Consider the following 72089-nt stretch of genomic DNA (forward strand, 5'->3'; position numbering starts at 1 on the left):
ATTTTAAATAATAAACGACCAATCTGGCAAATGATATTTAATTTTCAGAATTTACCATGCAATGATATTATTATATGGCAACACTTTTTATTTTTTGGTTGGCACTACTGAAATTTCAAAAGTATTAAAAAGTTATTAATTTGATTTTCTTAACAGTGACAAAATATGGCGGCGGACTGTCCGAATATGGTTATAATACCATACCAGATCGCGAAGTGCAATTTTATTAAACTTTGATCGGCTGTATCTCCCTCAATTTATTCTTCCGCGCCTTAATTCTTTTTTTAATGAGTTTCTACACAATTTTCTCATCTAGAAAGTGCATTTTTATTCAATTCCCAGAGTTTGGCGTAATCTGCATTCCTCCCTTGACTTGTACTTTTAATGATGAATTTTTGCCATCGGAAAAATGTGGGGAATTTTTCGACAGGGAATGGAAAAATTATTGTGGGGAATTGCATATGAATTTTTGTTTGTGGGGAATTTTTTTTCACTGAAGTTCCGTAACAACCCCCCCTCCCATGGACTTCAAATATTTTGTGGGGAAGTACACATTTGAAATTTTTTGTGGGGAATTGTGTTTTACAGAAATTCTCTAACAACCCCCCCCCCCCTTCCCATGGATTTCAAATAATTAATGGGGGAATCAAGATAACGTAGAAAAAAGTTGTTGAGAATATGTGGGCAGAATTCAGGACTTATTCTGAATCAATCCTCAGGTCGATATTAAATACTTTTGAGTATTTTGCCACCGGTATTTTTACCGGGTATTTCTTTGTACCTGTACTCATTGTACCCAGTAACGAAAAGTACTCATAGGACCCACCTCTACACCATACCATTACCATACTCACATGAAGTATAGAAATTCAATTCGCCATAAACAAAAAGTTACCACTAACGTGAGTGGTTCATTTATGCCACTAACATCGAAATAGTCAACTAGGGCAGAAAGGCTGCCAGAATTTAAAAGGTCTAAATTCATTGCAATCGAATTATTGAAACCTTTTTATTGTAATAAAAAGCATCTCCAATATGACGAAATAATACATAAAACGATAAAAAAATATTACTGTCGTTACGTCTATGAACATTTTTTCTTCAGTTCGGTAATCGGGAGAATCCTTATTTAATTCTCGGTTGCACCCTAATCTTTTTTTTCCCTTTGTGTGTGTGATTTTTTTGTTTCATATTGTTTGAATATTATTCATTACCACTGTAAACAACATGGAAATGGAGCGTTAAGCAAATTAATATTAATGTATTTTGTTAAATTGCATTGTATGGACTATTTTATTCCATGCGCTCAATATTCGTGATTCAACCGATAAGCTTTCATTTGTAGGTAGATGCTTTGTTCATTGCAAAGCCTAAAATATCCTGCACAAACTACGCCTTATTCCACGAGCCCGGGGGCCTGAGGGAGGCTCATTCATCCCCAGAGGCGCAGAGAAAAAGGAAAGGGAAAATGTGTTTGACAGCTGATGTCAGATAAATATTTTAAAATATAAATCGATATTTTTGTACAAGTCTGAAAATAATTATCAAACAGGAAAGTAGGGAAAAAATTTATACGCCTTTCTTGAAACAATTGATTTTTTATTATATATTTTAGTTATTAAGTGTGCAAAAATATTTTAAAACATAACTTGTAAAATGGTTTTTTTGGTAAAATAATTAGATTAACGCCAAAGATAGCGTATGTAAAGATAATTTATGAATTCAGAAGTACGAATATGCTGTAATTTTTTTTAGTGTCAACTGTTCCAAGTACAGGTAAAAATGAAAAGTCCGCATATCATTATTGTAATTTAATTTAATTTTAAAAATTTACAAATATCGTTTATTAAAACAATATATATTAGACTTGTTGTGGAAGTCATTTAAGCATGTTTTTGCAGGAGAATTACACAAAATAAGGTTGCATTTAATGCGATGTGCTTGAGTTTCGTAAGTGCATTTTAGAAAATCGCACTGATTCTTTCCAAATCGGTCCGGAAAAAAGCATCAGTAGCCCACCTGGTCGTAGAGAATATTTTCCATTGGAAGGTAGCTCTCTTTGCTGCTTTAGAAGTAGCCTTTGGTCAGTGGCGAAACTATACCATCGGGGGCCCGTGGCAAATTCATTCAATTGCTTTTTATAAATAATTTAAGAAGTTACCCAACAGTATTACTAATATTGTGTCAATTTTTATTTTCAAAAGCATAGGTATTGTATATGTAGGTATAATGAAAAAACAATTTAGTCCTTAGACGATATTTATAAATAAAATTCTTTTCTCCGAGCTTCCTGTTCCGCAAAAGTATCAATAACGTCATCAAAGTTTAAAGATCGTGCCATTGAATTTTCAATAGACAGAATAGCCAAGTTACGTAGCCTGTCTTGTCCCATTGACTTTCTTATATATTTTTATTAATTTTAGTTTTGAAAATGACCTTTCGGCACTAGCTGTAGTAACAGGATTTGTAAAAAAATTTGAAAGATTAAGATTAATGCAGTACATACTTCAGGAAAGCTGCACGACATAAAATGATTCTTTATTATTAATAAATCAGCAAGTTCTCTAATACACGAAGCCTTTTTTATTTCGTCTCTGAAGGTGGACCGAAAACTGAAAATTTCCCTGGCAAATGATTCAGATAATATGTCTTTTTTTATAATATATGTCAACAAATTCAAGAGCTTTTTTTAAGAGATCAGTGTCATTTAAATTTTGCAAAGTGGCAGGTTGCAAAACACTGAAATTGGAAACAATTTCATTAATTGGAAGGAATTCAGTTGATTAATAATGATGCCCATCAAAATAGGGAAATGTCGGGAATACCCCGAGCGTCTCTAGCTCGCCCGCGCCGCCAAACTGCCGCGACAAAAAATTCAGCAACAAATGGATGCGCGTTCTAAAATTGAACGATATCCTTTTCTTATGAATGCGTTTAAATTTTAATAATTTATTTGAATTTGTACCGATATGGCCTTTATTTGTGTCTAACTTTAGTTGATTGTACTTATATAAAATTTATAATTTTTACAAAATTTTGTAAAAAATGTTGGGTTACTTCTGACTTCTGAACTCGCGACCCCGAGGCGGCCGGGGCATTTTGTCAGCCCTGCCACCCTATAGTTTCGCCACTGCCTTTGGTGATGCATTGATTGGTCTGCCAACTCTTCTTTTCTCTTCCGCAATTCCGTACTGGCAGAGCGATTCTGAAACTTGCGGTCGGAATAATGGGAGTTTACTGTTTCCCCCCTTTCTAAATGAATCCCAGGGCCCGCCCTATGCGGGAGCAATCGGAGCGATTCGATCATAACAGATAACACCTAACAGTTAACAGTGCTAACACATCACCATTGAGATTACTTTCATAAAAACCGTGCTACACAAAATACAAACTACAGTGATCACCTATATAGGCGTCTACTGGTTTTGACAACGGGCGCCAAAATTTTACTCGCGCCAGGTGGCGTTTGGCTCAGGGCCGGCCCTGAATTGGATCCCATGGTAAAAGTTTAAATTCCTTTTTTCGATTTCATTAGATGCAGAAGACTTTCATGACTTTCAGATATGCGTGGCTCTTATTCTGCTATGATTTCAGTTCAGTAAGTGTCGGTCGATACTCTGTGATGGTCAATTCTAATTCGGTGCTATACTATGTAAATTAATGTTCCTTCCTCATCCTACGCTTTCATCGTCAGCTGGAACCGAATTTATCAGTTGTGCTGATGTGCCATGCATAAAAATGACAATTATAGATAATTTTTCAGAATACAACAAAACAAACAACAACTTTATAATAATGTAGTATCAATACAATATAACTAATCAAGATAGTGTAGAACTTACAAATTATGTAGGTATTATAATTTCAATATAAACAAATTAAATTAATTATTGCACTGCATAGGTCCACTTACTGGCGGGTAACGATTTTTGTAAAACTTTAGTACCTGGCAAAGATATAAAAAGAAAATAAATCGGAGATACTTCCCAATATTTTTTAAAGCTGTAAAATTTTACGTGTTTTTTTATAATTAAACCTTATAAATGAGGTAAATAACGATTGATTTAAAAAATATTGTTGTTTTAAATTATAGTAATTCATTTTAATTTAAATAGTGCGATTTGGTGAAAAACATTTTTTGTCAATCGGCATTTTGCAAATATTAATAAATAAAGCTAACACAACTTAAAAATTAATCACGATCATTTTTTCTATGAAAAATACTCAAAATAGCATTAAAAATCATTGGGAGGAGAAGAAACATGATGACTCTCAGCATGCAGCTGATGTAAGACCAACATTTAGAATTGAAACGTTGCTTGAAATGGCTTTGGCCGTGTTTGGTGACGAGATCTGAATAGCCATGAACTTTCCCACCTTCCTCTTCCTCCCCACTACCTTCAGTCTCACAACAAACCTCAATTGGGGATGCCATAGTATCACCGGCTCTAGATGGTTCAGAGCATTGGAACTCTTTTGAGGTTTCACATAAAAATACCTTATGCACACAATTATTCAGTAGGTTATTATTTACTATTACATTATTTGCAAATTTAACATAATTATATATCGTAAATTGGTTTTATTGCTGTGTAAAATTGTGTTGTTAAAACATGTTGCCTAGAATTACAACAGAAATATAAAATTATTTAAAAAATCGTGTGCTTACACAAAATATGACATTTGAGCTCATGAGCACAGAAAATACATAATGTTTATTTTTGTACTGTCTTGAATGTTCTTTAATCTATTCAGTGCACCGAGCCATTGACTAGTTGATGCTGTCACGCTGCGTATACTGTTGAAGCGCGAGCCGAACTACGATCACGGTAAGGAACGAACCAACCCGTGATTCGTAGTTCGTATCGCAACTATAAAGCTTTAGACAGCACAACAGTGTAAACCATGTGGGTACTAAATTATAATATATGAATGAAGCAAACAAATTATTTAAGTATTGAAGACAATAATAGCGATTTCTAAACGAAAATCTGAAAAATCAGAAAAGGATACGATCACATCCAGGACTCCAACCCAGGACCCTTGTCTTGCCGGGGTACCGCTCTACCATTGAACTAATGGGTAATGCTAACTTTCGAATAAGAACTACCAACATTGTCTTCATTTTTTCACCGCACATTTTTTATTGGCAACTATCTTTATGTATGATCGCAAGATTCAAACCGAACTAAACGCAAACTAAACAGCGTCTTTTCCTACATCTATTGACTTTTCTGCAAGTCTAGGATGAATATTTATTTTTTGGAATAACTTTATTGAGTAAAACCTCAAATTGTAATATTTAATTATTTACTTAACATCACTTACTTAACCGGGCTTTAGCTTTATGTTAAAAATTCTGACGCCATTGGTGACTTGCGCCCTTGAGGTTATTTTGCACAAAAACGGCGCTATGCAAATCATCAAATATTATTATTATTATTGGGATTTAAGAAACTCATCAAAACTTATTAATATGTCCGGCGAAAGACCTGTAGGAAATCTCACATAAAACAATCAAACCATCTTAAAACAATTTGCAAAAAACGTCTGTGAAGTGCTGATCACAGTGATGTGGGGCAGAGCCGGCACCGGACTGGCCGTGAGTCAGGGTGGCTTTGGCCCGCGCGAGCCCCCGGGGCAGTAAGCCAAGTAAGTAGGTTAGTAAAACCTACACGCAAAGGTTTATGTTCATGCGCAAATAGTGCATATAAACATTGACAATCTCAGCTTCAAAAATAGATAAAAACAAAAATTTGACCTTAACTCTGAGTTTATTTTATTAATTATTTCAGTTCAAATCAATCACTACACTATTTGAGTATTTGATATCGTTTCGCATAAAATGTGTTAAAGTTTTACCAGTGGCAAATCCCGTAAATCAAGTGATATAAAAGTATGGAAGTTAATTTCGAATAAATACCTAAAAAATATTTATTCATTTACATTTTATAACACATTAGAGATATATTAAAAATATACGTTTTTTATTGACACCATACAATGTATTATAACTATAAAAATACACTTGAACTACAGACCAAATAGTTGGTCCCTATTTAATAATTATAAAGAAAATTTAAGCAATAATGAAAACGTTTGTTTTTTGGTAGTTTGTGATGGATGAAAACAAATCTAATTTAAATACATAATTTCAATATAGCTAATAAAAAAATTTCTTACAGAATAGTTTTCTCTATTAGTTTTAGTTTCCTTGCCTCATGCGTTATTTTAAGCCACATAAATTATGAATATGTTCAGTTGACGTCGTCAATATGGTATCTGTCCCAATCCTCCTTTGTTAAAATAAAAATAAGTAGATCTTTGTGCCACTGTTCAATAAGGAGCTCATGCATCTGTAATTATTAAAACATGTCAAAGGTCGGATACAACACAATTCTAAAACTTTTTGAAAAAACCAATATCATCGCTTAGAAATAAGAACCACTGCAAAAACGAGATGATCAACTTAAAATTTAGTTAGTTCGTTATTTCCTCTTTTAGCCATCTGCACGTGCACGTATATGCATTTAGAGCAAACATGTCAAAAAGGATATTTGTACATTGTGGACTTTTACATATATCTTGCACAAATATTGTTTCCCTAAAAAATCATTTCTATTGAAAATTGTCAGTATGCCCTTGGAAAATCAGATTTTGTGTAAATACGATTGTTTCCGGAAATTAATGTGATTTAGAGATACCAGTTTTAACGCATTACTATAATATTATTTTAAGGTATCTCATTTGCACCACAAATGGAGATTCAATGTCAGTGCACTAAGCCATCCATATTATGATGTCCTGAGAAATATACAGTTCAACCTAAATAGTTGTTGACTGTAGAATGTATGTACAGTTCAACCTAAACAGTTATTGACTATAGTATGTAGGTATATACAGTTCAGCCGAAATAGTTGTTGAATGTAGTATGTATGTACAGTTCAACCGAAAAAGTGGTTGACTGTAGTATGTATGTACAGTTCAACCGAAATAGTTGTTGAATTTATAATCTATGTACAGTTCAACCGAAATAGTTGTTGATGTATGATGTACAGTTGTAGTATGTATATACAGTTCAACCGAAATAGTTGTTGAATGCAGTATGTATGTTAAGTGCAACCGAAACAGTTGTTAACTGTAGTATGTATTCATTCAACCGAAATATTTCTTGACTGTGGTATCTGTAGTACGTACGAAATATCAATATAATGGATTAAGTATGTTTTGTTTCACTAAATTATATGTAATGTAATATAGTGGGATGTAAACAATATATTCGTTTATCGTACGATTAATAATAAAATATGCGTTAGAGGAAGAAAGGGATCTTATGGCCTCGAAACATTATATTGCAATTATATTGCTGGGCAGGACAGTGAAATGTTGCAATAGTGATGGAAAATAGAAGTATTTCAAATGTTATCAGGTTACTTGTTATCCTGGAATATTTGTATTTTTTTGTTTTTAGAAGTAGAGCGAAACTTAAAGAAAATGTTGATATTGCAGTGACTTTTTGCGCCCTGTTCCTATTCCTTCCGCAATAATGCGCTTAGCATAATATTGAACTAAAATTATTTAAATATCAAACCTATATACCACAGTGTAAATCTAAGAATAAGCAAAATTAATTAATTGGAACTATCTGGAAAACATTCAACTCCCAGGACATGTAGACATTTTCGACTATACCTCGAAGCATATAAAATTAAACTGGCTGAATCCATATCTTGGTATAAAAATTATAGAAAATAAACCTAGATACTTATTTTTACTATTTTTATCGTTTTTATACCTAATATCGATTGATTACTAAATATTATAAATTAGTAAAATAATAATAATTAAAACAATAGATAATAATAGATCGGCAACCAGATCTTATGCCAATCTATCTTAATTAATTAATTTTCCGTGGTTTCATCATAGCATACTACATAGGCGACACCTGTTGGTCAGGACAGAGGCCGGCTTTGGCTAGTGCAGTTTCAACTTCACCCCGGATAAGTGCATTGTAAAAAAGTGCAGCGAAATTTTTTACATTTTTGTCATTTTTGCTAGATTACTTTGAGAAACTTTGGAGTAAATTTAAATACTGCTTTCAAAGTATAAAACGAGATCATTTTCTAAGTTGATCTTCAGTTGTTGCGTTGTTTACGGCTTAAAGTAAAATGTTTGTTATCCTAATAATAATAGCGACGATTTTCCTTTTGCTGTGGATAGCAACGCGACCACCTACAGGATATCCTCCAGGTAAATTATAATATATATATCATAATAATGTTAAAATAACATTCAGAGAGGGGTGAGTGATTGGCTGAATGGGTAGATGTTTAGAGAAGTTCGCGGATCATCAATATACTGTCGATCAGTTTTATAAGGAGTAATCTTAGTCTTCTTTTTTTCCTGCTTGTGCCCTCTCCCGTCGGATCAGGGTAATCACTGTTACGCCTTCCATCAAACTTCCTATGAAGGTTCACAGTATATGAACACAATGTAAATAGCTAGCTGTGCCACGTGCAGTGGCTAGATCTGATTAAGCGGGTTCTCATTTAATTACTCCACCACGTCTCCTAACCTAACTTAACATGCAGGTATTTTGGCTTCACAATTTTCCAGGGTGCAATACTGATTTTACACATAAAATAGGCTCTAAGGGACGCTAACTAACGAAATATATTAAAAAAATAATATTTTTGTAATTTATGGTATGCCAGGGTCGACGGAATTCGAACGTACACGGGCCATTTTATTTTGCGAACTAGGCTTTCTTTCTGGAACTTTTTATTGCTGAGTTAATTTTCTAGAATTTACACCACGCAGGAATCCGACACGCAGCGAATATTTCTAATTATAGGTAAAATAATGATGAATATGAATTTTAATATTATTGCTTTTTGGTCACTAAAATATAACACTTTTTGAACAAAACGATTTATTTAACGATGTTCGTTAAAATAATAAAAAGACTTATAATCAAATATTGTACCTAACGACTTGTTGACTACTATTTTGATCCTTCTCTATAAAGTGAGAGGTTCGCGAGGCAGAAACCCGACTTCGGAAAATCCTTTGTGTGTAATTAAAAATAATAGTTTATTTAAATTTTTTTTACAATTAAATATCGATGTATATCATGCTCAACATAAATGTTTACTACATTATACTATAATGAATTGGCTGGAATTAGATTAATAGGTACCATGTAGGTATCCAATTCGTAAAAACGTTAATGTAACTATATTGTTCTCTAAATATTTAATATTTGTGTTATTTTTTATTTTATTATTTTGTAAAATTATTAACCTCAACACAGGCTTTTCCAAGTGAGGTAAAAAATTCTAACGTAAAAAAAAAATACAATGGAAAGAAATAATAAATAAATAAATTTCACAAACATATTGTGAAGTTTTCGGAGAGGTTGACACTCTCAGCATCGTCCATATGAAAGAGTGCCATCCCCAATAGGTACGATGTTTGAAATAGATTTCGCCGTGTTTAGTGACCAGCTCTGAATAGCCAGGTACTTCACTAAATCTCCTTCCCTTCTCCTCTCCTCTCAGTTTTACAACCTCCTCTGATTGGTACGATTTAGATTCACCGGCTTCATGCAGTTGAGACTCTAGTGCAGTAGTTTCATACAAAAGTATTAATACCTTTAATAATACCTTTCTATAATACCTTTCCATTTAACACGTTTAAAGCATTTTAAGCTACAATAAGTCATGGTGAAGACTTGGATCCACTTATGACGCTGTCTTAAGTCAATGGTTCCAATAAAGCAAACAGACTTGAGCATGTTTGCCTTAATTTCCCCCCGATTTGACGACGCACCCACTCCTTTGACATGCGTCATTCGTCAGTGGAAACATGTAAGATTCGATAGCAGCCTTTTCTTTGTTTACAGGACAGATTTTTCCAACTTCCTAGAGACAGTGGGAATGTGGCACACAAATTCTAAAAATGTTGCAATGCGTTTTGTGGAAATGGGGGAGGGTAACTTGTGGGTGAAGTAAAAGGTTGTAACTACCACTTAGTCACTTAGCCAGATAACCAGGGTTCTCTGGCACAAAACCTGAGCTCTTAATGCTCTGCAACTTCAAAATGCAAGCCAAAAATTAACTTTTGTAGGAAAAAAGTTGTTAATTAGAAGGAGGTCATAGATATTCGTTGTAATTGTATACATAGCTCAAAATATTCTACAGTGATAAATACTCTTTGTCGCCCTTGTGAGATACTACCATTCGGAATCGAAATGTTGCGTATTTTGTGACAAGATTTAAATAGTCTGGGACTTACCATATTCTTCCACGTCGTCTTTCTATCTCACACCGACTTCGGGATGTTGGGACTGTCGTGCGGAATTAATAACTTGGCTAAGAGGGATCAAATATAAAGCGACGAATGAACACCATAAAGTTTTTTTATAACAATGTTACAGGAAAAACTAAACCCTTCCACACACTTTTCCACAAATGATCATCTAGCCAATCCACATTATGCAAGTGCGTTATATAAGCATAATAAATACAAAAAATTCAAGAACAACACGTCACCAGAGATCAAATGGGAAAATAATTGACTGACTCCAGATATTTTCATACATCAGAGGGTTCGGCTCGGTAGAACTCCTAACAGGGCCTATAAATTATAATGATCCCTCAATAAACACATTTATTTATTTTATTATCATTATTATTACATGTAACTGCTTTTTCGCCTTCCGAAAGCAATATCAAACTGTGATGAACCAATTATTTAGTTACATAATATTAATGTTTAATAATCCCGTGATAAATTACAAGATTATAACATCGTAAATATAAAATCTGTATCGGTTTCGCACTAAAATCATATGTTGAAAGTCGCACAAATAACAAACATAAGTCTAATAAATAATAATTATTTAATTGACAAAAGTTTAAAGTTTTTATGGTAAGCTCCATCAAGCTTACAAATTAACATCACAATACTTAATCCTACAGCCCCGATATTATTGTATTCATAACAATTGTTATTATTCTCGTGTGAGAATCGTGTTCGCATCTCCCGATACTCTAGTCCCAGTTACATTATTTAAACATCAAATTATTTCCAGGGCCGTCCCTGAACCAAACGGTTATAAGTTATTATTGGCATGTTACCTGACTTTTTTGTCGTTTCATATAAAAATAATTATACAGTTTTTTTCCCAAGTTGCGGTCGGAACCTTCGGAAATACGACAGTGAAGTTGTTGTGTTGAAAAATAAATATAAAAAGTTGATAGGTGTTCCTAATTTTATCTAGGACCATTCCTTTGGCCGATCATTGGCAACTTACTCCTGCTGCGAGCGCTCAAGAAGAGCCAGGGTTTCCATCACCTGTCGTGGTCGACTCTGGCTCAGCGCTACGGGCCCATCGTGGGCCTGAAGCTGGGACAGGTGAGGGTCGTGCTCGTGGCCAGCCCTGACATGGTGCGCAAGGTCGGCTCGCACCCTTATCTGCAGGGCCGACCCGATGGATTCTTCTACCGACTGCGAGCTAACTTTGGACGTGGAGGTGAGTTACTTTTTTATTAAATGGGCATGGATTTTAAATTAAACATTGCAGCTTTGTCACTACTACTAGACATACTGATTCTAGAATCCTACTCACCCCTAATAAGTTTTTCTTCCAGAACTTAAATTCCTTTATTTCCTTCAAAAGACCCTGTAAACAGCATGACAGGAAAATTATTTTCTTCAGAGAGTGGAGCTTATGTAAAAAAGTAGAAAAAGGTTATAAATTTTTATTTAAAAAAAAATTGGAATCATTTCAAACGTTTTAAATTTTTTTTCAAATTTCAACATTTTAAACTTCGATCAGTTTCAAAATTCGAAATGAGGTCTGAATTTTATTATATGCTTAATCGGGTCATCAGACCATGTGTATTTCTTTAATTTGAATAGGTTCTGATACAAATAAATATTCATGGCATTGAATAAGTAAAGATATAATGAAATAAACATAATAAAATGATTTATTTTATGTATTGTGATTAATTTGTGGAACTCTGACAATTCCATCTTTCCAACTTACAATTCTCCGGTTTACCCATGGAATAAACTACAAAAGAGGTAACATAACGTATCTATAAGCCTAATACAATCTACTTACAACTGTAAATAAATGTTTTTCACTATTAACAAATATTTGTTGTCACATTCATATATGCTCTCTTCCATATTTTGCAAATGCTTCCAAGAATGAATATGGATATAAATTCCTGTAGGTACAAATAATTATATTGTGAAACATTACGTATATAGTACATACATACATTTATGGAACTAGTTGCAATCCTCCTAATTATATATATAAATATGGTGACTGGATAAATCATCATAAAGATAATTCATCTCATCTTCAAAAAGTTATTTAAAGTCATGGAAAGTGATGAAACAAAAAACTTTATTAACTGGGTTAAGTAGGTTAGGTTAGGATATTTTTTCCATCATTTTTAATGACTTTATATCACTTTTTAAATGTGTGTTGAATAGTCACTGTATTGAGTTAGCATGGAACCATAAATATATATCTAAATAGAAAAAAATATGTTATTTCTTTTCCATTTTATTTTGTAGTATGATTTATCTGCATTGGACTTGCTCAAATTGTAATAATTTTATTGAATTTTCAATTGCTTACATTTTTCTTTCTTGTTAAAATTAACTAACTTGTACAACGTTTTCTACAACACTGGTGAATTCCTAGCATGGATGACTTTAAACATATCTTTTGTAAAATAAAAATTAAAGAATGAAATGAACAAAAAAGTTAAATATATGTTTTATATTTTCAGGCCTGGTTTTCAACGAGGGTGATTCTTGGTTGGAACAGAAGCGCTTCTGCATGCAACACCTCCGCGAGTTCGGCCTCGGCAAGTCAGTGATGGGCGATCTGATAGAGAAAGAGGCGGAAATTCTAGTGCAGTGGATTGGCAGCGCGCAGGGCAAGCCCTTGCTAATGGAAAGGCCCTTCGAGATCTCCGTCGTTAACATACTGTGGGCGATGCTGGCTGGAAAACGGTATGAATATTACATTAATTACATCATGTCACCGGCAGCGTCAACACCAAAATTTTACATGTTCGTAAATTGATCTTATAGAGGTATTCTCACATATTTCCAGTAAAACGCTCTGTTAACCCACCTTAATTACCCCTTCCCCTTTGCTAACCTCTAACTACAACACCAAAACATTACAGATTTTCTTTGTGGATTAAAACATAACTTGATCTTATTCTCGTATTCTGAACATATTTCCAGTAAAACGCTCTGTATTCCCCGTGATCCCTCTAATTACCCCTTCCCCTTTGTTAACCTCTATCTACAACACCAAAACATTACAGATTTTTTTTGTGGATTAAAACGTAACTTGATCTTATTATCGTTTTCTGAACATATTTCCAGTAAAACGCTCTGTTCTTGCAAAGATACCCCTAATTACTATAAATTAAAATAAAAACGTAATTAAGAGAATAAAGTGATAATCAACTTAATCAACTATGAATTTATATTTATATTATTCTTTGTGCTTAAATCGTTGCCAATGTTGCTATAGAGAGTAATAATAAATATATCAAAAAACAGAAACAAGCTATATAATATCTTATCATTTGTCACCATAATAGCATGTCTACATTTTAAAATAATACTTAAATTTAATTTAATTTTGCTCCTCAGCTATCGCCGTGACGACACAGAACTGAACAATATCTGTGTGGCCATTAACGAGAGCTTCCGCCTGTCCGACATGTCCGGCGGCCTCCTCAACCAGCTGCCCTTCCTCCGTTTCATCGCCCCCAAATTCTGCGGCTATTCGGCCATGAAACTAAATATGGCTGTTATTTCGAACTTTCTTGCGGTAAGTTTTTGTAAATACCGCGTAAGAGTCCCAATTGCCCGGTGCCAGCGGGTCTATGGCATCCCTAATCAGGGCGCAATTGGAGCAGGCCGCTCCGGGCGCCGAATTGCCAAGGCGCTTATAAAACCTAACATCTTTCAGTCTTAACACATCGCTCTTGAGATTATTTTTCATAAAATCGGCGCTACACAAAAATTCAAATCATCCGAATATTATTGATTACAGTGATCACCTACTTAGACGTCTAATGGTTTTGACAAGGGGCGCCAAAATTTTACTCGCGCCAGGCTACGTTCGGCTCAGGGTCCTGTCCGTAATTAGGAACTTGAATGAAAAAACATACCTATACATATATAATAATACTAACTAACTTTACAGAGTTTTTAGAAAAGACGCTGAAAGGAATTATTTCCTTTTATTGGATGTCAGGTATGCCAAATTTCATCAAAATTTCAAATACAGGGTTTTTCAATAAGAGGTGTTATTTTAAATAGCCCGCTATTTCGGTAGATGCTACTTTTGAAGCTTTCATTTTTTGACATTTGACAAGTAGAAACTACGCCATTAATAAAAATGGAACGATACACGCTTCAAATCATCTCAAATCATATCAAACATAAAACTAGGACGTACAATCAAATTAGGCTACCAAAGAAGGACAAAGCGAATACCCAGAATAGTATATTATATAAAGGGATGAAATACTATAACGCACTGCCGGAAAACCTTAAGTCTGCCCCAATTGAAAAGTTCAAGATGTTGTGTAGGAGCCACATCAAGCAAGAAAAACAAACATAGTATATTTGTATGTAATAATTAATTAGTCATTTGTAAACTTAAATGTACAAATTACTAAAATAAAAACAATAAATAAAATAAAAATCTTGAGTGATAAGGCCCATTTCCACCTCGGTGGCTTTGTCAACAAGCAAAATTGTCGCATAGTCTGGGATTCGGAAAACCCAAGAGTTTTTGTTGAAAAGCCTCTCTATCCCAACGTGTAACTGTTTGGTGCGTTTTGAACGTTCTGCTTCTGGGATTTGAATAGGTGGGAAAAGGCGATAGGTTTGGAATTTCTAAATCTCATTCAATCACCTTGTGAGCAAATTTCGTCAACTTCGGAATAAAACTGTAGATTTTTTTATAAAAAATAAAGTCATGCTCCAGTCGCCCGTCATGCGCCGCTACAGGCGCTCTCCTTCATGTGTATATTATTATCGATGAATAAACGGTGATTGTTAGAATTAAAAATAGTTTTTTTGTATTTCGTTTTCAGAAAACAATTTATGAACATAAGGCGTCGAGACGTCCTGGAGAAGTAAGGGATCTAATTGACGCTATTCTGGAAGACATGGTGCGGGAAAACAAAGAAACCAATTTCTCAGGTAATAGTAATCTAATCTGGGATTTATGAAGTTAAGATTAAATAAGAATTTTGGACTTTGGTGTTAAAATAGAAAATTCGTCTGGTTTATCTAGTTTGTGGTTAGAATAGACCTTATTAATATGGGATGAAAATATAATTAACTAATTTTAAAACTCCACACTTAATCTTATATCGGGTTGACTAATTGATAATTCATGTAGATATTAATTTGTATTTTTATGATCAAAACATTATGAAACTGCTTCTTCCTGAAGCAAAATTTCCTAAGCTTACGAACTGATCGTACATCTCTTATGATTACTCTTAGGGTGCGTATTAACACGCGAGCCGAACCGAAATGAACATAGCAACCGCAAATGGCGCGAAACGCCGCTTGCGATTGCTTCGTTCTTTTCCAGCAATTCGTAGCTCGGTTCGAGCGTCTTTTCTCATGTTTTTAGAATTCTATTTACATATTTTAGTTTGGGACTATTTTATAATATTTATCTTTTTTTTCAGAAAACGACTTGTACTGCATCTGTCTCGACTTTCTTCAGGCTGGGATGGATACGACGAGCAATACTTTATCCTTCTTTGTTCTTTACATGATGATGTACCCAGATGCTCAAAATAAAATGCAGCAAGAAATCGACAGCATTGTTGGACAAGAAAGAGTTCCTAAACTAGAAGACAGAGAAAAGTGAGGCTTAAGCATTAGTTTTAATTAATTATCAGTTCAATGGACATCAGTGCAAACTTGTTCGTGCTTGCTCAGTAGATTAATCTTCATCTGCCCCGTCTTCCATCAAACTTAAGCAAAAATAAGTAATTCATAATATGTGATGTACAACTGATTTTCTTACTGGAATGTTAGGACTAGATCGCCTAGAGCTGAGGTCCCCAAACTTTTTCTCCCGTAGACCAAGTGCCGATTTTTTTCTGTTTTGCGTAGACCCCAGTGATGGTATGCCCAAAATTTATATTTGAGTTACTCGGTACTGAGTTCCCCAAAGGGGGTGGTTAGAGAATTTCGGAGAGCAGTGATTTCCCACAATATTTTCGTATACTCACTCATTTCAGTGCAAGTTACATTTTCGTGGACCACCATTTACATCTCATGCACTCTTAATTTTGTTTCACTGATATGAAACGTCAAAATCCACTCCTGGGGGTCGATATAGACTACTTTGCGAATGACTGGTTTAGAGTCTAGACGTTAGAAAAAAAATTGCAATAGTGTTAGTACTATTGGTAGCACATTTGCAATCCAGATATTTTGGAACGTATTAGGCTTTATGCTCTGGTGATAACTTCACTAGAGCTAGGCACAGAATATTATTTTTCCAAGACGCAGGATCAACTTACCAAAGATTAGGCCTTTAAGGAGAATGACCATACTCTTTAACCACCTTCATTCTGAGGTAAACATTTTCAGTTAAACTTCAGTGACTTAAAGAATGCAACAAATGTTTTTTCAACGCAAGGTACGTCTCAACTGAAGTCATAAATGTAACGTTATTATTTGTAAATTTTGTGAAATGTTAATTTTCACACAACAAATAAAGAAATAATATGTAGGTATATTTGGTTGAGGTTCATGAAATATTAATGTATTTTTTATTAGCAGTCTATCTTATATAGACAAACTAGGTTAACAGTTTGATATTTTTAAATTTAGATAAAAAAATTTGAATGCCAAAATATTTTAAAATATTAAACGACTTGCATTTAAATTAAATATTTTCTTTTTTAGGATGCCCTATACAACGGCCCTTATAATGGAGGTGCAGAGATTGTCAAACATCGCCCCAGCAGGGGTGGCCCACCGCGCCACCAAAGACACTGAATTGGGTGGCTACTCCATTCCTATGGTAAGGACAATAATCTTTATTTTTGTGAGTAATAAATAATATAAATAAATATTATTCGCTGAAAAATATAGTTTTTAGGAGATATAAATACGTATTATGTTTCAAATGTTGCGTTTGCGATTAATTTTAAAATACATTTATTAAATCAGTTGAGAAGCATCATTGTGTTAAAATACTTATTTAAACTTGAGGTTTGACGAAACATGTCTTTCTCTGAAGGAAGTTGGTTTAAAAGCGTAGTATAAGGGTTATTTTATCGCTACCCAATTATGTAGATGAATCGAATTATATTATTTATATGTTTTAATTCTGTTGGATTGTATTGTTTTATTTTGTTGTTCTTATCTTTTTCACTTTTCAGTTTTATTTTAATGTTTCTTTTGATTTCTATTCAGTTTATAGTAAACTAAGTAAGCGTCATGCATTTAGTATTTTAAGTAACAATACAAAGTTGTTGCATTTGTTGGTGGACTGTAAGATAGGAATGACGGTTACAGTTAATGGTTCGTATATATTTTAGTGTTTCGTAAACACCTCACCAGGATAACATATCATGCGAATGAATTATTTTATTAGATTAGAAAATATGTGATGTAATAACCAGATTTTATGTACCTAATGTAAATGGAACTGCGTTATGCTTGTTTTGATGTTATGTTATATTTTTAAGTCCTGTAAAAAATGTGTACCTACCTTTTGTTTATATTTCATGTTGGTTTATTATATGCTGGTTGTTTCAATTATACCAATGACGTGTGGTCAGTGCCGGTTCTATGCGACCGCCGACTTGTCAAGGTGCCAAGTAGCAAAGAGTCAAGGCGCTGATAATGCCTAACACCTAATACAACACCCTTATGGTTTTTACTGCTTACGTTCTGCTCAGAGCCGGCTCTGTATATGTTTATGAAGTTTAATGGCTCAGTACTAAGTTTTATGGTGATGATGGTGGTGATGATGATGATAATGATGATTATAGTGATGATGATGATAATTATTATTATGACGAGGAGTTGTTTTCAGGACACAATCCTGCTGACCCTGCTCCACGACGTTCACACCAGCCCCGTGTGGTGCTCCTCCGCTGAATTCTCACCCGAACGCTTCTTGACCTGCGATGGAAAGATGGTTGTCAGCCCCAAAGCTTTTATGCCGTTTGGAACAGGTGTGTACCTTGTAACTCTGCTCTTGACTGTAAATATTGTCGTAGTTGATTTTCTCCTCTATCTAGCAAATTTCGGGGGTTCGCCTTTTGTTGCATTTACCAACTGCAAATTAGAAAAAAAATAACCGTCACTGGACGCCCGGCAGATGTGAAACATCGAAATTCATTTTTACTGTAGGAATTGAAAGTGAAAGTAAACAAGAATTGTTTTATTAACAAAAACATAATTATTAGTTTTTAAATTAACCGCAGCATCTATGTCATCTTTTGGGATGCTCTGTGGGGAGTATTTTTTAAGGAAAGGAAGAAGAGGAAGTTCTGGGGAGGAAAAAAGGTATGAGGGTTGGGTAGGGATCTAGGGATTAGTTTGTCCAGGAGTGACGTACATATGAATATATCCCTCCTACTGCGGCGCAAGGCGACGGGTCGAGATACCAGTTGGAGAGGTCAAAGGGTTTCCCCAAACCTTATCTATTTTCATCAGGGCCTCGTGTAAAAAAATCTAAATCGAACAACGTTTTAATTTCGAATTTTACACCAGGGCGATACTTAGGATATCTTCCACTCTGTAACGTGCCGCAAACATTTGTTTAAACTGAAAATATGTGTATTTTGTACGTTTGTAATTAATCCTAGCGAAAACTTTGCACTCACTATTTTAAATAGCAACACATTTAAGTATTTACCTTTTAACCATAATTTTGTCACAACAACACATAAAAAATATGTTTAATCACTCATTTTCACAGGCCGCAGGAAGTGCGTCGGAGAAGTGTTGGCAAAGGCTAACGTCTTCATGTTCGCAACCTCCCTGTTCCAAGTGTTCAAGGTTACGGCCCCCGAAGGCGCCGACAAGCTCTACGAGATCAGCGACGGGGTCACCCTGTGCCCCAAGCCTTACTTGGCCCAGTGGACTAGGAGGTTCCAGACTTCTCCGCAAAAAATATATTAAATGCGTTATGATAATTTATATTGTGAGGTTGGCTGGATTCATGCATAAATTTGTTTATTATACTGAAGTAAAGAAAATAAATATAATTTTATTTCAAGAAATTTTCCAAGTCGTCGAAGAATGAAAAATTTATGAAGAAATTTCGATTTAAATATTTTTTATAACCTTTTTCACACTGTCTGTATATTTTATTAGAGATTCAATATGTGAACACAAATCATTTCTATATGGGGTTATAGGTACAAATATATTAGTTTTGCTCCTTTGTAATACCAATAATACTAGAAAATTTGCAATACCTACCTAATTTGAACGAGAAAATTTTACGTATATATTTATTTTCTACCATTATACTTTCATCAACAGAATTCAATTGATAGATTTTTTAAAATAAAATAAGGGTAAGTAATAAATGATTTGGTGTCTTTTTTTGTAAAAAATAGTCACTGGGATCTCCTGCGCTGAATATTTAATTAACTTATTCAGAATCCAGCTAAATTCCAGATTATTAAAATAAATATTAGTCCTTCTATGATATGTAGTAAAAAGTGTTTTAATGTTTAGTAAAATAATGATGAACTGATTTTCCAACATTCTAATTTTTTAAATTATAATGGTTATCTAAATATTTTACGTACATACTCATATATTATGTTGATTGCGTTTTTCAGGTGTTTCAAGAGTTTATCATGAATTTATATATCAGAGTTTATCATGAATTTATATATTAGAGTTTGTCATGAATTTATGGAGTAGAGTTTATCGTGAATGTATAGAGTAGAGCTTATTGAAGTTTAGTTATATTCAAGAATTTAACATATCTAGAAGAGTAATTAATTATATATTTTTCTAATAAATAGTACATATACTCGTAAATCTTTTAATGTGTTTTATGTCTCTTTGCCGTCAATTTATAGATTCCGTCTACGCTTAAAAAAACAAAAAAATTGTGATTTTGTAAAATATTGATATATGCAGAACGTAGGTATATTAGGACAGGTTGTTTCGGAGAATTTGAACAATTCTTCAAATTTCAACGTTCATTTTCAGGGTCTGTGAAAGATTTTTTCAAGTTCTGTTATTATTTCAGTTCTGTCAAGCAACTAGCCTATAATGATATAATAACAGAACTTGAATAGGACTTTCACAGAACCCGGAAATGAAAACGAAACAACCCATCCTAAGCCAATCAATGTATGAATATGGAGTTATTTTTTAAAAGTTTTATGATATTAAAAAATATCACTCTAATAAAAACACGACATGATCTGTTTTTAATTTTTATTATTGCTGCCATATCTATACGTATTCCTAATTAACTAACTAATCATCACGCATTTTCCAAGAAGGAAGGAAGTGCAACATGCCTAAACTGAAAAATCTACATATATTTTATATTCATATAATTTTTTTCAAGCTACAATATCATGAATGTCGTATTTTCCAATCTCACCACTCAAGCTCAAACTCACGGACCGCCACTGGTAGGTACAGAAACTCACATAAACACTACACGGCGCGTCCGGAAACTCGTAGTACAAGCGGAAAACTGGTGAATCTACAATATCTGAATCACATGAAAAACACCAATAAACCTGCAAAAGGTATCTAGATAATCGACGTCGGACATTGTAAGATTCGTGAGCTAAAAAGTAGCTAATAAATTAAATACAAGATGTTCGGAGGGTAAAATGCGGTAACTTTGGGAGGTGATTCTACATGATAATAAGTACAAGTATAATAGCTTATATGATAAACAAAAAGTTCGAATTTATGTGAAAATTTAATAAACATCAACACAAACATACGTGGTATGGTTTGACAGCGATTAGCAATCCGAAGGTCGCGGTTTGAAATCCCGGCGTGCGCAAGTAAATTTCATTTTATGATTTTGTGTTATTTCACAATTTATTAATTTAAAGTATACCTGTAGTACGTTCTACAGTGGAAGATACTCTCAGTATCGCCCCTGTGTTAAACCACCATTTAGATTTGACACAGAACTTTAAATGTTTGGCGACCAGACCTGAATAGTTAGGTACTCTCCCACATTCCTCTTCCCCATATCCTTTCCCTACCCACTACCTTCCGCCTCACAACAAACCCCAAACATTGGGGATGCCATAGTCTCACTGGCTCTAAGCGGTTGGGAGCAGTTGGGACTCTTGTGCAGTATTCACATTAAAAAAATCACTCTTTGGAAAGACGTCTAAATCACAAAACTCATTACTGAAGATCTACCAAAAAATACTGACCAATATGAAAGGTAGACAAAGTGTTACAATTTAAAAAAAAATAAGTAACGAATAAATTAGTGTAATAATAAATTAAATTGTATTTTTAAAACCTACTATACTAAGTTTGTAAGTTTATTGCTGCAATATATTATGGGATTTTAAATAAGTAAGTTAATTGAAATAAAAAAAATACAAATAAGCGTCAAATGACTTGTTTCAAAATGTCAACGGTTTAAGGTGCTTAAGGTAATTTTTGTGTGAGGTTTCCATGGAAACAGATAAGAATTATTAAATTATGCGATGTTTCCCCTCCTCACATCCGGTTACTGAAGAATTCATCCGCGCTTCCCGTGAATAATTCCTTGGAAATAAAACAATGGAAATCGAAAAAGTTTTTTTTAACTTTTACTATCATATACGAACACCCTTTAACTACAAAGTTACTGAAATTTACCCCCGACCTTTAATTTTTAGTATAAATGGGACGAGAAATTCTAAGCAAATTAGATTGCCAACAAGAAAAAAAACAAGCACCCAAAAATCTCTGATGTACCAGGCCGTTCAACTCTATAACAAAATCCCGAAGGAAATTGCTGTGATAGAAAATATTAATAAGTTCAAAAATGAATTAAGAAAAAATGTCTATCTCAATTATTAATGTTTCTTTTTTTGTGACTTTATTGAAATATTTAAAGAAAGATTATGTTTGCCAAACAATGTACATGTTTATATGTTTATAAAACTATTAGCACACACGAAGATGTGAGCTAACTTAAGATTAATAAATAAATAAAATAAATAAAAAGATTCTCAAAAATATTCTGAAGATCGAGTAAGTTGGGCATACTATACATATACATTATGTATATTTATATTTGTGGGCTAGATTTGTAAAAGAAGAGATACCCCGCACAAGTTGTATAGTAAGAGATGACTCGCCACGCTTAGCGCTGAGCTCAGTCCAAATAGTTCGCTCGGTGGTGCACCCGGTCCGCGTGGACTACCCGCCAAAATGGCCAAGTGCCTGGCCACCGTGAAGGCGATTATAACGCGCGTGGTGTTCGCCTGCCACGGGGTCGTGGCGATATGGCAAGTGACGATATTCAAGGCCAACAAGAATTACTGGTATCTGGCGCTGCCCACTTTTCTGCTTTTCATGGAGGGAGTTTTCACGCTGACGATCAAAGAAAATCAAGAATGGAAATGGTAAGATTTCTTAAATTGCGTGCAATTGAGTTAAGTTTGTTAGTTTTTCTAGTTTATAAATTGGATTTACTTATAAAAGCTTAGATAATTTATAGAAAGCGTAGGATTCCACGATTTGACAACCAACATTCTGTTTTTCTTTTTGGTATCTTTTTAGAAAAAATATTTTGATTCAATAACTTATTAATGTCATAAAAAAGCGCAAGGTTTCAGATAGTTAATTTTACCTAAAACAACATTTTATGATTCTTTAACATTTTGGGTATTCCTACAAGCTATAAGCCCTAACATTAAAATAACTGAAAAGATATTTACACAAATTCAATAAATCAAAAGCTTAATTTTTCTGGCACACTTTTTCACATTAAAATCTTATTACAAATAATATCCCACTTGTATTGAAGGTAATATGGTTAAGTGCACTCAAAAGCGCTTGCGGTTTTCACTTGTATCAATTACACAATATATTACTAGTTAATTTACCTATTTACAGTATATTGTGTATATATAAATATATTCACGAAACTCTATAATATGCCAATAAATCATTTGCAGTACATAACATCATTCTTATTTGACCATTTGTAATAATATTACACACATTCTATACAGGGTGTTAAGGGACGTACTTGACTTTTTTAACCAGTGATTCCAGACATTTTTCGGAGTAAAAAATGTAAAAGAAATTTTGGTCTCCGGTGACTTTTTTGATGTTTTATTTTTTTTTAAACAATTTTTAAAAAATTCTTCCTCATGTTGAAACTGGTCACTCAGCCGAGTAACTGCCCATCCCTTCACATTGACCCTAGCTATCCAATACCTAATATTTTTTTATGTTTTTGTAGAAAAAAAACATCACAAAGGTCACCAGAGACCAAGATTTCACTTACATTTTTACTCCCAATAATGTCAGGAATCACTGGTGATTCAAATAGGTCAAGTACGTCCCTCAATACCCTTTACATAAAATTGAACTTATTATAATTGCATTAATTTTACTATAAATAAATATAAAATAAACAATAAAAAATACAAATTTGTTTTTGACCAATGTAGTTTTATTTTCACTCTACCGGTTTCGGAAGAACCCTTCCTTCGTCAGGAGAATATTAAAAACTGATCTACTACACAAAATATTGACATATGTGCACAAAAATGTTAAGTGTTTGAGGGAGGGGTGGACAAAGTGGAAGGGGTAATTACGGGAATTCCAGGAAGAACAGAGCGGTTAACTGGAAATATGTCTAGAATAGGACTATAAGACAGATTAATTTGGTTATTTATTATACTGGAGTTATTATTGAGGAATTTTCTGATTTCAAGTGCTTCTAAATTATCTAATTTTTTGCCTTTATTACTACGGTGAAGAATTTTAACCCCTGTATCTTTACTAAAAGTGTGATCGGTGGAAATGAGATGATTGGCAAACTCTGAAAAATTATTGTTATTTAAAATTCCCGTAATTGCCCCTTCCACTTTGTCCGCCCCTCCCTCAAACACTTAACATTTTTGTGTATATATGTCAATATTTTGTGTAGTAGATCAGTTTTTAATATTCTCCTGACGAAGGAAGGGTTCTTCCGAAACCGGTAGAGTGAAAATAAAACTATAGTGGTCAAAAAAAAATTTGTGTTTTTTTATTGTTAATTATGATGAGCCACAAAGTGAATGCTTTTTACAATTACGAAATATAAAATATATGACAATATATCAAAATGTAAGGATTTCGGTGAGGGTGAGGGTATGTGTGGATTTTTGAGGCAATAGGTTGGGTTGAGTTCAATTTGGAAAGCCATGCAGAGCCCACTGTAGGGTGGAATTGTTTAATAAGAAGAGGTTTACACAGGATGAATGAGGAAATGCAACTCGGCTTATTATCTCAATAATCAATCAATATGTTTATAGAATTTTTGAATGTAAGAATCGTGACTCATACCAGAATAATACATAATTAATGTACTCTGTGAAAATAAAATCCAAAGTAGTTTGATTCATACCGATTTAAACGAAAACTGAAGTCCATAATTTACAGTAATTCACTCAGACCCTCCGATTGCTAGACTCCAAACAGACTAAAAAAAAATGATCTTACTTAGAACTCACAAGACACGAACACAACAAACCCCTAACAAATTATCTCTTCACTGATTACACTAACTTAACATTTAACGCACGTGTGAAAATTGTAAGACTATCTAGAAAACTCAAATAAATAATATGCTCTGAATTGAATTGGTTTTGTAGTTTTTTTCCATATCTTTTGGCATAGTCCACCCTGCTGTGGCAATGTGGATATTGTATGAATGGGGGACAGAGTCACCAGCGGGGAAAATTCAACCCATTTGTCGATATTTTAACAAGCTGCTCGGGATGTGATTTCCCCGTAGCTGTATTGCTAGCGACCTTAAGAAGGGTGCACAGTAAAAAAAATATAGCATATTAAAAACAAAATCGTTATATTATTATCATTAGGTAAATGTTTATGTATGGACGACTTTTTAACGTTAAATAGCCTCGTCATTCGTATTAAAAGGTTTCATTATGTATTCATTGTGTCAATGCATTACTTTTAAAGTGAACATTACAAAAATTCATAAAATAATATTGTAATATCGACTGTGTTTTGGTCAAAGACATTATTGCACACTTTGTTGGAAAGGAAATTTAGAATTATTGTACAAACATGCAAAGCTTCTTTAATAAAAAAATAAAATAACTACTGGGAGCACTTAAATATGATATTTTCCGAACGTGGTAAATTTTTGGCTTACTGTGGCATGCTGTGCTTCCTCCTTCTTTAGACAACGTTTAGACAGCGTTACAGTGACCATGATGTGTACTATTTGGCGGAATAAGCGTTTATGTATGTAGAAGGGATTATTTTAGTACAATGATTAAATAACGTAAAAAATTTACACATATTGAAACTCATATGTCTTTCTTGTATGTTTTTAAGTTTTAAAAGACTCTGAATTGTGTGAAAGTGTAGGTAGGTACATAAAAACAACAGAAGGTATTAAAAACAACAGAACATAGTAACATGGCCGAAGAATGTTTTTTTCGTCCGATTCTCTCAGGCACATCTCTTCTAAATCTGTGACTTCGATATAGTCAATTAACCAGTTGACGACATTCAGACGCATAAACTTAGCATCCCACTTTTCGAAGAAGAAAAGCACGTTCCACGTAGCGGTAATGGAACCCGCAACCCCAAACCGAAAGCGCCAAACGCGTACATCGGAGGCCGTTAATTTTTGTCTATTTGGTTTCGGCCACGAAATAATTTATTATTTGAGAACTTTTGGCCCCGCCTGTTACATGAAACAGCCCTAATGGTTGCAATTTCCTCAGGAAACGAACGTCGTTCACCGACAAAAGATAGCTATTCTAAACGACTCGATAAAAGGTTTGGCGATCGCACTTTGTGTCATCGCGATGTGACGGAATTCCACCTATAGATACACAGGTGAACAAAAATATCGATCGATATTGAGCGCAATTATTACTATTGTCGTGTAATTCATCGGATACCTTGTATTTGTTTATTAATACGCCTTTGAACTAATTCCTCGAGAGTATTTTGTTAAATATGTAATTATTTTGCTAAATAGTCTTGATAATTTACTGTATATTTTTTATGGACGTATTGACTTTTTCTACCGTAATAATGTGGTTGATGCAAAACATAGAAACAAACATTTTTTATGAATATGCCGCTGTGGATTCTGGATTACTTTAGGTATACATATACGGGTAAAAAGCAACCCTAGGAGAGTCCCGGAAGCCTCACGGACTCCCGCTGTTCTCCCGTTTCCTCCCAGTTCTTGATTCTATTTAATTTATTATTTTAAAAACATTATTTTGGGTTTTTAAATACATTCCTAAAGAAGAAATATTACATAAATGCAAATAGTAGGTATATCAACTATACTGGTTGTAAAAGAGCTAGCCTTTTAAAGGTAGCTTTATTGATGCTAAATATGTCGATATCCGAATCGATCCTGTTCAACTGCAAGACTGCTTTCCATTAACTTGACCATTGGCAAGTTAGTCCTGCAGACTGGGAGATAGAACAGTCTTGTCGATGACGGAGATAACCATCGGGGACATACAAAATGAATGCTCTTCATGACAGCCGAGTTTTAAAACGATCCACGAAATGTGTGGTAACGTGTACATTCCTCCTGACCCGTAGATATATAGATATACGAGTACCAATCGTTCATTAATTCATGGTAAAGAAAGAAGCAAACAAATAGCGCGAGTCCCCGCTTGCGTTTGCTTGGTTCCTTTCCCATAATTCGAGGCTCGCAAATGTATACGCAGCATTATATAACATAAAATCAAAAAACTGATTTGGTATCGGATGTACGCCTACTGCGAACAAAAATAATGCTCAATTGCAAAAAAAAAATAACCAGGTCCCCCTCCTCCTCCAAGAAAGAAATATTCCGTTACGAAAGAGACAATATTTATTTATGTTTTATATTTATAATAGTTGGGAATGGTTGGGTATTTGGGCAATAAGCGCATTCTAGGAAATAAACTCTTTCATTTGATACCATTTATATTCATTAGATGATTCGATTTTAATTTAAAGATTTTTTTTTTTTAAATGTACAATATGGGTAAATTCATAGCATTAGTAGCTTTCACATCGTGAGATTGAAATTTCTTCCGATCAATTTAGATGAAAAAAATAGAGTTTATAAAAAAATGTCTTCGAATGGGGAATGGTTGGGCATTTGGGCAATAGGCCCATTAGGAAATATACCGTTTATTTCCTCTTCGTTATTGTCTTCATGCAAGTCAATTTTTAGTTTTATTTGAAATAATTATTTTGGATAACTAGATTTACCTTGATTCAAATGTAGGTACATTTACTTTTAGGAAAAAAATATAATCAGACCATATATTGCTTTTCAAGTTCGTTATAACAGATATTGAGTCGTCTTACTTTTGTTTAAATATTTGGTTTTGGAGATTGTCTGCATCATTAAATAAAAAAAAAAAACAATTTATGATTTGTTATTGTCCACCATGGATCATTAGTAAAAAAAACATAAATTTATTAGTAAGCAAGTAATAGTAATGATGATCTTTTTGATTGTAGGTTCTGCCCGTCCGTGTTCATCTACCTGGGCAGCGTTGTGCCAGCTATCTGGCTACTGGAGCTGCACAAGGTGGAGAAGCGACTGCAGGCACGGGAGGAACACTTCAACATCACAGCGGCTGCCGGCGTCGACCTCAAGGACCTCAGCAAGATGTTGGGGGTAAGATTCTTCGTGGCTAGTGGAATCGAATCACTTAGAGTCCAGTCATACTCAACCTGCGGCCCGCCAAGCTATTTTGTGCGGCCCTCAATACATTTAATATCAGGAACATGGTTTACAAAATCTGGCATTCTATATCACGTTAATTTGAGATTAATTGCGACTTTGACGTACAGACATTGAAACTGAAGAGGATAGTCGTTGTCGTGTCAACATTAGATCTGGTATAAGAGTGTTGCTACTGCACACGCTAGATCTATCTCCAAAAAAACAAAGATATGACAGACAAATATGCGCGCAAATAATTTTGCTCGTGGCAACAGATACATTTTTGACAGCTTCAAAGTTAAACGCGTCAAATTCACAGTGTTGCCAAATGGATTTCCCCATGGATTTCGAAAAAAAAATTCTCAAAGAATCAAGCTCACGTAGAATATTTGTGGGGAATATGTGGACAGAATTTATGCGAGTTCATTAGAATTACTGCAAATGAAATTGAAAAACGGCGACATTAGGCCAAGATCTGTTGGCAACACTGACCAGTATAGTGTTGCGGCCCGCGTAGCTTTACAAACATATTAATGTGGCCCGCAGAAGAAAAAGGTTGAGTATCATTGACTTAGACCGTAATGTATATGACAATATAATTTTGGTTTGGTAATACGCTTGAATTCGAAGAAATCGTGCCAAATACCTGATACAATTCATTCCGTCTAATCTAACTTCTAACTCGATGGCAACTGGTAAGTGTAGAACACATTATGCAAACGAAATATTTCAAAATGGGAGTCGGAAGTACCATTTGTTTTAATTTTGCTGATTCAACAGTTTCAATTTTTTACGTTTCCGGGCTGTGCTGTTTAATGTAACACATTATTTATGACCACTTTAAAACGAAATTTATAATTAACATTTTGACAGTATCACTGTGTGTTTATAATGATCTCTTCCTAAGAATAATAATATGAAATCGCAACCACTAATAATAAATAAGATAATTGACAGTGTGTGTTTTAATGAAAAAATTAGGAGCGATAAAAAGTAAAATAAATGAATTAAAAACAAATAAAATTATCTCTGTTTTAGGGCAAGATCCACCTTCCAGATATACCGTTCAGCACGGAGACGTGGGTAACGCTGATTGAGCAATTCCTGATGCTGACTCTCATCGTGGGGAGGTGGCTGCTGCCTAAAGGAGACTTGACGAGAGATCAACTGAGCCAATTGCTTCTAGTATATATTGGTAATTCCAAATATATTATTGACAAATAATTTAAAATGTTTCTAATATATATTAAGAACTGTGATCTATATGTACCGATTTGAAATAATATTGATGATACCAAAATCATTTAAGGCGATGCCATACGTAGTAATGCAAAATCATGTGTTTTTGGTTTGAAAATTTGGTCGCCTAGAAATGTTTCAGATGCTTTAATTAAATACTGCGAGTAGAATACATCTTGGCCTTTGAAATAATCGAGTATTTTTTAGATAAGTCTTTTTATAAGCCCAGAAAAAATAATATATAGGCCTATGAAAACTGCTTTAAAGTTCAAAATCTCCTACTTACGAACCCATTTTCGGTTATGATTTTATTGTATAATGTGGCAAATTAAGTTATTTATAAAATGATCGAGAAAAAAAATAATATTTATGCCTGAACATCCACAAAATAAAATAAAAGGCACTTTTTGGCCATGTTTTTTTCTTGCATAAATCAAAACAGGCGGATGGTGTTAAGCGGGAATTTAAACCTTATCGCCATCTACGTAAGGGTTGTTATTGATAGCGGCTCAATTTAAAATATTACACGACGTAGTGCATCGCCTTAATAAAAAATCATACAAATATCACATATCAAGAATATTAAAACAAAATGAGCTTAGTCCAGGGTTATAATAATACTTACAATGATAATAATAAATGAGATAAAAAGAATTTGGCATTCTCAAACTATAAAAATATTACCATTTGTTATTTCGGCTACTGGCATTATACCTAGCTCTCTCATTACAAATTTAGGCGTATTAGATGTATCAAAAAATTTATATATAAAGATGCAAAAGTCGGTCATTTTGAATACATGTAGGATAACGAAAGATTTTTTGAATATTTATGTTGAGGGATCAGTAGGATTTATAGGCCCTGTTAGAAGTTCTACCGAGCCGAACCCTCTGATATGAAAATATCTGGAGTCGGTGAAATATATTTTCCCATTTGATCTCTGGTGGGTTGACGTGTTGTTCTTGTATTGTTTTGTATTTATTTTGCTTATATAATGCATAATGTTGATTGACTAGATGATCATTTGTGGAAAAGTGTGTGGAAGGGTTTAGTTTTTCCTATGGGGAAGATTTAACCCGGACATAAAATCGGAAAATGATGGTGGGATATAGGGGGGTTAGTGCAATTCCACAGAGGTTATAAATACATATGTACAAGATACAGGAAAGTATATAGTATAGAAATATATACATAGCATAGTGTTTATCGAATAGCCAAATGTCTTCAAACCATGCAGTAAATATATGTGTTTCGATATATATTTAAAACGGCACATGATAGACGTATATAGGTGTGAGGGGGTAGTTTTTAAGGGTGGTTTTAACAAAATAGTGCAACAAAGGTGGGTATAAATTGGCTTAAAGTATGCTATATATTATTACATTACATACATACAGTATACATACATTATTTATTCCTTACTTACGTGCGCTATTGGTCGACCGGATCGAAGATTTCTTCGGTACTCGACCCTGAAGTCACACGGGATTCGATTATAAGGATATTTCTGGAGTTATTGATACCTCCCTCAGTCCTGCATCCCTGGTTCTTAAAAGAGCTGCAAATGAATTCGCCCTTCCGTGAACATCGAGTAGGCACTGGGATGTACCTGGGATGTTCGAAAATCACACAGTATGCAATGTTGTATTGCACCCGCAGCCTTTCCATTGTGTCTTTTTTTAAATGGTACAAATAAAAAAAATACTTTACGTAAAAAGGCTACGTGATTTTACTCATCTTTGGATTGATTAAGTCAATACCCGCCTTTTACAAAGTGCGAAAAAAAATTGTGAACAATTATTTCTTTATGTAAGTACAATATTATGTTACGTATACATACGCGAGCCGAACTGAACCTCAACTTATGGGAAAGGAACAAAGCAAACGCAAAGGGCGCGAAACGCCGCTTTCGTGGCTCGGTTCGCGTTCAGGTTCGCAAATAGATAATTTAGAAGCACTTGAAATCAGAAAATCCCTCAATAATAACTCCAGTATAGTAAATAACCAAATTAATCTGTCTTATAGTCCTATTCTAGACATATTTCCAGTTAACTGCTCTGTTCTTCCTGGAATTCTCGTAATTACCCCTTCCACTTTGTCCACCCCTCCCTCAAACACTTAACATTTTTGTGTATATATGTCAATATTTTGTGTAGTAGATCAGTTTTTAATATTCTCCTGACGAAGGAAGGGTTCTTGCGAAACCGGTAGAGTGAAAATAAAACTATAGTGGTCAAAAACAAATTTATATGTTTTTATTGTAAATTATGATGAGCCACAAAGTGAATGCTTTTTACAATTGCGTAATATTTTTAAATGTTTATGATATCCATAGTATGGAGGTATAAAATGAATAGGTACAAGCAGCTGTGACATATTATAATAGTTATTAATAATATGAAGCGAATCAAAGTCGAAAAAGTATGTGAAAAAAAGTGTTTTATGTATAGTGAGATGCAATAAATAAATAAAATTAAACAATATTACTTTGTCAATTTTTTTTTTAATATTAACGCCTACCGGTTTAATATTTCCTTAAGGGAAAAATATACACTAACATTACAAAATTACGGATGAACATATGTTAGGTGTTGAAGTGGAGGTGGAGGTGTGACTAGACATTAGTGAAGAATGGGGTGAGGAGATAGAACGGACGGTAAACGGGAACATATTTAGATGGGGCGGTAAGATAGTTTTTTTAAAACTTAGTTTACACAGTTAATTCCCAAATTAGAAAAGACTTCGTAAAATAAATATTTGATTTTAACCTCATCTTTCAGCCATTCAAAACGCGATCCTCAAGATTTCAACTTTTCTTAGAATGCAACTTTATGCCAACTACCATTAAGTCTGACAAATTACAAATATGCAGTGCTTCCACTTTCGGTGTCAAACTTATTACGTCTACAGTATGCCTTCAAATTATTTGTGTTATGACTGTAAATAATTGGTGATATTTCACAAAAATGAGCGTAATATTATGTTTAAAAATATGTCATTTATAGGAGAGAGAACACATGATGTTTATAATTCTAGCGTAGCACATAAATACAACTATGGTGGCATATCTCCACATTTATACTATTTTATTTTATTCATTTTGTAAGAACAGACAACAGTGTATTCGGGCCTTCCCATCAATGTTCAAGTATTTACCAACATAGTTGCTAGTTGGGAACGGCTCAGTGTGTTATGCGGGCGTCATGTGGACAGAACCACTGACCCGAAATTTATGTGGAAATGGGGGGGGGGGGGGAAGAAAAGTTTAAAAAGCAATCATATCAAATTATTGAAAAAATTATAATGATTTGCACATCAAAGACGACGGCTCCATGTCTACAATAGATGTGATAGCGTCTTTTCTATGTAGTAATACATTAATTCTAATAAGTAGGTAAATTATTTTGTCGTTATGTTCGACGGAATAAATACATTTTTCCGCCTCAAGTTCGGCATTTTGAACTGAATTTGCATTAACTATTCTCTTAATGTCCTTATTGTGGGAAAACTTAATAAGGGAAGATGAGATAACATTTCCCAAATGTGCATTTTCGTATAGATTTAAGAACTTGTCCTATAGAACTACTTACGTAAAAAGTTATTTCTCTCTATTTTCAGGAACTGCCGCGGATATAATCGAATTCTTCGATTCCTTCAAGGACGATAAGATAGTTTCTGAGCCGCTGCTGGTCCTGCTGACCCTGGCCATCTGGTCCTGGAGCCTGCTGCAGTTCACCGTGGTATTGACGGCCACCAAATCGAGGAAGTCCCGCGTTAGTACCAATGGCAGCTTAGGTAAAACGTATGTAATTTTACACAATCTCATTCATTTGTGAGTAGACATAATACGCACTAGTTCCTACTAAATGTAATCTTAATATATATATCGACGGCGAAAAGGCAAAAGGGTGTAAACGACAATTTTGTCAAAAATGAGTCAATAGTACAGTTTTCATTAGAATTTTTGTCTGCTCAAAACTGTATATTTAACTTATTTTTGATAAAATTGTCGCCTACGCCCTTTTGCCTTTCTGGCTCCGATATAATGTAGGTAGTATTGAACACCTCAGAGTTAATAGAAACAGTGGAAGTTATGGCGTGGAAGCGTGCCGACTATTACCGAGCTACGACCAAACTGCACCGACTATGAATGCGGCGAAACAATGAAAGTTATGCATTTGGTGTGTAGGTAGAAACAGATGCTTAGTGCCCCTGTGCTTAGATGCAATTTGCACCGGTATAGATGAACGACGCTGGCGACACTCTGAGCACCTTGTTTCATACCAAAAATGGTTCATGGCTCATCATCCTCGTTTCTATTATTTATTGGACACTCTTGTAACACTGTAATAAAAATGTGATATTATTATTACTACCTTCAATATTTATGGTTAATTGCTGTAATGTGATATTTTTGTAAGTGCGTGTGTTTATTTTTATAATGTGGCGTTGCTTCCTGTTGCGAATATTAAAAATAAAATGAATGCAATATTATTTGAATGGTCTTATTATTTTGGGAACTACTGGTACTTTGGCTGGTACAGTGGTACATGGTTTGAAAAGGGGAGGGGAGGGAACATCTGCAAAAATAAAATTACTTCGCCCTCTGTCCACCCCTTTGCGCCAAGATAAGATAATATTGCATAACATATTATGTTCTGACAGTAATTATTGTTTCAGGAAGCGTTACCATATATTGTTTGTCCTTTCGGAGGGTGATAATAATTACTTGTGCAAATTTAGCTGAAAGAAGTGATGTTTACATTTAATATGAATTTCTTTATAGCTTTTATAACTTTTCCCTCATATATTCCTATAAACAAGTGGAAAAAGTTGTAAAGTTAAAAAAAAATCATTACAAAATTGTTTATTATTTTTTCTTTTAAAAAAACTTTAGTCTCATTATATTTTTTGTACTATTATTATTATTATTGTCTTTTGTTTTCGTTTACTGTGCATGTATTATTTATTTATTTATTAATCTTAAGTTAGCTCACATCTTCGTGTGTGCTAATAGTTTTATAAACATATAAACATGTACATTGTTTGGCAAACATAATCTTTCTTTAAATATTTCAATAAAGTCACAAAAAACGAAACATTAATAATTGAGATAGACATATTTTCTTAATTCATTTTTGAACTTATTAATATTTTCTATCACAGCAATTTCCTTCGGGATTTTGTTATAGAGTTGAACGGCCTGGTACATCAGAGATTTTCGGGTGTTTGTTTTTTTTCTTGTTGGCAATCTAATTTGCTTAGAATTTCTCGTCCCGTGTCCGTGTATCTCGTTATTGTAATTTATTTTTCTTTTCAGTTCCTTAGACATCATCCCTATGTTAATTTTACGTATAAAAATAAGTACATTCAAATACACAGTTTGCTTCACCGTCAAAATATTCAGCTCCTTTAACATGTCTCTTATCCGTATGTATATGTTGCGCTTAAGTATTATTCGCATTGCTTTATTTTGCAGTATTTGCATTTTTTTCATTTTCTCTTTATTGCAGAGAAAAAGAATACTTGAACAGTAATTAAAGTGTGGTGATATAATTGTATTGTATATTATCTGGCATGTTTCTTTATTTACTTTGTTTCTGATTCTACCAAGAAATGATATTTTTTTTGCAATTTTTTAAATTGTATAGTCTGCATTTTTTGAAAAGTTCAATTTTGAGTCTATAATAACACCTAGATATTTAATTTCTTCCACTTTTTTTATGATTTCTCCATTTATAGAAACCTTTGGTTCCTCATGCGTATTTGTTCTGCCTATATGCATGTATTTTGTCTTATTTACATTTAGTTTTAATTTATTTAGTTTGAGCCATTTTGACATTATCTTACAATTTTTTTTTGTATTTACTTTATATATTATATGTATAATATGGAGCTCGTGGGATTGCACCACCCTCCCCGAGATCTGGAATAAACAATAAAAAAAAATATATATATATTAAAAGAACATTATAGGGCACATCTATGCCTTGCACATGCACAGGTTGCACATGTGCTACGCAAACCAGTGTTGGTTTTGTAAGCAAACAAAAAATTGCATTATACATATTTAGTTACTTGCCATTTCCCCATTTAGGCTGTGTATTGTGTGATAATTGTGTAATTTTGATACATTTACGATTTATTTACAGAACAAATAAACCATTAATAAGTAATACTGAAAACAATTCTTTGCGATTTGAAAAATATATACATACTGAATATTATATAAATATATAAAATATGTCTCTACAACTCATTTAAAATAAAGCTCTGCACAATATAATGTTGTATTAACAATAGATGTGAGAACAAAGCAACTCTCCCTGAGAGACTTCCATTGTCTGTTTGGGCGAGAATATTAAATCAAGCACAGTTATTAACATATTTACTCTTCGACCAAAGATTAGTCGTGTGTATTTTTCCAGATTTGGCTATGAATTGCGCATTGAATATTAATTTGAAAATTGCCATTTGAATATCATCTTATGCTTTGTTATGGCCAACCGAATAAACGAGCATAAACATTCCTTACCAAATTGAAATGTGTCAAATTTTTTTTTTTGCACAATTTCTTCTTATGGTTCGTTATTCTTAGGGGAGGCACAGCTTTTGAGCGTTTATGAACTGCACATATACCTATTAGTATTGTCACATATTTCCTACAGCGTAGCATGTGCATCGATGACTACTGTATAAATGGCTTTTTAGTTAAATCCTTTTTATTACAATTGATATGTAACATTAATTTTTGCCCAAATTGTGCCTATCACCCACCAAATTATGTAAATTCACCCTTAAAAGCACTTTTAATTATTGATTTCTCCTCAAGCTACTTACCGCCAACTGGTGGGCGATGTTGCTTAGGTTGGCAATCACTGATTTAGTAGATAGGTAATATATAATAGTTGTTTTGTTGCAGAGGCACAACTGAAACGTGTTGCTGCTCAATCGACGTGTGCGCGATAATGATGAACATTGCTCTGCAGGACGCCCCTTTCCTCGCCTTCCGGCTCCTCATTATTATACACTACGGGATTGTCAGCTACATGAACGTCTTTTTCACGTGTAAAAATACACTGGTAAGACAATAATTAATGGTTCACGGAACGATCTAGTATTTTTTTAAATGTCTAAATTCCACCTAAATGATATCATAGTCCTCGTGGTGATAAATTTCTTAAAATCGTCTACATCGTACATATTGGAAACAATTGGGCCATGAACCATTATTAGAATGAAACCGCAGACATAAAAATACACCCAACATCGTTCACCCGTATTTCAGCAAGAAGTATCTACACACAGTGGCTCCCCACCTTTATTTCTGCCCAAACACTAAACTTTCGTTGGCTCACCCATTCATGTCTCTTTGTTTCTATTATATAAGTAGTAGTTAAGAAACCTTCTCATTTTAGACAAAATTAAGGATATAATACTAGGTGCTATAAATAACTAACATTGCAAATGTAATATATTTACCTCGTAATTGAGAAGCTGAATGACATAACAACAGTCTGATGAAAGTTATAGTTTCGGCTAAAAAGTGTTCAAAGGTTTTGAAATGTGCAGTATTCGCTTGTAACTAATGTTAAAACTTTTGCGTGTAGCTCTCTCTGTCTGTATAAAACAAACAGAAGTTAAATTTACACATAAAATAAAGAATGGATTGTAGATACCTACCAAAAAGGTTTGGGAGCGAAAACGGATTGTGCGCGTTTAAATTACTATTGCATCTAGCTCCTCAAAATTTGTATTACATATACACATATAGTAATTAAATAAAACATGGTGCTTTGGCTTATTCAATTCACTCGGATTCAGGAGGTTGTGGGTTCATTACCTGCCAAAGATTAAAAATCTTATTGCTGTCTCTTTTTTCACACAGGCGCTGCTATCAGTCTGGTCTTTGTGATGTGAATTGTTCAGAACAACGAAGCTTACAAAAATAAATAAATAAATGCAATATGTACTTACATTTTACTTAGCCGGTTCTAAATCCATATAATTACTTTGTCACTTGGCATTGACTTGCATGAACTATTTAATTTCATCTTCAGTGTTGAGCGGGCGTGCTATGGGTGCAATGAAATATTAATTAAACATAAGCAAAATAATAATAATATTTCGCACACCTAGATGAAGAGTAGTACAACTCAAAATACCTCTTTTTTCAGGAACAGCAAAAAACATTTTACTCGATTTTTATGTGACTGATTAAAAATATTTTTATATAATGTTGTATGTTATTTTACTAGGATATTTATTTGCTCAATTACTTATCATCAAATACACGTAAGACTTGTTTATTAATTAATTTCGTGTTATTTTAGTATTCGTGACTAAATCATTGTTTAATAATTTTATCAACTCAAATTAATCAACTATTATGAATTAGTAAAATTAAAATTACTTACTTTTGTAAACAAAACCGGAGTATGTGGAGTTGATATGTAGAACGCCCGAGAAACAAGACAGGTTCAATCACGAATACCAAATCAACTAAAATAATTCACGCTTTATGACTGCAGTTAATCACGAATACAAAACTAAGTCGAAATAATCCAGTCTTTGTGCGTATTGACAGCACCTTCCCCTACTGCTGGTATGTCGTAATTGGTGATGTGTTACTGTTGTTGGTGGTGGGTGTACGTGGAGCAACTCAGAAAGACTAACTTACATCGCCATCACATTATTATTGATGGAGATTTTAAAACAGGTGTCTTTGTAGTTTGTGTAGTTTTCGACGGAGATTCCGAAAATCGCAATAACTCAATTTTGAATTATTTCGAGTTGTGCTACCCTTTATCTAGGTGTGCGATATGTTGACAGTGAAAATGTTCCATATAAATTTAATACATAATAATATATATGACTAAATAAATTGTTTATACTTTCTCGAAGTTTCTTTTTTTTTTCTTTCTTTTAAGTTTCGAATCTTCTGAGCAGTAATGAAGTAATTTAAATATCCTCAAAATTATGCCTAAAAAAAAAAAAGCTATTTATTGGTTTAAATAAAAACATTTGTGTTATTTTACAGGTTATCCTCCTTCAAATATACCGTTTGTACGTAGTGCATTCGGAAACCAATAAAGCCAAAAACGGTAAAGCCGCCAAAAGAATAGAAAATAAACGCAACGCGGAGCCAAAAAGTGGTAGCCATAGCCGCGTGGCGAAGGCACGGCAAAAGGTGAAGATGGCCGACAATGACAGTCGCGATATGGAAATAGGGAACATTGCCATCATTTCCAACCCGGCGGATATTCACAGGCTAAGTAAAAAAAAGAACATAAAACTGAGGTAAGTTTAGCGCTACTAAACTGCAATGATTATTGCCCCGGTGTTTACTTTATGATACAAACATCAAAATTATGCATGAAAATAAGGTATAAACATTATACAAATATGGTCTTGCGAAATATCTGGAATAAATTGAGAATTTTGCTAACTCAGGGGCCGACAAACTTCAAAAATATAAATATTTTTATGAAATCCAGACATATATATTTATTGATAAAGTAGCATTTTCATTTTTGTCTTTAACTAATTCAGTAGAGGCAATATAAGAATGCAAAATTAATGTACTAGTGCAATAATTACAGTGCTTCGTAACGTGCGAGGGCATGATTCTGTAATAATTCATTGGTTTAAACCAATGCTGATCACTGGTCAATGGTCATGCTTGACTTTGTAAAATTATTACAATTAATATTAATTTTTCTACACAAGTAAATATTATGTAATGTAAAGCAATCCTTATGAAATTTAAAACGTTTAGTTTGGTTTAAATGGTTTTATCCTTCTGTTTCAACTCAGGGCTTTCATAATGACAAATAAGGATGATATTCGTGACCTCAATCTTCTGAAAACTTGGAGAGAAAATGAGAAAAAATCAGGGAATGATGGCAGGTAAATGTATATTTTTTGTTAGAAGTAGCACTTTTTTCATGCAGCTATTACTTGTGTGATTTAAAAAAACACTCATAACTATATATTTTTTTAATTTATTATAGAAAAAAGGGTACAAGAAATAGCAGAAAAGATACAGGATACTCCACCGCTAGTTCACAGGCCTCTGTGTCGCGGGGAAAAAATAAATCAAACAATCAATCGCAATCCGGAAAGAGCAAAAGCTTAGACAAAGAAAGGAACGATGGAAGTCCACAAAAGGGTTCCAAGAACCGCACCGACAAATCATCCTCAAGTAAGAAAACAAGCAAAAATTTGAAGGTATCAAAGAATTCGAGGGATGAGATTTACTCGGACAACAGCGATGTTGAGACTCTCAGTAACAACGGATCAGAGGAAAGCAAACACGACCAGAGGAGGAGGAAGAATAACGCAATTAGTGAAAATGACTCATCCGACGTCAGTGAATGACATTTTTGGTGCAAGATTTTATTTTACTGGATTTTATTCCTGCTGGAATGTGTATGCATCTTTTTCCTGTTTTCATCAAATTTATTTGATCCATTGAAAAACTAGACTCCATGTTACAACTGGAAATGGAAAAAAATCGCCAAAACAAAATGTATACATTGTCGTTTTAAGGTGAGGAACTAGGAGATGATTGGGAGGAAATTTTCATATAACCATTGAATTAATTGACAAATGAGTTATGGAGAAAATATCACATGCGGTTGATTTTGTGAATTGGTATGCACAAATATTATTCAAAGGAAATCAACCCCTGAAGTCGAGATTATATGGAATAGAAAAATGATAATTCTGACATAAAATATTATGCTATGAAATGGAAAAAAAAATCTCCAGAGGGGTAGCAATAGGCGCACACAACCGAGCCTAGGTAAGGCACCAGAGGGACAGCGATCTATTTATGCACAGCGATGCATTTTGGTTGTTGCTTACAACATACAAAGAAATAAATTGATAAAGAACTTGAAAATTGAAATGCTTTTCGGCAGTTATACTGCTCTACCATCACGCCACATGAAATGAGAATGAGTATTGTTTTCTAATGAAAGATATTATGCTAAGGGCCAATAAGGCTAAAATTATAGTTACGTAACTATTTATATATTTGTAGAAGATAAAATGATAAACACACATTAAAAAATATGAATCTGGATTGAACGTATATATATCAGTACGGCTAGATTCCATTTTAATTTTTCATACTGAATGACTTTATGAAGGATATAAACCGTTCTACATGGTATCCAGAAATTAGTGGTACAAGGAGGAAGTTGGTAAATCTACATCATCTTCAGAGTCGGTAAATCTACATCACGTGGATTTTATATAATATATATTATAATAATATATCAATTAATATTAAACTATATGAGAAATATATTATTAACTATATACAATATGAGAAATTGTTGCTAGAAATTTGTAATGTAACTAAATTTGGAATGTATAAGGTTTGATATTTTAATGTGAAAAGGGTAAAATGGGCAGGGCTTACTGCTTACATGGAATGTACGCCCTGAATGAACATAATCAATAAGATTTCTGGCATGTATTCACTATTTAAGTGCGACAATATTGTCAGGTACCACTATAAAAGTTTACCATTCTCAGAAAAAAAGTATTTTAGTTTACCTACAAAAAAATGTAATGTGTACCTATGTATCAGTAAAGTATTTATATACTAAAAATGAACAAAATTAGTACCCATATTGAGTAATAATGACATAAACTGGCTATGGTTACTCAACAGGACATAAACTGGCTATGGTCACTCAACATGACATAAACTGGCTATGGTCACTCAACAGGACATAAACTGGCTATGGTCACTCAACATGACATAAACTGGCTATGGCCACTCAACATGATATAAACTGGCTATGGTCACTCAACATACACTATGGTCACTGAACATGTCATGGATTTTGAAGCAAAAAACAATTAAAATTTATACATAATATAGCTTTCATCATCTTAGGCTTAGTTGTTTAAACTTTCGTCACATTAGACATTGCCTTAATCGGGCAAATTCAAAGGATTCACAAATAAATTCTTAAAAACTTTTGTCAAACTGTCTTTTTTGTGTGGCTATAATAATTGTAAGTTAACAAGAAATATTTATGTAATACCATCAATACTGGAATGTAATATTAATTTTCATTGTCTTTCGGCGGCGATGGGTTAAGAACTCATGATTATGAGTTGCGATGTAAATAAGCATAAAATATAAAAATTACACCTACATGGCACCTATCAACTATGTAATATGTTTATTCTCATAGTATATGAGACAAATATTTAACTATACACAATGTGTTACTAGAATAAAAAAACGAGTGAAGTTAATAATATATAAATTAATTGTAATGTTTTAATGTTTCATAAAAAAATTTAATTTTACATTTATAAATTTAATCATGATAATATATTTATATATATATACTAAGTAAGTAAACCTTATTTTTAAAGGTTTTATTATTCCGTAGAATAAAAATGAGTTTAATTTTGAAATAAACCTTATGTTAATGTAAATGTGAAGAAAATAATAAATAAAAGTCCTTAAATAAAAAAATTGTTTACAATAATATTAATTTACTAGCTGTACCCCACCATGCGTTGCTATGGCTCAGTCTGTTTGTGCAGAAAGCGAAACAATAGCTCGTGTTGCTTTTACGTCCAACAGATAGAGCTTGTTTTTACCTGTTACCTGTCAGATGTGACATCTATATAATATTGGTATATAAAAACACACGCTTATTGGAATGCAACGCTGTGTCAAAATTTCAAAGCAATCGGTGAAGAACTTTTGGAGATTTAAGATTTTGAACAAGCGAACGTTAACATTTTTATTTATATAGATATTGTTAGGAATACATAATAAGTTATCGCAAACAGTTTACATTGAATATGGGTGATGCCAAAAGCATTGTAAATTTTTGTTTAACGCTTAATGTAATGTAAATAATATGTAACTTAAAGTTGTTCAGTTGAATGGTTTCGATTTCAGTCTGTATTTGGTGTCAGCATATTATCTATTTCTGATTTCTGAGAAGATTTACAAATGCCATTATAAGCAAACGTTTGGAGAACTGTGATGGCTCGGCCAATCTCGGTGACACTCGTCAAATTCCGGAGGTTATATGGCGTCAAACATTCTCTATGACGCAGCACAAAGATAGTCTTGTTGGGGCGTAGGTTGGTTTAGGTCAGAGCGATTGTGTTGTTTTGGTTTTTGTATGAAGTATTTTGTGCTGATGTTATAACGCACAGCGTGGGAATATTGGGTTGCTCTTTATTTAGTATGTTTCGGTCGCGTCGATTTTAAAGTCATAATTGTAATTACGCGCAATTTATATATTTTTTGCTAATACTATTATCATGCAAATTTGTCTCATAATCTCATATTCTTGAAGAGGTTCACTGCGCAAACGCACTTTAGAGAAAACCGCCATTGAGTATGTACAGTGTGGAGTAAGTACTGTGCGTTCACCACCGAGCTACTTATAATGGGAAACTGTTGTGCGGTGTGGCAATTTATGTTCAATCTGATATGCGGTTGGAATTAATTTAGTATCCACGAGCTGGCGCGCGGCTCACAACTCATTCCACCAAATGCAATGGGGTCAGACATGTCCAAGTATTTTCCCATCGGCAGACTGATGAGAGATTCTTCCTTATGCCTATATGGGAGCGGTGGCCGACCTCGCGCGTTACATATAATCCGTCTTCGGGCGAGATCTGAATCGGGTGACTGATACAAAATGTGGATTCAATTTTGCTATAAGTCGAGACATTCGTGTAAAATGGAAGAACGTGAGAAAATACAATAATTTACTTTTTACACATGGTAACTCGGAACAGTTTGGAGGCAGTGAGACTATAATACAGCAATTTCGCTAAACATAGCTAGGTTTGAGCTTATAGATTTAAAAAACATAAGCAATATCACAAATTATTATGACCCGCATCGTAGGTATACAAAATTTTAAGCATTGTCATTTTATCATAAAAATAGTTTTGCAGGTTCAACCACAATGCTATTATTTCACCACCAACAAAAATATCACAGTAGTGATTCCAAGGTGGATTGGAGAAAATGTCATTTAACCATTAATTTGAAATTCGAGGAATAGCTCGGAAAGAAAAATTTGACCGATTCAAATTTTTATTTATTTATTTTACATTTTGTCATAAAAAATACATTATATTGGTCTAATTTATGAATATGGCTAAACTCAATCAATTAGCTAGGCTAATAATCACGTTGAGCTCAATGTGGATAAACACATTAATTATACATAGTAAAATTTGTATATATAACAACAATGTTTAAAATTGTATGATTCTTCACTTAGTTAAAAGTGATAGAGAAATTATTAAACTGACATCAATCTTTAACCCTTTCAGACCTAAATTAAAACTAGTAGTGGTAGGAGATATTTTTATGCTTGATTACAATGGAAGAGTTATCTGAAATTTTTGGTGTAGGTACTATTTTTTTCAATTTGTTTGGTAATTGTTTGGGAACAAACAGCTATTATCTGTTAAGCCAATTTGTTCGCTTTTGGGAACAGCTCATATGATCTAATTGAAATCATTTAGAAATCTCCTTTACTGTCACATTGAGAAATATGATTAAAACAGTGCTAGAAAGAGAAAGTACTATGCTTTATATTCTAATCTAGAGTTGACCACAAAGGAAATTTAATTGTACACCTCTACGAAACCAAAGATTCCGGCAACAATTTGAGAAAAATTATAAAACTTTCATTTTTTTATTAATTATTTTTAAATGAAATGAAAAAAAGTGACAGTAGTGTTTATAATACATTTATCTAAAGTATGTGTTTTCTTTTGTTATCAGTAATTTTAGTTCATTTTTTTCTGCGAAAATATATAAAAAAAACCATTCTTTTATCTTTGTATTCTAAACTTGAATATAACAAAAATGTTGTGTTTATTTCTAGTAATAAAATTTGAAAGCAAATGTCATCACTTTTCAAAAACAGATTTTAGTTTTCAGATACATTCCAAAATATTCCATTTACAAGTTTTTTTGCAAACCAGAAATACAAACAAATTCTCCAACCTTCTTCATCTGACAGTGTCTTTAAGAAACATTAGGGTCAATGTGCCATAGGCCTGAGGGGTTAGCAGTTATTGCTACTTTTATTTGAAAGAACATTATATTTCTGATAAAATGACAAATCATACCATTACATACAAGAAACATTGTTTTATAATTTAAAAATACATATATATTAACAAAGAACAAAAATATACCTTCAAAACATTAAATTTTAAAAAATCAATAAAAAATTCAATCGAGATTAAACACAAAAATGTCTACCGCCAGAATGAGGAGCTAAAATAAAATTTAAAAAAAATGTGCGCTAATAATAATAATAATGTTTGTATAGCGCCGTTTTTGTGCAAAATCACCTCAAGGGTGCTGGGCAAAGTCAGATATGCCAGCAATTGGTCAAGAAAAACCGCTAATTTTTATTCGCTCTAGATATGTTTTTCCTCCATATAATCCGGGTCTTTGTATGATAAATATATCCCTTCCTGTAAACCCTACCTTAACTCTCCTCTCAACGCTACCCAACCAGAAAGCGATATAGTCCGATTGTCTTTGAAAGAGTTAAATTACAATTTGAATAATTATAAAATTTATACTTCAAAAGTTTACCAATATGTATGAGTACTGGAATACCTTAGTTAACCCATCTGCTTACTAACCATATCTTCGCAGCGTTTGCTTTTGTAATACACAAAGTTTAAGAAAAACACTCCACATGGTGGTATAGACTGCTTTGAAAACGTTTACGCATATATATGTTCCATGAGTTCTCAAAAATGTTAATAAAGGTGTGTTACTTAATTTCAGTGCTACTGCACCCGAGTTTTTATAATAATAATTAACCCTTTAATTAAAATTAACCCTAACTTTAGTGATAGGATCTGCTGGTAGAGGGGACTGCAATGTCCATGGTGTGGTTTTCAGTAAGCGAAAGTACAATATTAACGCCCACCCTATAGGAAGTGGGTGCTGATGGATTAACAAAGGAATCGGACATTTCATTATTAGAGGCAAAAATAACACAGGGTTGTTGGATTTGGGAAGGTTTCATGGAAAAAAAAAGAAAGCAATGTGCAAATATGTTCATAATACGTACAGACACCATCGTGATATTTTAATAACAATGATAATTATGAAAAATAAAAATTGATATTTTTTTGCTGCGCAACATTTTTCTGGAACTTAGAAAAAAGATAAAAATAATCAGTTTTTAGTACGTAAGTTTTAATAACACTTCATTAAGTGAAATACCTGTAGTTGTACATAATCTTAAATATAAGAAATCAAATTAAATCATATCCGCAAATGATGTTTTTCACAATAAAACTTGTTTTACGTTTTCTTACATTCCCCTTCAGATGTGACAACGTCGGCTTCCTCAGATTTTAAGTTGCAGAGTTCATTTTCCAGTTTTAGAGCCTGAAAAAGAAAGATAAAATTATAAATAACAAATTGACAAAATACATAAATACTACTGACACGGTTATTATGTGGATACAATTTATTTTCTTTAACAAAAAAGTATGAGTTATAACAAATTTGAGGATTTGGAGGGGAAAGTCGGTCAATAGCATAAAAAAAGGGGAATAACAATTGCTCAGTAGCAATGCCCGGTCCATTCAAGTTCATTCATTTGAAATCCTGTAACGTGTTACATGAAAGCTAATTTAATGCAAAATTTTCTATTCAACTCAATCTATTACGCTTAGCATTTCATTTTTTTTTGAAAGGGTGCACTTCAAGGTTCCTGTATGAAACTTGTAATATAATGTATTGAAATAGTATGTGTTTATGAATAATTAAAATGTTATCCAGGTGAATATAGTATACTTTTTCATACTAAACGTTACTAAAAATAAATTCCTTGATGGAGAATGAAAATATACATACACATATTATAGTATACATACTGATTAGATATCGCTGAACAGTTTATACATATTATGTAATAACTGTGACATAAAAAAAAGAGTCTTAACTGCACAAAGACAGTGGAACTGTGGCATCCGCAATTGGAATTTGTTGTGAGGATGAAGATAGTGGGGAGGAGAATGAGAATGGAAAGGGGAAGGTTGGGAAACACCTGAATATTTTGATTTGGTGGCATGTGACTGAATTTGGCAGCAGTGCATTTTGCTTAAAATTGGCAACATGTAATAGAGGTAAATTAAATGATAATGGGAGCTGAATACCTATAACTCACATTTTATAACTCTCATTTTTTTTCATTAAAAGAAGCAATATCCGTCACTCCACGATACGTCGACCCCGAAAATTGTACACGGAAAACTAACAATCTGGTCAACAAAACCACTGTGATTCTCAGTTCTTGTTGAATATAATATACAAACCTATATTATATTTAACCATGATTTTGGCAGGTCATTATTATTCAAAAATTTAATCACAAGATTTTGATATTATTCTAACTATTCATTTTTACAAAGCAAAACTCGAGAAACCCGGGTGCAGCTCTAATAATAAATACGTACTGTCAATTTTGCATCTTGGTTTTGTAGCGCTATAATATCTAACATTATTAATTAGTTCCAAATCCATTAACCCTCATTAATTCATTCCAAATTTTTGGTATTAAGCATGTGTAACATATTGTCAACGATCAAGGATGCATTTCCACATGTGCCGCGAATGCACGCGAGGTCCGTGTCTTCACTGCTCTAACAAATGAATTGCCCTTACGAAAGAAGTTTGTCTCCCTCATTTCAGGGTTTCAGCCACTGGAGAGAGTGCTCGCAGTGAGAACACATCATGTGACGTCAAGTGTTCGGCATTCGACTAATGCACAACACTTTTGTGCATGCGTTTGAGTCTAGTAAGGAGTTGCTTAGGCTTGAATGATATGGAGGGAACCCTTCCTGAGGAGAGCATAAGCTCGTAAATTGATGTTTGGCGCATGTTTTCTCTCAAGAGAATGAATGGTGGTCTTTCACCAGGGCGATACTGAGCATATCTACCAATCTGCCATTAGTTGGTCATGACAGAAACATGGCATTAGTGAAGACAGCCATAAACCCGGCACACAGGTGTGAGGACACAATGGTTTAAATTAACCATTGTTACAAAACTTTAATTGAATATTTATACACATCATAAATATGTACATTTTATAAAATGAGAAAAAAAAACCCTCCATTTTGCAAATGCAAATTGTTAACAACCCCTCTTTGCAGTCTCTTAAAAATAACCTTGAATACTGAATACATTGCTTGTAAACGGAGTGCTGCAATGGTCGGTCCTTTCGAATGACACAAGGCTTTTGCAGAAAGCTCAACCTTTTTTTTGTAAAACATATACGTTACATGTAAATAGTAAGTACAATATATATGTATGTATGATGTATTGAATATAACATGTAGCATAGATTTAGAATTTGGCGCATGTATTTAAGGACTGGTCAAATTCCACAAAGGGTATTTAAATGTGAGGCTCTTTCTCTATGGAAACAGGATAAACGAATACCAGTATACAAAACAGAAAACATTCCCATGGGCAGTTGTGACTCATGGCTCACCCTCCTTTTTTGACTGAGGATTTGATTAGTATTCATCAGCTCTCAAAATTGTGCTTTTAATCGAGGGGATTGTAAACAAAACAGACAGAGAGCGATGAGATGCTTATGTATGTATGTAGTGTTTGCAGTTGACATGGGCATCTAATATTTATATATGAGCGTAACAAAGAGAAAAATATTGAAAAAAAATTAGTTTAAGTAAACTAATGTAATAATGGAAATAATGCCTGTTTTAAATTAAATTAAAACACAAAAAAAAAAATTAATAAGGTTGCAAATGAATCTTTTACCTTCAAAATAGCCGAGTTTGACATGTGTTCAGCAGGGCCATTTTGGATGAAATGTGTCAGTAAATTCCCTCCTTTCCCAACTATCAATGCTCCCCCATTCTGTAGTCCATCACCTTTCAAATCACCACCCAAACCTGCAAAAAAAAATTATGATTCTCATATAATTACAAAAATTAATTTTATTATCATTACAAAACCTGGATAAAAAATTGTATGACATATTAACATAAATAAGGGACTGAGAGAATTGGCAAAAGTTTGTCATGTGGAATGACGATACAACAGAAAACACCATAAATATTATGCATTAAAAGATTTGATAATTCTTGATGGAGTACACGTACGAGGGTGGTCTGAAAAGTTTCCGACCTAACAATGAAAAAACAATTTTTTTCTTAAGTTTTTAATTTATTACACACTTCTCCCAGCAATGCTCCCATCTCTCTAACCCGTCCAAATAGTACTCTGCGTTTTTCTCTGCAAAATAAATATGTTCACAAAGGTGATTGCCTCCTCATTTGATGAAAATCTCTGTCCTCCGAGCGCAGTTTTTAGATTGGGGAACAAAAAGAAGTCGCTTGGGGCTAGATCTGGTGAGTAAGGCGGATGGTCAAGCAGTTCAATCCGTAATTCGTGGATTTTTGCCATGGCAACCTCTGAGGTGTGAGACGTTGGCACGTTGTCTTGGTGAAACAGGATTTTCTTTTTCTGCAAATGTGGCCGTTTTTCCGCAAGTTCTGCCTTCAGCTTGTCAAGCAATGATGCGTAGTATGCTTCTGTAGTAGTTTTTCCTTTTCAAAGATAATCAATTAAATAATTCCATGACTACCCCCAAAAAACAGTCGCCATCACTTTCCCAGCTGAGAAAACAGTTTTTGCTTTTTTTGGAGCCGGTTCCCCCTTTGCAGTCCACTGTTTTGACTGTATTTTTGTTTCGGGCGTATAATGGTGTATCCAAGTTTCATCTACAGTAATTAATCGGCGCCAAAACTCGGATTTATTGCCCCTAAACTGCGCCAACAGAGCGTTAGAAATGTTCATTCGAACACCTTTTTGGTCTAAAGTGAGCAAACGCGGCACCCAATGCGCGGACAGCTTTCTCATTTCTAAATCTCGATTCAATATGTGACAGACACATTCTTTGGACATTTTCATAACCTCTGCTATCTCTCTCACTTTAATTCGGCGGTCGTCTAACACTATTTGGTGAAGTTTAGCAATGTTATAGTCAGTAGTTGCAGTTTTTGGACATCCCGAACGTTCATCGTCTCCCAAGCTCTTACGGCCACGTTTAAATTCAGCTGCCCAAAATTTCACTGTGGTAAATGATGGTGCAGAGTCCCCATACACAGTGTCCAACTCATCTTTGATTCGTGTAGGCGTATTGCCTTTCAAAAAAAATAATTTAATAACAGCTCGATACTCAATTTTTTCCATTTTCACAAAAACACACACTCAAAAGACTGTCAACTAAAAACTGTGCGTCCAAAATGGCCGAAACTTTGATGAGTAACTGTCAAAAGATGCACAACTACATTTACTAGCTTTTATCGACAAGTACCGCCATCATTGCGTTTAGGTCGGAAACTTTTCAGACCACCCTCATATATATTTACTACTCATAAAAAACAGTAATGATAAAGGCATTTACCTAGTTTCCTGGACTTGCTTGCAGCTTCTCGTGATTCCTTCCAGAGCAAAGCTGCCATTACGGACATGTATGAGAACCGTTTGAAGCCCAAAATGGAATAGGTTTTCTTCTCACTGGCAATGTAGAGATCTGGAAATATAAAATGACACATTGTTTCATTTTAATATTCAAGCGTAGGCTCGTGAAAAATTGGTTTCATCAAAAATAAGTTTACAAACATTATTTCCTTTTAATTTTTTTTTTACAATAACCCCACACAGGAGGACCTGAAAAAAATAATTTCCATCAGGGCAAATGTCATCTATGGAGATACTGTGTATGTAAAGAAAGAAAGATCGAATGGTCTCCCCAAACCGGCCTTTTCCGTTCTGGCCCGCCACTCAGCATGTGGGCAGGCACATCCGTTGACAAGACCTGAAACACCCCACCTGTTGAACTCAGGCACCCCAGCTAAGTCACCAAAAATAGCGAACCACTTGGGGTAACCTATGGCAGAGGTGTTGGTTATCGAATAAATGGTTCCTGGGGCGGTGGTACCCATATCCGCCTCCCAAAAACATAATACAAACACTATGCAGAACATTTTTCACTAAAGCACAACATTTTTCTGCTTCTTACGGTGGTGGCAAAAGTAATTTGTGAAAGAAAATACTATTTTTTCTATGAGCTTAAAGGATATTTACCACCATCGAAAAACTTTCCATTGTTGAATTCCTCTTTACCGATGTCATCCACACCAACTCCGATGAGCTTTATATTATGTTTCTTCAGGATGGGAGCAATCTCTGATACCTAAAATGAAATGTTCTTTCTTTAGATCTAGTACACCGTGCACTTAAGATAAGATCATATAATTATAAGACAACACTTTACAAAATAGATCGCTCTCCCCACTGGTAAATTTAAGTAGATACAGATTTGTGCAACTTGCTCTAGAACACTATAACACGAGTGTGAAATTCTGACACAAGTAAAATAATTTTTGCTAAATTGTCAGTGGGCTGAAGATTCACTGAATTAAAATAGTTATTTGAATACTGCAGGAAACAGAGCAAGGCAAAGAATTGCGCAGAATTTAAAAAAAAATCACAAGTTGCTTTATAGAATCTACGAAAATGAGTGCGCAAACGGTGATGAAGAATGAAAACATTACTTCTTTAGCCCAAAGACGGCAGAAGGTGCAGCCCCATCGACGGAAGAAAACGATGACACAATCTTCATTTTTCCACAGGTCTCCCAATGTTGTTTCCTGCAAAAGAATATTATAATAGTTAGAAGGTACTATATTCAATTTTTTTTTTACAATAAAGACTAACATTCTCAGATGAAGAATAATTTGACAATATTTGAAAAACTCCTACTACCATCATCATAAACGGAAAATGTTGCTTGACCAATGATACAGGTCTTAGTTAGCAGAGGAATTGAACCAACGACGCCTTGGTTTTCAGACATATTTGTTAACTCAGCTACAAACTGGTCATTCAATCGTTACAAACATTCTTCTTCTTTGGATTATCTAATACTCCAAAGAATATTGACAGCGATCTTGATAAACTTTTTGACGGTTCTTAGTCAACGGTAAGTGCTCCACCACACAACCTAACTAAAAATCTAGCCACACATTTGATATCTTCTAAAGTTATAATTTTTTATAAAATTGTTGATATCCGTTCTGTAAAGCCGCACACAAATATTAACAACATAACATGAAATGCAACAAATGATCATAGTATGTATATCGCTGTGCGCACGTGCTGCACACCAAATTAACATACTTGTACATACATGCCAGGTTTGCAACCTTTGTTGCATTTCATGTTGTGTTGCTAGTATCTGTAAGCAGCTTAACATTGTATGCTGGATGACAAAGATAAAGAATCAAACAGCTAAGGCTACAAAGTAAACATTATGTAATTACAAACAAAAACAATAGTTATCCAATATTCTTTTATGAAAGAGAAGATATTGTACTTAAAATAAATTCATAACATAGTGGAAATCTATTATCTTTATTCATATCTTCAGGCTCGCATGAGTATCAGATAGTGCTGTTAAAGCGGATCAAAAGATTACTGAAACAACATTTGATGTTCTAATAAAGTTGTGTAAACCTTATCACTTATTCAAGAAAACATTTCATCATTCTTTGAAATTTCACATTTAAATTCATAATGTTGTATTATATAATTATAAAATACAATGACTAATAATTAATGAACTGAGTAAAGTGAGTTAAAAGCAGGTATTGTGATAATAGAGATTGTGTTCTCAATAACTCAATACCATTTCAACTTGAGCTGGGTCAATCGATCGTTTTACACAATCCGGGTCGCTCACGGGACCCACTGGCCTGGTGAGCACATGACCCGAAACCTGATTACCTGTCACCCGGCTACTTTCATTTTCGTTAAACGTAAATGTGAAATTGTGAAAAATGTGAAATTGCCATGAAAGTCTCAAGGAAGATACTGTAGTTTTACTTACTACGGCAGCGAGAGAGGGTATACAAAATAAGTAATGTGTGCATGATTTTTATTTCATTTTACTGTTTCATCATTTTTACTCTTAGGTTACATGATATTTTACAAAGGTTACATTTATATTTCTATCGCACTGCTTGCACGTCATTGAGAACATCTTATCATATTAAATACAATAAACATACAAAATACAGAGAAGATTCAAAAGAAATGAATAATTCAATAATTGCACAGGAAAGAAAACACCAGAAGATAATAAAAGCAAGAAGAGAAAACTGTAGAAAAAATACTTCTTCTATGGTCTCTTGCTCATATGAGTATGAACATCTATCTATGGTCGCTCGCCTAACCACATCGGCACCCAACACACAGGTCACGACTTTGGGTGGAGAGTTAAGTCATGACTTTGGGTCCCGCGTTTGGGTCGCGTGAGTGGGTGCTGAGGAAAAAATTGTCTTTTGTGGTTCGTGAGCGGGTTTCAATAAGCACGTCACTCAGGATCGACCCAGGGCTAATTTCAAGCTTTGTCAACATTTTATTTTTGGTAATCCAAAACTAGTTTCGTAAATCTACATAACTCGCCTTTATCTCGGATGCAATCAATAATATTTAAGAAAAGGAGCAGGACACACATCAGGTATATTGATATTATGACTATTATATGACTCCTCTGCATAATATTAAATAATATTTACACATCATGAATAATTTATTTTAATAATGATTATGGGTTACGTAATTCAACTAGGAAAGATCTATTCATAAATGCTATAATGTTGTCTTTTATCAGAGTCCGTATAAGTTATTTTGGTGCCTAAAAGACTGATTGAATGAGTACACTCACGGGGACAGATAAAAGTGTAATGTTTTACTCTTGTAATAAAATTGGAAGATAATTTTTTACCTAAAAACGCAGGTATTTGCACATTGTGATTTGTGCAATAAGCTTTGCAAATTCCCAGGCAAAAGTATTATTAGTGATTAATTTTTGGGTTTTTATGCCGTGTTGCTCTTCCTTCTTCTTTGGCCAAAATTTCACTGTAATGCTGTTTGAAACTTTGGCTAAATTAGGAAGTACGGCACTTCATCATAAACTACTAATAAGTTATTCTTAACCCGGGAATGTTTGTCTTTCTTAAAAAAATAATAAAATAGATTCAATACCCTAAAGGCTTTGTTACAGAGACATAGTAGCAGATTTTTTTTTCTTTTATTTATTAATTATATTATATAATTATCCAATCTTTTTGGCCAGTTTTGGAGACTTCATAACATATTTCACTTAAGACCAGTTCCCAGGTCAGTATTTTTACCCGACTCTGCCTTTTATATTGATGAGGTTAATTTATACCTGTGTTTCACCTGACAACAATGGAATAACAAATACCTTCATTCTTGAAAAAGAAGAAGCGCGGTTTGGATTATACCGTTGGTAAACTGATTAAAACCATGAACGATATGCATAATTTAAAATAGGCATTCAGAAAACTACTTCTATTTTTTTCCTAGACCCCATGTTCTGGCATAAAATGAAGCCTTCAATGAGTTTCATTTCGGAGAACACAACACCAAACCAAAACGCCGGATACCAAAACATTTAAAAAAAATTTATATATGTGCAATACACCAAAACGTTTGCAGTCCTAATGAGTCAGAAATCAAAAATCAACTCCTTCCTGAAATCTGGTAATACAATTCACCTAGTGACCTTACATTAAGACATATAAACAGACTACCTAAACACATCCTGATGGACATAGAGCATATCTAGCACATACCTGATTCATACGTTGACGGATAAGCAACGAGCAGTAGGTATTTCCTAATCTCCCGACTTCCATCCCATTATAAAATGTTTTTATATCTATATATATAATATTTCATAATATTTATGTAAGTACGTTTATTCTTTATTCTCCCATAAACACCTCAATAATGCAGGACATCATATACTGATGTTAATGAAGGTCGTCCATGTTTTATATTGACAAACGGCCGCTTCCTCCTGATTAACAATTTATTCTGATTATTAATTTCACACCATGGGAAATCATTACTTGGGTGATGTTGACATATTCAATACCAACTTGGCAAGTTTTGTGGATCATTTAAAACATTTATTTCAACAATACTCTTAAACACATCATGTAAACCAACAAATAGCTGTAATTTTCTGTTTTTGTTTCTTGTGTTTGTATGACTTGTTGCATAGCTTTTATCAAATGTAATTTTATTCTTATTTTTTATGTTTGAAAGTATTTGTCAAATTAAAATTATACTACCAACCATGTAAAAGCCCTCTGGGCGTTAAATAAATAAAAAAATAAAAATAAAATTAAGGTTTTCTATGGTTTCCCATAATAAAGCAGGCAAATGCGGAGGAATTCCCAAGAATAGGCCGTAGCCGACTCCTTCCTACTCCCTACACAACACAAACAGACATGTATGTAATATATGGCCCGATGATGCAAAAACATGCAATTTTAGTAGGGTTTTTTGGGAAACAAAATTTTCCCTACCGAGAAAATACAAGGCCTCTAAGTCTACAATAGCCAGGTAACATCTTAAACACCCATTTGAGGTAAAAATTGTGAGGGGCATACGACGCCGTTCTATTTGTATAAAGAACATTAACTTTAAATTCAGTAAATTGAAAAGACCTCATGGAAAAAAGAAATCTAGAAAAAGAAAAAAGTTAATCTCAGGCACCTATTCGGTAATCTGTACCACTACACGAAGGATAGAGACAGTCGCGGAGGACTCTCTTGGGCCTCCGAGCTGACAGCTACTCATATGCAGAAAAGCTGGACTACATGGAAACCGAAGGTGAAGACTTTAGTTAACGTAAAATCCTAATGAAAAAGTATTTACCATCTCCCCCAACGCATTATAGTAATAAAATTGTATTAAGCGTATCCATTTACTGTACAACTTTACAGAAAGTGTTAAATGGAATACTTACTTGGCCAGTTGCGATCGGCTTCAATTGATTAGCGGCAATAGTTTTCAGATTCATGTCGAGATTTTTTCAGATTAAATGCGTGCGCGCTATTTGTTTCTATTCGACAATAATTGATGACACAAGCGAATAAGGCAAGGGACTGCAACGAAATGGTCAGCGGGGAATGTTACAGGTCACAGCTACTGTGGTTTGTGTTATCGTTTCTAGCCTGTGTAATCTATTTAATTAAGTGACGTTATCTGAAATTTTGACATCTGACAGCTCATTGTCTACGCCACAGATTGCCATAGATGTACCAGTCACGCATCACTCATGTCTACGCCTAGTTACATAGGCATGATGCTGCCATTCTGCGAAAATATAAAAAAATATTAATTAGCTCGTAGGTAGAAACTCACAAAAATATAATATTTGTTGAATGTTTTCAAAAATAGTTTCATTTTTGATGGAAAATTAAAAAAAATCATATAACACTATTTATGTTGACAAATATAGCTCTAATAGCAAAATATTATCTTCCTAGATCCCGTGTTCCAGTCATATAAAATTATTAAATCTTCTTCTTTGTTTGTTGGGGGAGTTTTGGTGAGATCAAAATGTCACAATAAAATATTAGCTTCTTGTTTTATCTATTTTTACCTTCAAGCTACACCTATAAATAGAAATGTAAACATTAATAATAATATTATCGAACCTTCCCAAACCTGTTCACTACTGGGAATAGAATTAAATATAAACATAAACTGGAAAGAACATATCTCAAAAATTGTAGCAAAAATCAGTAGTTTTTCTTATGCTCTGGGTACTTTTTTTATGTTCTGGGTAATCAGTAATAGCCGCATATTATGGTTATGTATATTCAATAATAAAATACGGTATTATTTTTTGGGGAAACTCGGTAAACGCTAAAAATGTTTTCATCATACAAAAGAGATTCATAAGAAAAATTACAAACTTTGAACGTTTAAATTCATGTAGACCTATGTTTAAAAATCTGAAAATTCTGACAGTCACAGACATATATATAATGGAGTTATGCATGTTAGTGCGATCATCTACAGACAAGTTCCTACTAAAAAACTCAACACATAAATACGCTACAAGGCTCACAAAAAACTTATTAATACCAAAAGCAAACAAAACAATATTCCAAAAAGGACCATACTATATGGCCATTAAAGTATATAACAACCTTCCAAATAACATTAAACAAATACAAGATACACACAAATTCAAATCGTTACTAAACACTTTCCTTGTTAATAAATGTCACTACACGTTGAGTGAATACCTCACGTAAATGAAACGCCTATTTTTATTGGTATAAATATTTGTATTTTTTTTATTTTTTCATTGGTATATTGTTATTTTATCTGTATAAACATTGTAATTATTATAATAAAACAAATAATATTATATAAACATTGTAATAAAATAAATGTGGTTAGCTGGAAGGTATGGGGTCTACCCATAAGCTACACCTTTTGTAATTTTTATTTTACAATAAATAATTTTTGATTTGATTTGATTTGATTATAAGTAATCTAATTGTCGTTCACTTAAATTATGTCGTATATAGAAACACTTACTCCTTATAATAGTATAAGGTAGGAGGCATATTACGCTATACGCATTACGACTTGGCCTATTTAATGGGAATGTATGGCGAGCGATATGCTAAAATAAGCCAAGCCACGAAAAATAGCGTGGTCTGTCACAAGCATGAATTTAGTTCATTATCATTTTTGTGGCCCCGACCCAACGTTATTGTTTTTGTCGGATGTTTGAAAACATTTTGTCGCTGGAGACCTAACTTTAATACACTATGTGATATTTATATATTTATGATATATTATATCTTGTTCCTGCATAAAACAGATTAAAGTTACTCTTTTGAATCTACAAGATTAATCTGTAGGCCTCGCGGAAGTAAAAATCAAAGTCTTTCTTCCCTTTGGTCTAATTCTATAAGGTCTAGTTTTATAAGATCGAAATAAAATTTAAACAAATATTTAATTATTGTTGTTAAAAATATAATATTATTGTTGTAGTGACATTAAAAGACACAGTTTTTTTTGCAAATATCCTTACTTTTTAGAGAAGCGCAGAAAACTTTTTGCATTTGTTTCACAAAATTACGTTGTTATACTTTTATTTCTAGCTACCCATTAAAATCATCTTGAGTGATGAGGCCCATTTCCACCTCGGTGGCTTCGTCAAAAAGCAAAATTGTCGCATCAGGGGCTCGGAAAACCCAAGAATTATTCTTGAAAAGCCTCTCTATCCTCAACGTGTGACTGTTTGGTGCGGTTTATGGTCCGGCGGAGTCATTGGACCTTACTTTTTCGAAAATGAGGCTGGAGCAACAGTTACGGTGAATGGATTGCGCTATCGAGAGATGATTGAAGATTTTTTATGGCCGGAATTGGATGGTATTGATTTGGACAACGTTTACTAACAAGACGGCTCTACGTGCCACACAAGCAACGAAACCATTGATCTTTTACGATTGAATATCAAAACAACACCTCTTATTGGAAAACCCTGTATATTGATTTTTAAAATAAATACTGTTAAAACTACTGAGTTATTTGTCGCGGGACAGACAAATCCCAAAACTAATGAGATATTTGTCGCAGGACAGACATTTTTCGGATTTTTTTTTTAATAACCAACCTAAAATCACTGGAACCCCTTAATCCACCTCAATGGAAATTGTGATGAATTACCGAAATTAAGGAAGAAATAGGTACATATGGTTTCTAAAAATTAGGAAAAGTATTTCATTTGAATTGAGAATTTTGCAATTTTGTTCCGCGTTACCGATAAAGCAGAACTTCTGAACTGACAGACGATTACTACTTGAAAACTAAACAGAAGAAAACAGATTTTTTACATAAACCGATTTTTAAAGAGAAACTGATTCAATCAACTTCAATGTCGTTTCTTTGATTTAAAAGAACAACGTAAGTGTAATTCAATCCCTTGAAAAGGAATAAAACTTCAATGATAAATGTACCAATAAAAGACGTGGCACGTAAAAGCATAGGATATACGAAATTTGTGGGGTGGTCAATCTAAGAAAAGAAATAAATATTTTTACAAAACAATTCTAATTCTCAAAAAATGTCGAATGTCTAGAATAATCGTAACTTAACTTTTGCGAGTAATGCACGCTTGGAGGAATCATTTACAACAATGTCGAAGGAGAGGGGTGTATCCAAAATTAGCCCATACTAAAATAATTTAACTAACTAATGTTTTGTTAATTGCATGATGGCCACATTTTATATCCCACATTTTAGATTCCATAAATTAGGCACGTTATGGCAAGCGATCTTGGCAAACTTGGCATAATATGCACAAAAATAGCTCAAAAGGATTAAAAAAATATTGTAAAGGTGCTACTATGCATCGCGATGTATGAATTATGCTCGTATGGTGAAAATTGGTGACATATGGTAAATTTTTTTTATTGCTTTTAGAAACAATTTATTTTCATTTTTGTTGTTGACTGATTTTCGGATATCGCGCTAGTTATACTTCAAGCCAAATATATTTTTCAAGTTACCACCACAGTAAGCGGAAAATGTTGCTTGTGTTGTGATGGAGGACTTAGCCAGCCGAGGATTTGAACACACTACGCCTGGGTGGGACCCAAACGCAGCCAACTCAGCCAACGACCGTTAATTTTATATGTGATGTAGTATTAATATATTTCGTTCGTTTTTTATTTGTTTTTAATTTTCATTATGTTATTATATGCCAACATGGATAATATGAATAAAATTATTATTATTATAACTACAAGTTTAGTACTGAAATGTGACAGCCGCCATCGTGGTAGAGATCTATCACTAACAGTCGGTCGCTGTTTGTAAATTCAATTTGAGAAATTATTTGCGTAGTAATAATATTTTACTCTAATTCCAACTTTTGAACGAGGAAATTACCAAATATTCATCAATACTATAGACATACCTGTATGGACTGCACGCCATTGCCTTTCAAAGATATTTCAAGATAGTGAACAAAAAGAAATAAATTGGTTTTGAAATTAAATGGCATTTAAGAAATTTTTACATTGCTTATTAATTGTAGTTGCAATTACATATACACACACAGACACGTATCTTTCTGAAATCGGATGATATTACATCAGTCAAAATACAAAATAAATTTCGGTCCTACCCTATAGGCATTTGGTGAGGATTGATAGAGTTGTCGATTCTAGTTCCTGCGTACGAAGATTCAATCCTCAGTCAAATTTATTTTTATTTTAAAATTGATGTATCTGAATAAAAAAAGGGATTAATTTTTTAATTTTCTTGTTTAATGAACATAAAACTATTATACTAGTTTCTCCGCTCATTGAGCGAAACTGCGTGTGTATTTTCGTGGAAATATTCTTGAAGCATTCAATCGACCAGCGACGAGCGACTTGGGTCTAATAATAACCCCACATCTGACGTCCGAGATATTTCACACATTGTTGAAGCCGAAGTAAAACATTTTTCTATGCTCGCGCTGTGTTTTAAATCAAAAATCACATAACTAATGTTAATAATGGATATTTAACAGTTGTTTGAACGCTTCTTTCCCCACGATTTGTGTGTATGAAGTGAATAATTTATATACTCTCGTGTGTACATATTCTACACTAATTTGGCAGTGACTTTTCTATGCACAAAATCGAACATTGCAAAAATAAAAGTGTTTCTTATCGGTTAATAAAACTTCTTAAGTGGCAACTGCATGGTAAACGATTTTATATATACACGATCAACAGAAATAATATCACAAATACTTAAATAATTGAGTCAAATAATTTATTCAACAATGTACGTAACCAGTAAATAATTTAAATTAGGTGTTTGAACAAATTTCCCATAATTAATTTCTTATTTAGTATCTGTAAACACATATCTAACTGACTAATTTAAAAGCGTATAGGTCTAGTTATTGATAGCAGCTCAATTTAAAATATTACAGGACGTAGTGCATCGCCTTTACTGGAGATCAACAAAATTAATAATACAGGTAGGTATGTCAAAAGATGAATTAAATGATTAAATTAAAATGAATCATACCTTTAAATAACAGTAGATATAGATTGAAGAAAATACCTAATAATAATACTTAATAGCAACTTAATTAACTTAATTCATTAGAACTGGCGATCTGCCTAGCAGCCTATCAAGAACTACTAAGAAAATAAAGCACTTGTATAGATACATTTGAAATATTCTTAATAGTTATACAAAGTTTTGTAATTCGAATTACGTTATTTGTTCAATAAACTAATCCACGTAGTGTAATAAATAAAATCAACTTTTAAAACTGACAGATAGCTCCTTTAATACCATTATTATTTATTAAACATTGAAAATGTTTTATTTTGTACCAGTTGTATTTTTAGTTCAAATCTTACAGTAACGTATTTGTAATGTAATTACAAAACTTATAGAATTGAGCAGGTGTTCACTTTTGGTTATATTGTTCCTTTCCTGCAGTGCTTCCTTTTTAGTGTATACATAAAAGCATACGCCTATAATGTTAATGTGTTAATTGCTTAGTGAAGTAGATGCAGAATAAATTAACATCGATAAAAAATAATTTGAATTCCCTCAACGACCGTCAAAAGTAAAACTGGCTCATCAATTTTGGATATCTTACCCACCTCCCTCGGCAGGTAAGAAAAATACAAACAATTTTTTTACATAAGCCCTGCATACCCAATCTCTACCGCTTTATAACAAGTTTCTTGTTAACTCTAAGTTGTAAGTTCCAATAAAAAATGTTATTTTTGAAGATAATTTCTATACATTAGTTTTGCCGAAACGTTCATTATATGAAATCCCCTTTATAGAAAAAAAATCGCAAAGTGAGCTCCGAAAATTATTGAAAATTCGTTTTGTTCTGTTATTTAATATGTTATAGGAATAGAAACTACATGGAACTACTTCGCAGTATATTCTTAAATGGAACTAAATAATTTTTCAAGAGGTTTTTGCTCTATTTCAATCGAGTCGTGTTTTATTAAATATTTTCACCATTTTCGCTTAATATTAATGCGCTCCCTCAAACGATCGTATTTACATATCTCCTTTTCAAACCATCTTCAAACGCTTACTACGGGCCTTAACCAAATAGCACAAACATTCCAGATTTCATGGAACTGAACAGAAAATACCAAAAAATGTGTCTTGTACTGATTTAAATGGACACTAGTATCCACAATTTATACAAAATCTTTCAATTTCTAGTCCTCAGAAAGTCTAGTGAAATTGATCATCTGTTCAAGAAGTAATCTGTATATTTAAAAAGTTGTTCAAATTCATCCGAAATAAGGAAAAAATTACTTTCCTTTGTGTTCACTAGACACGCCTCCATGGAACAATTTCCACTTCACATTATTTTTTTTAAATTTGTAACAAAATTAAGGCCCAGTTGTTTCTCAGAAATTCACGTGTTACAAAGTCACACGAAGAAAACTTACTGATATAAAATATTGCTAATTTATTGAAAGTATTCCTGTTGAAAACGGGACTTCGAGCTCCGAATGAATTGACAGATTTCATAAAATAAATACTATTAGTGAAACACAAATGTGTTATGAGTATGTCAGAACACGTGTTAATAAAAATAATAATATTTTTGCATATATTGATTATATTTATTGCGATAAGCGCATCTACAAGAACACGTGTTTCGATATGTTCTGAATTTACTGATATTTTGCTAGGAAATGACGCGCCGTCGCGGTTTTAACGGGATTTTAATAAATCAGCAGTACTCATTTTGCTCCGTGCGCAACGCCATTTTGTTTTATTGGCAGTTGAAAGGTTCCCGTTAAAGTATGCCGATCCTAAGTCGTTTAAGCTTTTGTACAATTTTTGATCAGCAGAAGAGTATTAAAAATTTGATAGAAAGCTGTAAAGCACCTAGAGTCGGCGTTGAACGGGAACTTTTCAAACGTCAAAAAATATACAAAACGGCGCTGCATGGCCATTTGAATTTCTACTAAAACACTGGGCCAAAAAAATAATTTAAATGACTTGACGACTGTGTTACCTTTGAACAACATCATTTCTTCTGGAGTGAAAAAAAAACTGGCTAAACGTCGGAAGTCGATCAGAATCACTGCGTGATATAATATCGTGTGCAATATTATGTTACATATTGTAAATGAAAATAACATTTTTAAATTGGATTCAAAAGTTTCGAGTTTATGTGTAATCTGAATAAACACATATAACATTCTTCAACGAACGGAACAAACAAGGAACGAAATATTTCTGCTCATGCCGAACACTACATAAACTTTAAGATCAGGCAATATTCAAAACGAAATAGAATTCTGAAACATTTTACCTTCACCAGGATGCAAACCAAGCTCGGCTGCAGAGGAGGATGATACTCCGCTCACTGAGGAAAAACTGGAGCAACAAAAGACCGAACATGAGGCGCAAGTCAAAAAGGTAACACTATCGAGGGAAACAACACATTAATGTAAATATATTTTCCTCAACATTGCTTAAATTTCCTCAACTTTTGACAGAGAATTCATGTACATGTACGTGTTACTTACAAAAATCAGTTTATATCTTAGATACGCTCAAAATGTGTTAAAGTATCAGTGTAATATTGGTTTATATACAAAAATACTGTTTATTTCTTTTAAATAACAGAATTTTGCTTTCACACAATTTTTGTTCATTCAAATAGTAATTTTTTTCTATCTTTAAATAGTATAAAATAAAGTCGCTATCCGCGTTTGTCTGTTTGTGCGCTTAGTTCTTCTAAACTAATTCACACTATCATTTAGAGAATTTATTCTGAAAGATTTATACATATAATACACGGATATAATACTTATGGAAATTAGAGAAAAGCCAATGTTTTGTAATCAAGTCGTAAAAAATACATTTTCTGGCGCTTACATTGCTAACGCTGGCTAAACCTTATGAGATACATCAAAATAATGTTCTACGGTTTTGTATATCTTAAAAAGGCCTACAAGAAAATAAATTGTTTTATATGTCTATCTCCTAAGGATAACCCCTAGCAACACCGAGTACACGTCAGCTAGTTTTAAATAAATTAGGACTTAATTTAGTAGCCATTAACACATTATTTAGCATTATTAATGGTTTTAATTTGATTCAAAAACATTTAACAAAACGCTGTTATTCTCGAAACTTACATAATTGGTGTTACATCACTATTGTTCTAAGTGCCACACATATCACCGCTCTCAAAATTCTCGGTGGGCAATTATGTGGAAAATATGTTCCGATAATAATAATTATGCTATAAAATTAGTATGTTCGGTGGTGCCAAATTATTTCAACAGTGAGTTTTTAATAGGTGCTGTAGTTAAAATAAAAAATAGCAACCCTTCAACCCACGTATTTTGCAATATTTTACCATGTTACATATTTTTGACTTTATCAATAGTTCCGTCCACGCGAACAACGTATAACACACGGGAGAATATTGTGTACTTGCTCATTTATTAACTTAACTTCTAGTTTTCACGACTTAGCGCGTTGTGCGTATTTCATGTGGACGGAACCATTCAACGTCCCCGGAAATTTGATATTTTAAAAGGATCTCCCTCAATAATAGATAGTATAATTTTTCTAAGATTATTGCAAATTTACAGAAATTGATGTAGTGTAAATTATAAGTTAGTTAATATTTTAAATATTTGTTGGACCCAAAAGAAATCAGCATTTAAATAAAATATTTGGTAATTGATTTTTACATGCAAAAAAATCGGTCGTCTTCAAAGTAGGGAGTTAGTTTTTGTTAGACGTAATTTTTTTGCAACTTTTATTCACTGTTCACAGCAGTGCAGTGTTTGAGCTTATCAATCGTGATGCATAAGTACTATTGGCGTACTGCGTAACTTCTTCCACATCGGCGAATCGTTTCCCAATATTTTATCAATGATGTTTATTTTCTGGCAAACATGTTTTTGAAAATCTTTGGAATCCCGCTCGATGATAGCTTTGATTCCTAAGCAAGTGCGTCATTGCCAAAATAAATACACCACGCTAAATTCTAGAAGATCATTTGAGTAAATTTAAACAAGATTTGATATTTGCACCAGACCTACCTATATAATTATGTTAGAAACCACTCTTATTTTTTGGGCCAGCTCGAATCAGTTTCGTGGCCTGGGTTGAAGGGATTTTGATTTGTGGAGGCATGAAAAAATGTATATATATATATAAATTCTTTACAATACTTTTTTATCAGATAAGTCTAGTAGATCTACAACTGACAAGTACTTTTCCGTCTGATATATTATATAAGTTAAGTATGATCTCAGAGACTATTGATTTAAAAACTAATTAACAGTTAATTCCTTAGCTCTTTCTATGATCTATAGAAAGGTCCAATTAAATTAACAAACAATGCATGCCCAAATTAACATTTGTGTACTCCATTGGTGTTAGCTAAATGAAGAAATCTAGAAAAATGTGACATCTAATCGATAAGTTAAATTCCTAATTGTTTTTGTATTTTTAGAATCTAAATTCAAGGAACATCTCAATATTCTTGGTTTCTTGAATGCTCCAATTCTAAAGTAAATAACTATTTGCTCCGGAGAATCACTATAGTCACCATTGCCTTAAACACAAAAGTTCTGTAATATTATAATTTTGCTATTACACATACTCGTGATGTGCTTATAATAACTATTAATCCTTTTCTTTGCCTAGTCAATTATTATAAACGTCGTTTTAAAGCAATTTTACTAATTATTGTACCCCACCATTGAACACGATAGTTTCACACATTCCTTGGAATGATGTAAATCGGCCTTACTTTGCGACTGAGAATACATTTTGATTTTGCAAGAATACATTATTTACTATTTTATGAACCTTGCCCAGTAAGCAAATGTTTTGTTATGCAAATAGACGTTAAATCGTTCCATATGATCCCCCATTATGAATGAGCGCGAGTGCTATTTTAACTTTCTTTTACTGATCATATTTCCAAGGAAGCTGAGAATTGTAATCCATTAATGGCCAGAATAACTTAAGTAGATGTTTTATGCTTGCATTGTTTAGTAGATTTATCTTAAGTGTGGGTGATAAATATCCAGATATAAGTGTTTTGTATCTACTTACCGTCTTATTAATTAGATTCTTACAAGCCCTTTCAACGTTGGTGTAGTTAAGCCGGTCTCGATCCTGGTTTAAGACCGTTTTAACCAAACAAACTAAGGTAGTAGCCATTGTAATAAGTGTATCACTGTTCTGACCCGCCGCGTAATATTTACACCACGTTTAGTAAGGCTGTTAATGTCTTATGTTTACTTGTTATTGTCAAAAGTCACAAGTTATACGAACTTAAAACAAAGTGGCGTTAGTCATAGATTCAAATCATGTCCAATAAAATGTTGTTAACATAGACTGATCGACATAGTACTAGAATAATTTTTCTATGATAGAAAAATTTTTAGTTACAAAATAAAAATATAAAAGATAATAATTTGGTAAAGAGTTAATTATTAATATATAGTTTTTATATCAAATTAAAAAGTCATGTGTTATTATGACCCAAAAGTTAAATATCAAAATAAATATATATTAAAATACAGCATAATAATTTCAAGTAAAGATTAAATTGATAAACATAAAAAAATGTGTTTTTAAATTTTGGATTCCTGATAATTACGTACAGTGTAATTGTTTTCAAAAGCAACGCATAATTCGGGTCTTCTGGAAAATTGATATTATAATTAAAGACTCTTTTCCCGCCCATGAAAAATATGACGTTCAATAAGACAGAGTAGAACTTTATGTTCATTTTATTTATGTTCATTTTTAAATTTGTATTTACTTTACTTACCCTGAAGATGTTACGTTGTTGCGAACAAAACTATGCATTTTAGTAATCAATTATCTATAGAATGAATCTTAACAAATATATAATTTAAAATAATACTCTCAAGTTTTTTTTTTGTGATACATATAATAGTATGCTTATGTATGCGTTGCTTTCCTTCAGCAGGTTCCAAACGTTGAGAACATATCTGTGAAATATCTTAATAAAGTTCACCTTTTATAATACAAACAATTCGTAAATTTTTTAAGCATTAATCTAGATAATTACTACTTAGAAAAGTTAAAAACCACATCATTTCTGAAAAAATACTGTTTTGAAACTGCAATATCTTCGGTGGTAATTGAAAATACGAGTACATTACATTTTTTTTCTTTATTGGCGAAAACATAGATGCAGACAGTAATGAACATTCAGTAAAAAATCATTAATTTTGAAAATTCACCTGTCTCATAACTATTTCTCATAGATTAACATGGCAGCCTTTTAAATAGTAATAATAAGCCTTTACAAATATAATATTACAAAGTAAATTATATTAACAATTATTAATTAAAAAATAAGAGAAAGTGCCCAATATCCATTAAAAAATGTTAACAAATAATTTTTAGAGAATAGAGGGTAAAGTCAGTTAATTCGAAAATGTTATTAAACAGAGAAGGGAGAACATACATAATGTATGAAGTAAGTATTTAAAGTTTTGTTTTTATAGGAAAGCGGCTTTCAATTTTCTACTAAAGGTACTGCATGTATTAAAAATATGTCGGAATCCTTCAAGTTTTGATTATGATTAAACAATTCACACATTCTTCTGATTGGATCCCTGACACCAGCATTTGTGCGCGACCGGCTAGTGTGGAATAGGTCGTTAAACCTAGTTGTTTTGGGTGGTATTTTAAAGTTTATTTGTTTGAAAATTGCCTTCTTTGACAAAAATACAAAATAATTGTAAGGTAATAAATATTGTGAAACATTTCTCCTTCGTTGCGTGCTTTACCTACCGGAGACAGAGACATCGTTGTCACATTTACACAGGGGCATACGGTGATTTATTTAACAATGTTCCTAGAAAAATCGTATAAAAACGTGTAAAGCGTGTTCTTAGTAGGACATTACATAGGCATAGGTTATCAACTTTTTCAGTCTGTGAAGTGAAAGAATCTGTGTTTTTATTGTTATAATTGAAAAAGGAAAACAAATAAATTATAATGTAAAGATATAAATTGTTTTTATAATGTCGACGGACGTTTTCCGTGTAAACTTTTTTATAATTAATTTAAAAATAAAAGTGGTTAGAAATTGTAGTAGGTACTTGGTTTTTTTAAGTATCTCATTATTAATTAGGTTTTGTGTCTAAAGTGATTCCTGCGTGTTTTAATTAAAAGAAAACAGCTATTTCCGTTGGCTCAAGATACCTATCTACATTATATTTTAAATATATTAGCACATTTCAAATTGAATCTTTTGGTGAGAGGTTTGTTAATATCCATGTTTCCACGCAGTAGAATATGAATTCGAACTTATTCGAACTCAACTACATGTCCTATATTTCAATCGTATAAGACTGGCTTCAACTTGAAGAAGCTATAAAAACTTTACTTGCTGTATTATATGACTATTGTCGTCAATTTAAACAATCACATTGTATTACAACCGAGGGAAAATAAGTAAAACCCCTCAAGTTACTTCAATTTACAATATTGTCGTACTTGTACCTACTCTTTCTATTATCTATCTATTGACTCCATAGTTTAAAATGTATACAACTTTGTAATTTGTATTTTGATTTTGATTTAGTCATGCATGTAAATATTCTTTAAGTATCCGAATACGTCTGTCTCGACACAGGTGTACCCTAGTGAGACAGATGTCGATAAATACAAGTAAAAAACTTTATATTGATAGATATAAATAAATAAAAAATTACGAATAATTACTGAAGTAAAAAGTTTTCTAGCTCCGTCACTGGAGGGAATCCGTACAAACGCAACCCGTGTAATTTATAATTTGTTTGTGGCAATGACGAGTTACGGAGGCATATTTATATAACGCTCTTTGTTGCCTCGCTGCGTCAAGGAAAAAGTTCGATTGGCTAAGGAAAACCTTCAAGACGAGGCGCTGGACAGGGAGCTGTTGTACCAACGGCAGATTGAAAAGGACCAGCAGGACTTTGAAAGAGAAGTAAATTTACCATGATTTGCATAATTATCATTTTACGTGTGAAGCCAAACCAACCTTTTCATCCAAACAAACTAATAAGTTACCGAACCGTTTTACAACAATAAACTTGTCTGATTTTACCGCTAAATACTAACCAAGCTGAAAACAGTACTATTTTTACTAAACTTTGTTGTCTTTTACTAAGATTTATTTGTTTTTGAGTTGAGTGACACTAAATTATGTAGACAAAAATAGTTGATAAATATTAAAATCTGTTTTGAAGTTATGAATTTTACTTAAAAATGAAAAAAATAATTTATTATGATGTCACACTTGTCACACGATGAATATTCGAAGTATTGGAAAAATTTATATTTTTAATTCGTCGCAATTTATTACAGTTGATGATGTTATAAGGCAATGGTGCTAATTTGTTTACCCTTATTTTACTTAAGTACTTTTAGAAATTATTAATAACAATAATGATTTAAAATTATTTAAAAATAAATTATGTTGCCACGGTTTGAAAAACACATTAAAGAAAGGAAATATATAAAATTAAGTAATTCCCGGGAGTAAATAAGTTTCAATTGATTTTATAACTGCAGGTAACAAAACTAGAAGCAAATAGTAAAACATTTTTGTAATTAGTGAAATTACACGCGGATCGATAACATAACGTTATGGTAGCGTAAACAGAGTTGATTTAATTAACCTCATTGAATTTCATATACCTATAAGAGCTACTCGTTCTTGTTTAATTGTAACGATTCCAAGACTGAACATTTCAAACATTCGCTTGTACCTAGATTACATGAAGTTAGTAATAGGTACGCAGATGTAGCGGATCTATTTAACTGCACAGAAGCAATGTAGGTACAATAAGACTTTACTATCATATCTTCTAAATCATTACTAATATAACGTAAGTCTACTCGTACTTGTTTATAATATTTTATATGTGTTTGTTTCTACTTCTAGTATTAATTTTATACTTTCTGTCGTCATTTTATGATCAAATGCCAGAGTTAATTGTAATTCTGTGACATGAATTATGGTATATGGTGGTTCCATAATAACTCTTCAAAATGACAATTCAACACACACATAAAAAGTGCTATAAAGTTATGAAAAGCGATGAAACAAAAATTAGGTTAAATAGTTACCTATTTAATCTGGTTTTTGTTTAATCACTTTTCATAACTTTATAGCACTTTTTATAGGTGTGTTGAATTCTCATTTTGATGAGTTATCCGGTCACCGGTATATGGTATACTCGTATTTATACCGTTGATATTCAATAAATAAATTAAGCAAAATAAATAACGTTTTATGCCAGTACAGTGTAACAATAAGACATTTTTATGCTGGTTTCCATGTGTATAATGTTTTGATATTGGTATCTGCATGCTGCTTTGCTTTTACCTATACAGGAGGTCTAACCACCTAGAGTCGCTGGAACTATTTGTTGATACTGTGAGACTGAAAGGATTAGGGGAGAGAAAAAATAAGCGTTTTTATGAAGAGGAAGGGAGGTGTGGAAGTACCTGACCTTAGAACACCTTATAAAATGTCCCTAAAGTTTACAATATTTAACATATCAATAAAAACTAACTAATTTTCAGAGTTAGATAGCTGCATGTTTTTAAAAAATGGTAATGCAATATAGTTTTTTTGCACTTAGTCTTTTCTCTGTTCTTTTTTTTCTCTGTACTCTTTTTACGATTCGGTATTAATTTTTTATTGTTTTTATTTATTATAAATATCTTATGTCTATCCATACAAATATACTATATATACAAATCTAATTTACAAATATATAAGTTAATAAATATGCTTTCTAGCAGTAGTAAATATGTAACATTAAAATATAGTACAAAAGGATTTTAATTTGAACGTAAATAAACCGCATTACAGAAGTTCAAATGGAGTGTTATGATCTTTCAGTAAGGTGGCATTTGGAACGTGTAACACATTTGTGTATTTTGGATGACAGGTTCCTTCTGCAGGAACGTCGCTTAAGCTATTTGACGTCTGGCAACATTCGTCGTTTGCGTAGTACGTATTTTAAAACTTATTCTGTAGATCATTAGGTCTACGTAGATAAATATGTGATAATGTTTATTTGAATTCAGGCAGGCGGAACTCCTGGCATACCGCAGTCCTGGTCTGGACAGCAACTCTTCAGCCGGGCCTGGTCATCCAGCGAGTCCCTCAACCAGTGCCGGAGGGGCAGTCAGGGCGCGGCCTGCGATTCTCCCGCGGTACGTTCTATCCACTGTTATTATTACTATCCACTCATGAACCATATACCTACTCTCAGAAAAAATAATGTTATTTGTTTGTTTGTTCTCACAGCACAGCAGAAATGATTTTTAATATAAACATTTCTACCCATGAAAGATGTGTGTTTAGTGTGTACGTATAATAAAATTAGATAAATTAAAATTGATTATGCGGGCAATCTACAAAGTACACTACATTCACCCCACAAATAACTTATTTAAGGACTTCAAAGTACTCAATATAAAATCCCTATACATCAAACACTTATCCTCCTACTATAAATTCAAACATACGAAAAAAAATAATTTTTGAATCAACGTATAACACAAGATGTTCCAACCAATCCAACTATATTATTCCAGCAACAAGAACCCGAATGGCACAGTCAAAATTTAATTTTCTTACTCCTAAAATCTCCTAAAAACAATTTACCAATACAAATAAAGTCAATTGCCAAATACGGCAGTTTCAGGAAGGCGCTTGGGGATTTCTTGATGAGTGAGTGGGATAATGTCGAAAACATGCTTCCCGTACTCACATAGAGGTGTATATATTGTTTACATGTGTGAGGAAGAAGATACATGCATGTATATGTATGTGTGTGTATGTTTGTATATGTATATGCATGTATATATATGTATGTGAGCATGTATGTATGTACATATATGCGTGTGTATATGTATGTATCTAAGTACATATGTGTACTACTTTATATATTTGTGTTTATTTTATAGAAAACTTTGGCAATTTTGTGAGTTATTGAAAACATTTTTTTAACAATTTTCAATTTTTTTTAATGATTCTCAAAATATGTTTGGGGATCTTGAGAGGAGGTACCAAATGAAAGATTTCGTGAAGGTCACAGCGTTTTATTGAGTCAGGTAGCTGTGATGAGAGATGACTTAGAACTGATGTTGTACACTCTGGATGCAGGCAATGATGTGCTGGTCAAGCGCGAGTCAGTGAGTCGACGCCGCTGCTGGTGACCGGACTCGTTGACGGTCAGAAACTGGCGAAGAACGTGGGTCTTCAGGTACTCCAGTTCTGACAGGAAAGCCGAAGGTGTGGTGGACCTTGTAAGCGGTTGTACGGGAGGTGCGTAGACCAGGGAGGATGCTGCGTGGTCTAGGTGCGTGGATGTAGCGCTGGTCAGATGCGCTGGAACCAGGGCGCTATGATCCGGTGTAGCGTTGGTCAGGGACGGTGGCCGGGGCCAAGGCGCTATGATGATATCCCGATGGAGTCGATGGTTGAACCGAGCAGAGCCGGGAATATTGTCCTTCTCGCGGTGGGAGTGCGCGGGTTATCACTCGTTGAGCCTTGTTAAATGACGGCTGACTGATTAATGACTGACTGCTTGCTGCGTCGGGCCCATTTATACAGAACGGCCGACGGCAACAGTAGGTAGGCGAGATCGCAAGTACAACGGAGACACTCGCTCAGTCTGGGTCCTACTGGAACTTTCGTTGGCGCTGCTATTATTTCTAGGCAACAGGCTAGAACCTTCTAGAGAGTTGGCGTAATGTGCCAGACCAACTCACAACATATTGTCGTAGGTAGCTCTAGACGTCACGAGTAGGTAGTTCACTAGCAAGTAGATT

General features: G+C 33.3%; 3 protein-coding genes across 3 annotated transcripts; 2 read left to right on the forward strand and 1 right to left on the reverse strand.

Annotated features, from left to right (window-relative positions):
- Positions 1-9986: 9986 nt before the first annotated feature.
- LOC149409329 (methyl farnesoate epoxidase-like) lies at positions 9987-19236 on the forward strand. Its single transcript, XM_089649775.1, has 9 exons — positions 9987-9996; positions 11288-11539; positions 12822-13047; positions 13705-13885; positions 15162-15270; positions 15771-15951; positions 17005-17122; positions 18143-18284; positions 19034-19236. Exons 1-9 carry the CDS (start codon positions 9987-9989, stop codon positions 19234-19236), a joined length of 1422 nt encoding a protein of 473 aa, XP_089505901.1.
- A 3249-nt stretch (positions 19237-22485) lies between these two features.
- On the forward strand, positions 22486-39619 carry LOC149409330 (transmembrane protein 26). The gene is made up of 8 exons (XM_089649776.1): positions 22486-22679; positions 27793-27945; positions 28576-28578; positions 29071-29195; positions 32858-33034; positions 36164-36321; positions 38280-38539; positions 39253-39619. Exons 1-8 carry the CDS (start codon positions 22486-22488, stop codon positions 39617-39619), a joined length of 1437 nt encoding a protein of 478 aa, XP_089505902.1.
- A 4495-nt stretch (positions 39620-44114) lies between these two features.
- LOC149409331 (prostamide/prostaglandin F synthase-like) lies at positions 44115-55473 on the reverse strand. Its single transcript, XM_089649805.1, has 6 exons — positions 55177-55473; positions 50885-50980; positions 50415-50523; positions 49732-49860; positions 48081-48214; positions 44115-45677 (listed from the first exon to the last, which is right to left on the reverse strand). The coding sequence occupies exons 1-6, from the start codon at positions 55228-55230 to the stop codon at positions 45591-45593; spliced, it is 609 nt and encodes a 202-aa protein (XP_089505931.1). The 5' UTR covers positions 55231-55473; the 3' UTR covers positions 44115-45590.
- Between the last annotated feature and the right edge of the window lie 16616 nt (positions 55474-72089).

The sequence above is a fragment of the Hesperophylax consimilis genome, chromosome 31 (genome assembly GCF_061612785.1).
Source record: "Hesperophylax consimilis isolate HC1 chromosome 31, BYU_Hcon_1.0, whole genome shotgun sequence".
NCBI classification, from domain to species: domain Eukaryota; kingdom Metazoa; phylum Arthropoda; class Insecta; order Trichoptera; family Limnephilidae; genus Hesperophylax; species Hesperophylax consimilis.

Excerpts from the sequence above, each read along its gene's own strand:
- LOC149409329 (XM_089649775.1), top strand. Across the intron at positions 13,886-15,161 it reads TTATTTCGAACTTTCTTGCG|AAAACAATTTATGAACATAA; the intron begins GTAAGTTTTTGT and ends TTTCGTTTTCAG. Across the intron at positions 18,285-19,033 it reads TTTTATGCCGTTTGGAACAG|GCCGCAGGAAGTGCGTCGGA; the intron begins GTGTGTACCTTG and ends TCATTTTCACAG.
- LOC149409331 (XM_089649805.1), bottom strand. The coding sequence starts at position 55,230 with ATGAATCTGAAAACTATTGCCGCTAATCAATTGAAGCCGATCGCAACT. Across the intron at positions 50,524-50,884 it reads GCCGTCTTTGGGCTAAAGAA|GTATCAGAGATTGCTCCCAT; the intron begins GTAATGTTTTCA and ends ATTTCATTTTAG. Across the intron at positions 45,678-48,080 it reads CAAACTCGGCTATTTTGAAG|GCTCTAAAACTGGAAAATGA; the intron begins GTAAAAGATTCA and ends TTTCTTTTTCAG.
- LOC149409330 (XM_089649776.1), top strand. The coding sequence starts at position 22,486 with ATGGCCAAGTGCCTGGCCACCGTGAAGGCGATTATAACGCGCGTGGTG. Across the intron at positions 33,035-36,163 it reads TAGTACCAATGGCAGCTTAG|GCACAACTGAAACGTGTTGC; the intron begins GTAAAACGTATG and ends TTTGTTGCAGAG. Across the intron at positions 36,322-38,279 it reads TCACGTGTAAAAATACACTG|GTTATCCTCCTTCAAATATA; the intron begins GTAAGACAATAA and ends GTTATTTTACAG.